Source organism: Poecile atricapillus, chromosome 5 (genome assembly GCF_030490865.1).
Source record: "Poecile atricapillus isolate bPoeAtr1 chromosome 5, bPoeAtr1.hap1, whole genome shotgun sequence".
NCBI lineage: Eukaryota > Metazoa > Chordata > Aves > Passeriformes > Paridae > Poecile > Poecile atricapillus.
In genome coordinates, this window is record NC_081253.1 from 13,737,595 (window position 1) to 13,809,683 (window position 72,089).

Consider the following 72,089-nt stretch of genomic DNA (forward strand, 5'->3'; position numbering starts at 1 on the left):
TTCACCAGTGCTGCAGCCCTTCAGAAGCCAGCCAGTCTAATCATTAAATTCAAAAATTAAGGTCACATAGATACTTATACCAGTCCAGGACACTGTGACATGTATTTTAGTAACAGGAATAGGATGGGAACTGCAATGTCCTTTATTTGGTAAATTGGAGATCTTCCTGAGAGGAACTGACCCTTGCAATACCCCATCAATGACTAGGGCAGCTCTGCAGTAACTCACCTTTCTAAAACGTTGCTCATCTAAACAATGAGTTAATCCCAGGCAATTCAGTGATCTGTGTTATTGCAGAGGTCATGCTACACAATAATCTCTTCTACAGGCCTGTGACTTTTTCAGATGCAGACCTTACATATTCACTGAGAATATGGGACTCTGTTTTAAAAAACAGAACAGGATATTGTGCTGTGGGACTGATCTCGCCTAGCAGATATTAAAGATTCACTGTTATAAAAACTACAATAATTGAAACCAGGTTCTTTTAAAGAACTGCTTCTCCGCTTCTGGATAAAACAAATGGATGTAAGAGTAAAGTGCATCCCTCTCTTTGTTTATAGGTCTATACCTGTGAAAGAGCTTCCTTTCAGAATAATTAAGATATGAACATTTGTTTCCTGGAATGGAATTGTACTCACTTCTGTAACTTCAGGAAAAGCTAGCAGCAGTACTCTGTAGCCATGTATAAGGCCATGAAACTTTCAAGAACTTTGCAGAGAGGTTCATGTAGCACACATGGCAGAGTATGACAAGGCAATCCAAACGATCATATAAATTGCAGGATTGGGTGTGGGTAGTGATGATAACAATCCTCACTTCTCCTCGGGCACAGAGGGAGCTCCCAGCAGACTTCAAAGAGAGACCTGAACCCTAACTCTTGAGGTGAATACCCTGAGCATATGGGAAAGGGAGATCTGTACTGGAAAGAGTACTCACACTTGGAAAACTGATTTATGACTGTCATGCAACAAAATCAGTGCCCTGGCACAGATCATGCCTTGGGTGACGTTTGGCCTTGTGCAACCTCCTCTGCACACCATGCACAAGGCAGTGCACTCTGTATGCAAAGCAGTTTAAACTTCAGGCGTCCTGTGCTAACCCATTGATGCCCTTACAGCATATCCTAGGAAGTTCTGTCTGGAAAGTACCCCACTTGGCATTGTCAATATCCACACATTGCAAAAGCAAATGAGCTATATGGTGGTAGGCACGGAGCAAAAAAACACACAGGTTTTACTTCTGTGTTCACAATCTTACCTCAATGCTGGCTCTCCCTAAGATATCCTTAAGGCTGTGTCTGAATAGAGATTTGCAGCTACACAGAGTAGGTGTGAGATAATCTGGGGGAGAATGGAAGCAGTCAAAGCATGTCTACCACATCATGCAATAAAAGGAGTATGAGAAAATGTAACTAAGGATTCACAAGCAAAGCCATATGTCCTGTGAAACAGCTCTTCTTACACATAATTCAGATAAAGTTTGATACAACCCCTTTGCACTCTCTGGGGAAAAAAAAAAATCCTTATTGTCAGGGCCTGAACCACTTTTTCTGTGAGACACAGCTGTCTCATTCCAAAAGTTCACACAGCCGCCCTGTGATATCTGTGGGAATAATCCTGCGGAAGAGCTCTCTGTTCCACACCAGTAACTGCACAGCTCCTTTCAATCCCTCCACTGGCTTTGAGTTTTGTTTTATTGAGGCAGTACCTCCCAAAATAATTAGAGCAGCACAAGAAGAACACATAGAAGCTGTGAAACCCTGAAATCAAGTGTAGGTGAAAGCAAGGAATGAAACTGGGTGGGGGTAAGGGGTGTGTGTGCACGTGCATGCAATGGGTAACAGAACTCATTGTAAATAAAAAGAAAATATTTTTAAAATGTACCTCCCTAACTGTAATGCCACCTGTCTGCCTGAGGTGCCCATCTCTCTCAAGGCCAGTGCTTCAGTGAGCAGTTGTTTTCCCATTACAAAAGGAGAACACACTAAAAAAAATCATTCTCTGCAGAAGCAGCATGAGTTGAAGGTTGCTTCCCACCGATGTGTGTGATACACCAAACATCCAGCCATGTTGCAAAAGTTTTTTGCAGTGAGCAAATGAGTTGGCATGTGTGAAGAATAATGAATGAAGATTCATTTTCTGACTTCACTGACTTTCTACCTGAATACAAAATATTTTATGCTACCAGATGGATTCTACCAGTTGAAAAGCTGAAAGCCATTTGGGGGTCCCTTTGCTCTCTTCGGTGCCTTTTCTCTCAAATTTCTTTAAATAAGTAGGAAACCAAACTACTTCAGAACAAGCTAAAGCCTTAGCCATAATTACATTAGAGGTGGAAGGTCTGCTTTTAGTAATCCCAAAGTCTTTATTCCCAACATCTGAAGAGTATAATGGAATAAAATTGTCATCATCACTGAGTTAATTTAATATTTTTCCCCAAACAATATTATCAGGACAATGAACTACATTTTCTAGAAATCAGAATGAGCAGTTCCTACCTTGAACAGCTTAGATAACAAGGACCAAGGCAAATGCAAGGGGGACAGAGATGCCTCAGGCCCAAATTCTCTGTAACTGTATTGTATGCACTGGGAGATGCCTCATAAAAAATTGAGTGTGAAGCATGAAACTTGCTCAGGGGATAATCATGGCTGGAAGTAAAATGCCTGGGGAAGATATAAGCGGAGATTGAAGAGATAGGTAGGGGCTGAAGTGTAAGAATCTTTGCTATGGGGGACATACACTGTCCTAGTGTAAAAATGAGAGATGCCTTTTCATTTTGAACTAGAACTTAACTGCACTTGACAGAGTCATTTTTAAGGATTGTTTCATCCTAAGAGAACATACACCCATGAGGAAAAACCCTTGGAGGAGGCGACAAAGCAACTAGTAATAACAGAAGGATCTAAGAATCAGAGGTGATAAAGAAGTAGTAAAGAGTCATTATTCCTCTAGCTCCCTGGATAACTGAAGTTGGGAAATTCATAATTTAATAACCATTTTATTAATTGAAGACCATCATAATTTCAAAAGCTGCTAAGCATGAAAATAAGTACACTACATTGTTAAATGAATAGAAATATTTGAAGTTTAGTAAGAGAGTTATTGAACTCCAACATTAATTACTCAACTGGTAAGACTGGGTTAAATAACTTATTAAAAAAATACAGGTATTGGGCTGTCCATGCAAGACAAACAGGAGAGAAGTATTACATCAAATAGGAGAGAAGTGACATGGCTAATACAACTTTACATTAGTAATCCTTTCAATAAATTGTCACTAAAATTTTAGAAAAAATTGTACTTTGAAATAAATTGGAATGTGATAAAAATATACCATAAAGCAAGTACCAATATATTTTTTAAAGAGAAGAACCTGTCTGAGGTTCCCCAGGAGTCTCACAGCCTGAGTTAAGAACCTGAATGACGGAATGAAGAACAGATCTGCAGATAATGTCATGTTGGAGGCAGTTATAGTTAGGAAGTAATTCTTTACCGTGAGAGTGATGAGGCACTGGAGCCGGTTGTGCAGACAAGCTGTGGCTGCCCCATCCCTGGCAGTGCTCAAGGCTGGGTTGGATGGAGCTCTGAGCAACCTGATCTAGTGGAAAGTGTTCCTTCCCATGCTAGGGGAGTTAGAACCAGATGGACTTTAAGGTCTCTTCCAACACAAGCCATTTTTTGATTGTATGGTTCAAAGCACTGTATGTCAAGAGCTGGAAATTTCTAGTGGCTTCTTCATGTCTCTGATAAAACTGTGCTAACTTGGAGACTCAGTGCATTAGGGGATTTTCCCTAGTTCTGTTTTGTTTTAAAAATTATTTATTTTAATATGAATATTTCATTGAAGGGATTTTTTTGTTTATTTTATTTTGTTTTCATGGGAGAATACGATTTTAACAGCATTAGCAAAAAATCAGAACCTTGATTCTTGAATAAGCAAGGACAATTATTGAAAATATCGGTATATAATAAGAAGCACATTAGTGCCAATAGAGAAATAAGCTATCATCTTACTTTTCCCTATAATAATGTATTTTTTTTTCCAGGCCTTGTATCTTATTAAAAGATATATGACTGACAGATTAAAAAAGAACTAACAATATTCTGTGCTTCTTTTACACAAAACAAACAAACAAACAAACAAACAAACAAACAAAAACCCTAAAAAACTAAAAAAAAAAACCTAAAAAGGCCCTGAATACTTTGGCTAAAATTAGGAAGGCCATTTACAAAACAATATTTTTATGAGAGCATAATTTCTGTCTCTCTTTGTTTAACTTTATTTTCAAAAGAGCCTTCTGTGAGTTGTACTTAGGGGTGATTTCTCTCAAATCAGTGAGATTATGGGCAGCACATTTCATTGATTCCTTCTATTCATTAGGTTTAGGTCTGATGAGAGAAGAGGAAACTTTAACTTTCTTACACAGATTTTGGTTCTTCTCATCCTTCTGCTGAACACAAAAGGTTTTTATCAGTTTTGTTGTTGTTTTTTTTAACTTAGTACCACAATTGAGACCCTTGCATAAGGGAATTGAGCACCACTGTCTGTGACAGTTCTGAAGTCCTGGCTGCTGGATGCACCCCCTGGCGATCTCCCAGATGCACACAGTGACAAAATTCTATGTTTAACTCCCTGGATTCCTCTAGAAGGGCATCCCAACGTGGGCACAGACAGAACCAGGAGACAAAGACTAGCCAAGCTGCAGTGTAGACAGTCATGGTCCCCACATGTCTGCCCTGAGTCCCAGCACCACTGTAGCATCACCACATCACCCAGACAGGAAGGTGATGTTTATCTCTGGCACCCTGAAGCACCACCTGGGAACACCCATCAGCATAAACATGCCCAAAATATCCATGACCTTGTGAAGAAGCTCCTGTGGGCACAATCCTCTCCCTGTAACTTTGTACTTCATAAAGGCCACAGGATCAGGTTTGAAAACTTTGTTTATATTGCTCAATGTGGTGTCCAAATGTTTGGTACTTGACAGGAATATTCTCTACAAACAGCTCTTGAGCCTTCACATTGTGACTTTATGAACTTTTTCTGTATTTCTGTTCATTTTTCTTTGAAGTGAAATTTACATCACAGACAGCAGTGGGAAGCTAAGAACTCACAGATCCCACAGATTTAATGTTAGTTTGCTTAGGAAAAGGATGGAGAAAAAATTGCCTAAAAACTAAATAAGCACTTTCAGATTAATAAATATTAATAGCAAAGCTTTCTGCTTATAGAGCAGCTTCCATCTGGAGGTCTTGCCTGGCTTCATAAATATTAACAATCCAGTTCTATCAAAATCTATCAGAATATTTCCACTGGGAGTCTATGAAAATGGGTTTTGGTGTTAGGTTTTTATGGCGATTATCTGTTTTTACCACTTCTGATTTAGTAATCCTGTTCCTCCTTGGATTTTGTGAGGCATTGGAGCATGTTCTCTGAACAGGCCTCAGTTGGAACATGTATCCTTGATTTGGGAACTTAATTATCCCTGAAGTGATATTTTTTCAAGAGGTGGTGGCTTCCTATGTGCCTGTTTTTCCCTTCCTCTACAAGCATGAGATAAAGCTGTTATCAGGAAGAAGAATATCTGTCTCAGATGGACGTGCAGGCTGCTCTGAAAAAAGGATTCAGTCTTTATTTTATTTCTTGAAGTCCCTATCTCTTAAGTATTTCTCTGCTGCCAGTGGTTCCTGTGCTACAGAAGGGCTCTGATCAGCATCAGCATTAACATGAGTAGGGGGCAGATCTTCATTTAAAAGTGCTCAGAATGAGAAGGTAAAGGTGCTGCAACACCTTGAAAGGAATCATATTTGTCAAAACTGGGTTCACCTCTGGGATAATCACAAGAACCTGGGTGGTTCCAGAGGCAGAACGTCTGCTTCCCAGGTCACAAGGTAACATTTGAGCTGTGAAGACACCAAGAGCCCAGAGGTGCCACATCTCACACAAGACAAATATAATCATTTGAATAACATTTGTTTTCCCATTTAGGTATATTTTGTTTGCTCGTGCAGGTTATTTTATTCTCTCTTGCTGTTTTATTCTCTCTTGCTTTTTTCTTGCTTCCTCAAATATTAATTCATTGAATAATTTCTCTCAGGGTGTCCACAGTGCCAAAAGAAAGACTAACATAACTCTGTGGAGAGGGAATTTTCTGCAGTCTGGCTTGCTGTTGATGAAGGGTTTGCTTTGTTTTCTTTTCATAGACGCAAGGACTACTCTACAGTGTGACACACTGCTGGACATTTTCCTGTTTTTGCAGTTTCCAGTGGAAAGTATCTGGGTTTAAAATATTTTTTTAAGACTTTTGAGGGTTTTGCTACTAATTTTAAACAATTTGGTCCTTTCATGCTTGATTTACTTTATAGAAAAACAAATATTTGAGACTGGATGTTAGCAGGGAAGACTGTGAGACTGTTTTCACTTTTCCCACTTCCTTCATCTCTAAATGAACAAACACATGGTCAAGTAACGAGTTCACAGGATGACTTGGCAGTTACTTTGGAAAAGAGGGCAATAATGAACAAAGTAGCATATTGGTTAAAAAGGTCAAACAAATCATGACTTGTGCATTCAAACAGGGGTCTAAGAGTTAATGTTGTCTTATACAAACATGTTTAAAAAATGTCCTGAAGTAGTCTGCCTCATCATGCTTTTAAAACACAAAAACTCAGATAAATATAATAAAAATCTTTCTAAAAAATCACTTCTGCACCACAAAAGCCAGAATGTTAGTACTGTCTGCAAGGTATCAGAGTTTGGAATGTGGATTAGAAGCCAATTTCCTTGCTGCTAGGGAGGGAATGTGACAATCATTTCAGTTGCCTTTTACTCAGTGTGTTATGTTATTGTTTTGTCCTGAATAAATGGTTCCACAAGTGAGCTGGTGAAGTAAATTGCCTTTAATTGACACAAAAAAAATGAACTGAAAACAAAAGGACCTTCACAATTTAAAGGAGAAGCATTAGGTTCTGGTCTTTCCTTCTTGTATCTGAAAGTCCTGAACATCTTGTAGAAAAACACACATACAATATAAATGCTGCAGCAGCTTTGTTTGCTCAGAGAATTTGCAAATTGACTCAGTATAAAGTGAATCCATTCTCAGCTAATACTCCAGCTGAGCCCAGGGGGTGAAATTATGTGATAACTTTGTAAAGTGCCTTCCATGGATGAGGCTTGCCTTCAAAATCTAAGCATTTTGCTATCATGTATCAGAAATTATTCTTCTATTTTATGAAGTGGTAACTAAAACCAATCCACCTGCTGCTCCTAGAACAGGGACCTGGAACACAGAATGTTCAAAGAGGGGTTAAAGGATTTGTGCTTGTTTAGTGAAGCAAAAATGGGACTAAGATTCTTGCTGGCAGTGCTCTTATGACACCTGTGCTGTGCCTGTTGAACTGGGGGACAGCAGCACGGACTGGGACCAGGGGCCAACTGCTCAGGTAAGTGTCAGAGATCCAGAGTCACAAACACAGCTCAGCCAACCTGACCTCTTTGCTCCTTCTGACGACTGAAACTACCAACTTTAATTCACCCACAGAGCAGTCAGAGCCAGGATGTCATTGCACAGAGACTGGCCATCAGCTGCCAGGCACTAGCAGTGATTCCTACCCAACCCAACTCATTTCCTAGATGTGGAAGAGCTTGCACTTCACTGACTCTTCTGTAGGCAAGCCAGTCCTGCCTTACAAGCCTGCCTAGAAATAGGAAAAGCTTTAAAATAACATACTTCTTTTAACTGCTCAGTATTTGACCTCTGACAGTAATGAGAGGCAACCTTACACACAAGTAAACAGCTTGAACCTTATGAGGCAGGAATTCAATGTTGAAATTTCACTGACAAGTTTCATACCAAAAAAAGTCAGTTTATATACCTTCCTTTGCTCTCAGAAGAACATTTTCCTCATCCTGCTGAGGTGTCCTGGTCATTTGGTAGGGTTTCCACCTCAAGAATCACTTTTTTCCTTTTTCTCTTTCTCCTTTTTCTTAATTTATTTTTTTTCAGAAGAAAGCAAAGAAAACACAAAATCAGCTGAATGGCATTCAGACTCCAGCACCTCTCTTTTAGTCCCCCAGTGGGACATTTATATCAACATTTTTCCCTGGACTCCTTTTTTCTGCATCTTTGAAAGTTTGTTTAGCCCCAGTAAACACCTTGTGTCCCAAAGCCTGGATTTGCAGTGCTTTTGGTGAAGCAGCATTAACATCTACCCCTGGCACTCGGGATATCCTTCCCTCCCAATCCAGGCTGCTAAGAGCAAAATGCTGTAGCATTGAATGGTTGTGACAGAAAATGCCCCCAAGCAAGGCAAAGAGAAAAAGGAGGGTGTCAGAACCAAGTTTTTGTTGGAATGTATTTTCCTTCCTGTAACACAACCCCTCGAGACCAGGGCTTCTGGTGTTTGTTGTTTCGCATCCTCCTCCTCCTCCGTTGTGTTTATGCAAGGCTGATTCAGCTCTATGGACATAAGAACCGAAATCTCCCCTCACAAGACTTTGTGGTGAGTCACCCACCTACTTAGACATGCACCCCAGGCTGCCTGAAAGCCTCTCATGTAATAGAGATAAGTTCATTTTCTGTTTCTGGCCTCTGGGCAGTGAAGGGTGTCTCATGCTACAACACAGTGTCAGAGAGACGTGCTTCTCCAAGCACACCTCTGACTCGTGAGACGTCAGTCTTTGTGACAGAAGCTGAGGGCTTGAGCAATCTCTTTTCCCTTGCTGGTGACCAGAGCTCTTGTTCTTAATGCTGCTTAAAGATAGTGTCTTATCTTTAATCCATAAAGGAGACTGTTGGAGCTGCATCTGGGAGTTGTGGAGATGAATAGATGTTTATCTGGGCCTTCCTCTTTCAGGATGCCTTAGCTCAGATAGGGGAAGGATGCTAAACCTTTTGTTTGTTTTCTAATGTGAAAAAAAATAAAAGGCTCTGGGGGGATTGAGAGACTTTAAACAAGAAGTAAGGAGGCTTGAGTGAATGCAAGGAGCTCTTACACTTTTCTTGAAAATAAGAAATCAGGAACTGAAAGAAGTGGAGCAGGGTGAAAAGAGTAAACAGGTATGATGGGCAATGGAGAGAAGTAATGAACAAGACCAAAGCTGGACATGAAAAAAAGGAAAAAGTAATAGTTTTCCAAAATGGAAACACAGTTCTACATTCTTCAAGCCATTATCTCTTTCTGAAGGGAAATATTTAAACAGGAAACAAAGATAGCATGATATCTCCCTTGGAATGTCTTCCAGCAGATGACTGCATGGGGCTCCATCAGTAGTGGGCTGTTGTCCTTTATAGACAGGGATTTGTCCGTGCAGAATGCCCAGGCCATCCCTAGGAGGGAAGGATGGCTGCCCATCCTCTCACTCTGTGGTTTTGGCCCTCCTACAGGCTGGGCTCCCAGAGCTGCACAGGGAAGAAATTGGGATGACAAAACATCAAGGACATTTTTGGTTGCCTGTCTTGCTGGTAATCCAGGCATTGCTCTATCCTGCCTCTTGTTCTTCCTGGAAATCAGGAGCAAAGCAAGGGCTGCCAAACTCTCCTTCCTGCTTCAGTGACTGCAAAGATCCTCTCAGTGGAATCTAAGAGGAGAGGAAGAAGCCAATGCAAGTGTTAGGGATCCCAGGACATCACCCTGACCCCTTCCTTTCCTTTCCCATGGAAATTATTCCAGCTGTTGTTTTTGTGTTTTAGCTTCAGGGTCTTTGTGTTTGGGCCTCACCATTATGAAAATTAGGTCTTCAAGTACAAAGAGAAGGGGAAGATAGCAATACTAACGACAATAATAATAATAACAACAATAACAATAATTTAGAATATGTTATATTGCAGAATTATTCACAGATAAAACAACTGGTGATGGAAAAAAGGGTAGGAAAATATTGTGATGTGCTACTAAATACCAAGGCCTAAGATAATCAGTTTTTCCCAAGGAAAAAACTTTCTACTTCAGTTGCATTGTGTTTTCTTCTCAATGCAAATAAAAAATTCCAGAGCTCCTGCTGACATCAAGAGATTCTTCAAAACAAATGCTAATATGATGCTCCACACCTTCCAGAGACAGGATTTAGTTCTGAACACAGCTTTTGGAGTGTTCTCAGTTTCACCCCCTCAAACTGCAGAAGAAACTAATCCAAGCTACAGCCTGGAAAGGCAAACACACACTTTAAATTAAGGCTTAAAAATCCTCTCTATGACTACTCAAAAAGAAAGGCAGGATTTGTGTTACTGTCATTATATGACTTGAAGTATAGCTGGAGAATCTAATCTAATATTCCATCCTGCCTTGCAATGCTAAAGTCCATTAAACCAAATTAATTAACCAAGGGGAATTAATTAATTTTTTTTGATACTAACAAGTTTAAGAATAAGTGTTTGGAGTTGTTTTTAAACCTTCAAATGGGCAGCTGAGAGAAATTATTTCTTTTAAACAAACATGCAATTTCAAAAATCTGCAAGCTGAAAAAAATGTTTTCTCTGTATTGATCTAAGACTACTTAGGTTTCCTCCTCATGTTGTAATTTTTCCTAATATTATCTTTTTCCCTCTCTATCATTTCAGATGTTGGGGTAGAATATAAAAATTATTTTATTACCTTGGCTCAATGTAAGCCAAGGCAATAAAATATTTAGAACAGAACCTAGGTATGGAAGCACATATGGAAGCAGTCAACTAAGGAGCCCTTTTCTTCTCCATTAACAGTGACTGCTGTTATAAGACTACCTTTACAGCATTTTGCTTCTGATACTTCTTGTCTTGGTTCTGCAATCATGAAAAACAGCATCTTTCTATAAATTTATATATTTGTGATCATTTCTGCACTCAGGTGTCTTTTCATTAGGCCAAGGGCCTAAACCACCAATTTTTTTCTACCAACGTTTAATTACAGGCCATGTTTATTAGAGTAATGATCATTCACTCAATGTCCCCTGAAGTTTTCAGTTGCTTCACATCTTTTCTATAGTGTAGTGTAGAAAGCTCTGCATTGCAGTTCATGTGAAGCCTTGTCAATGCTCAGATAACTTTCAGTATTTTATAAGTGATACTTCTGCTTATTTGTTTGCTTTTCCCATGACATCATGAATACAGCATGATTTGTTCAATTGTTGTAACTCTTCATCTGTCTGAAGAACGATTACTTGTTCTTCACCATGTCTTTGTGCTCTTAATTTTTCCTTTCTCATTCTGGCATCTCATTCTTTCTCTTTTTATGTTATGTCATTAGAGATTTTTCCCAACCACACCACCAATGTTCAATTAGTTTGAATTATCTTCTTCTCTGGTATCTTTGCAAGTGCCTCTACAGTTTTAATAAACATAGATTCTATTGCACTAGGAAGTTTATCCATGAAAATGTTAAAAGATTTGGGTGATATGCCTACAGAATTGCAGGCAAAGTGCTATTCTTTTTGAAGATGGAATCACTGAATCACTACTTTTTCTCTCAGTTGATATCCACTGGATATCAGTTTCATCATATACGCCTCCCTCTCTCCCTTCACTTTCTTTTGCTGTATCACAAAATCCCTGTGCATCTCTTTCTCTCTCTCATGTTTTTTTTCCACAACTGAGGACAGAGAACAGGAAAATGCCCTGTGAGGATTGACTGTTCAGTTTTTCTCACTGCCTGTCTGCAAGTCTGCTGGACCCCGTTTCTCCTGCTTCTTTGCTTTGCAGCCAAGCTGATATCAAGTACACAAAGCTTTTTTCATCTCATTTTTTCCCAGGGGCCTGGTAAAATTAATTTTCTTCTTAAAGAACATAGTTTCCTAGTATTGTCCCACCAATGATGAACTCAGTCATTTCCTTCTTCCTGGATGTACAAAATAATTTGTCCAGCCATGCCAGACTCCCCCTGTCCCGTTATTCAGAGATTATGGGGACATGCTACTTGAGGGGGGCAGCAAACCAAAAATCTAGTCCAGACATATTAGTAAAATTGAGCAGAATAAAGAATTTAAGTCTAGGCTATTCAAAGGCACCTAATGCAGTAAAATCCCTTTTTTATTGTTGTGTGCCATTCACTGTGGTTTTATTGTGACTAATATATTTGTGTATATATACCTGCAAATCCTAGCTAACATTTCCAGACCACATTTAGACCACCTATTGTAGCACCTAGTGCAGATTCAGTCTACATTAGTACATCTATTGCCAAAAAGCAACAAGCAATATAAACACAGATGATAAGAGTCTCATCAGAGATGAGATGCACATCATTTAACTTGTAAAGTCTCCAGGGTTAGCATCCATATCTGATGTTTTCCAGACTCCCCTTAGGGACGGTGGACAGAAATAGGAATTTCTCAGTGGTGTTTTGTAACAGCCTAAATTACATGTTTCAAAAGGACTAGATGAATCATGGCTTGCAAACACCTCTTGCCTTCCCTTAGTCTTAAAAAGAATCAACATGATTGGTATATCCATCAATATCCAGACCCTCCCTCAGCTTCACTGCCCTTCTCTGGACCTGCTCCAACACCTGAGTGTCCTCCTTGAAGTGAAGGGTCCAAAACTGAACTCAGTGCCCGACTTACATCTTGTCCTACTTTTCTTTGCTGACCTGATGGGAATAAACGCAGCCTCTGGAAGTGTCACCAGTCCCTGGAGGCTGTATTAAGTGCTCAAGCCTCTTCCCTTCGTGCTAAATGTCAGCAGAGGGGTAAGACCCAGCTGGATAATGTCAGACAAATCTGACTTTCAAAACTGGGTCACAGAGGAAAAAACATCAATTATAAGTCCATTTGACTAACTTTACTGTAAGAGGCAGCCTTCTGAATTGCTCACTTAAGTTGGAGCAGTTTTACCAGAGAAGTGCAGACATTCATCAGGCAAGGAACTTTCAAAGTAAATCACTTGAAAATAACATAAAGCATGTCTTTGAAGGCATAATACAGCATCCTTGGACATTCAGAGGAGTGGATGTGACTTACACAGATTTCAGCAGGAATCAACATATCACTGCATGGGCAGCTGGTGAATGAGATGAGCAAAGGCAAAGAAAAGAACCAGAGACTTGGTATAAAGAAGTCCAGAGATGTAACATTTAAGCATTACAAGTACACAGAAATCATTGCTGGTAAACACAGCATGACAATCTAAAGAAATAAAGGGTCTGTTTTTATTTGTCCATGCTTTTCTTGGGCTTGATTCTGGATTGGTACAATAAATGGTAGCTCAGGAAAAAATGAGTTTTGGTCAGAACACACAGGGTCAGACCCCCAGTTTGGAGCAGTCAAACCTCAATTGTACTTGTTGAAACTAATAAAATATCAGAAAATTGCAAATAGTATTCACTAGCTGGGGAATAACAAATTGATGAGGTGCCAGATTCCCAAGATTTCAGAAAGCTGAAAAACAAACCCTCAATTAAGCAAAAATCCTCAATTTCTTTTAAAGGATCTGGTGGGGCTGTGAATGAGAAATGCAATAACTACATCCATGTATATCAGTCAGCATTTTCATGCTAGATGAATACAGAACCATTAACAGCATCCAACACACAGCCAGGCCTCAATAACTAAGCCCCTGATAGATGAATGGATGGAGGGTGAACAGCCTTATGATCTGAAATGAGGAGAGGCCACAAAAAGCTCAGGATAATAAGTATGCTGAATATAGGGAAGAAAACTGCTAGGTGATTTCACTACCATTTCAGATACCTTAAGAAAAAGTGCAGCTCTCTAGACTGACCCAGCTGGTTTTCCTCTGAGAATCCTCTTAAACATTAGTCCTGCCTTTCATGGATCAACTCCAAAAATAGAAGGGGAAGGAAAGATCTGCTGTTTTTAAACAGGAAAGAACAGTGAGATGGTCTCTCATTTCCTAGCAAGGCAAGCCACAAGCACTCAGCTTGTTTCACTAAGTGGACCACACATCAGAGAGTCCAGAAGAAGCATAAAAGAAACTCCTGTCATTTTGGGACATTTCATTTAGAAACATTCCCTTTCTGACCAGACATTCAACATTGTTCTGTATTAAGTGGCTGCATATTCTGCAGTGTTGAGGGGCACAGCCTCTTCAGCTTCTGTAACCTTTCATGGCTCTTAGCATGGTCTAAGCCAGCAGAGTGCAGATATGTGACTGCAGACATGACCACTTTGCAGCCAGTCACATGAGATACAAGTGGGCAGATGACATCAGTCCTCAGCACTTACAGGGGTTGAGCTGTGTGAAACTGAGAGATGCTGGCTTCTCTTCTGGCCTCTAGATTACCACACCACAAGAGAGAACAAGTGTCCCAGAACTGGGACTTGGTCACACTATGAATGTGCTGCGCTGGACCTACACATGCTGAAAAATAGAAGAAATATTTGTGTGGCTGATGTGCAAATGTCATTATTCTTTGCATGCACTTAATGTGTAATTGCACTCACTTTGTTTCCACATTATGTCCTAATTGACTAATGTATCAGCAAACCTCACAGATATGATGAATTTCTGCCATAATCTTCACCTCAAAGTTTTCAGTTATTTGGGATCTTGTCATTTATTTCTTTTGCCTTCAGATATTTCTGCACAGGCAGGAATTACAGGAATTTCCATGTTTGGTATAGAATTATCTAGACACAAGAGTTTTAAAATTATGAAAAATATTCATCATAGGAAAAGGAGTAATAAAAGACATCTCAAAAGGCAAATTATGATTCAAGCTTTTTGCCAAGACAGTTTTTACTGATACATTTAGATAAGCAATTGCATATCTATATATGAAAAACTATAGCAAGTTCCTCAGCATAAAGGAATAATAAAATACCTGCCCAGACATCAACAAAGCAGCCTTTTTCTAGTGAAAACATCCACCAGCACTAGTTGGAAAATGAATACTAAGATACATCACTGATATTGCTGGTTTGGAACCCTCCTTCCTGCCAAAAGGATTTCAGTGACAATTCATCAGCATTGGTCTCCATCTTTTTCTTCATTGTCTCCCAAGGATATATTCCCTTTCTGGTGAAATTCACACAGACCTTTGAAGTCTACTGGCAAATCATCAACTCCTCTATAATACAAGAAGTTTTCCAAGGAAGTACCATTTGTTTCCAGAGTCTGCAGCCGCATCCCATGGCATATGGACCCACTTTGATACAAGCTCCTTCCAGAAGCTTCAGTGGAATTGCACATCATATAATTCAAACTGAGGAAATTTAGGGACAGGTGCCCTCAGCTTTGAAAACAGATGCCTCATAAATAGCACCAGACATTAGAAAACCCACAGACTCCAGAAGACTTCATGTAGTATAAAAGGAAGAAACATGAATACACTGTTTGGAGAAATCTGGTGTTAAAAAAAGGAGTAGATATTAAAAGCAAACATGAAAAAGAAATAAGAGTTGTTTTGAAGAGTTGCTACAGTGTTAAGCATTGGGAAGATGTAAAACCTCCTCAGTCATTCTTGCTGCTTAATTTTCCTCCATTGTTACTAATATCCAAGCTACTATAGTGATTTAATTTTACTTTATTGCACTGCTTTTCCAGCCCTTCTGATGAGATAAACATTTCTGACAGTGTTGAAAATTGAGGTGACAACAATTTTCAAGACAGACGAAACACAGAATATGAACTATACAAGTTATAAACAAGAAGGAGGAGGGAGAAAAAAAAGTATAATTTGCATTCCTTGGAGTCAGACCAGGGAAGGAGGACTCTAGTTCTCATGCCGAGAAGCATTAGAGGCAGTGGGGAGTTGGCTCAGTGCATGACTATCCATAAATTTGGCTCCAACACAGAACTGGCTTTCTGATTACATTAAACAAGAGGATGGATGCTTTTGTGGCTCCTGTCCTTGAACTCTGATCAGGAGGATGACCAGTCTGAACCTCCTGGTTGACCTTCCACAGGGCACACAGAAAAGGCCTGCTTTGTGTGGGAGGGCGTCATGAAAAGCTAGTTTATTTAGCAGAGCTATGTCCAGCAGCAATACAACCATAGAAGTGCAGAGCTCTGCCAGAGCTGCTTTCCTTTCCAGAACTCCACACAGTATTGGCACACCTACCCTGGTTCCTGAACGCTGAAGGACAGAGGCAGACAGATCATCTCATTCAGAGGTAGCTTGGTGTACTTTATTATGCTCCTACACCGAACAGAATAGCCTTGATCTCTCTCTATTCCTCCTTTTACTGCTTCTAAAAGGAGAATTTCTTCACTGCTTTTTCTTCCCCTTTGTGTCTTCTGAATCAGTTTACAACAATATCACATGCTAAAATACTTCAACTACTATTATTTTTTATCTTCTTACCTTCTACTAAATCTCCTACTTCTCTCTTTCAGGCACCAATCCACCCCTGACCCCCTTGTTTGCCGTATGTTTTGTCAGCATAACCTTTGCTGGTAGCACCACATCCTTCCGAGAATGTTTTGGGAAAGGAACAACAAGCAGGTTATTTGTGGTAGAGCACATTTCTTCACACCAGGGAAGAAGAGGTGACACTGAGAGGACAAATACTTCATGATTTCCAGGGGACACAAATCTGTTTAGGAGCCGTAGCTGCAGGTGCAAAGAGAGCTCGTGGCATCATCCACAGCAGGGTAGCAGAGAAAGCCTGTAGTGAACAACTCTACAGTAAGAAACTTTGATGACTTGGGCTCAAGCTGAGAAAAGTAGTTGTACTGAAATCATGGAATAAAATAGAAAACAATATATCTTCCTGCTCAATTGTTCTCTCTGAGTAGTTTCTAAGTATTCTGAATACCAGGTCAGAATTTCTTCTCTTTGCAAGTGAGTCCCTATTGCTTTACACTAGTAGAGAATTTGGCCCTCTCTTTCACACAGGGATGGGTGATATTAAATCTAACACCTAATATCACTCTTGGTTGCACAGTGATAAATCCAAAGTTACTCTACTCTTTTGAGCTTAGAGTACTGAGTGCAAATGCAGCAGGTTTGCCTCACTTTTACAGGGAGATAACAGAAGATAAGCTGAGCTTTGGTGCATTAAGAGTAGAAGAAAAATACAGCAAAGTGACTGACTTTGGACATAAATGATTTGGATTATACAAATATAAGAAATTGAAATCTTCAGAGGCAAGGAGAGAAGAGTTAAGACACTCTGCCTGGAATTGCAATCTATTTTCTTTTCCCAGTAGAAGCTGCCCTGGACCCGATATGCCAGCTGATATATGTCTCCTGCCTCCCCATATGCTTCATGTATATGCTTACATATCACTTTGCAGTCAGCCAGCAGCTTGAAAATGTCACAATGATAGCTTGCTTGGTGACACCCCGCACCCTCTGTGCTCATGACTGAATGTGTAGGTCCAATTCTACTTATATGCACAAAAAAGCATAACAAAGAGGGTGGCTTACCGTGAGATTCTTGAGCAGTGCTACAACAGTGAGCTCTGGAGTGAGCCAGTGCAGATGGTTCCACCTGCCTGGGGTCTGTAGGGACAGAAGAGACATCACGTTCATGTTGTTGGACACTCTGCCCTTTACAGGCCATAGATTTTCACTGGCTGATTCACAGATTAATATCTTCAAGGCCACTCAGGCCACAGAATGATATTGAACTAATAACTTATGTTTGACTCATAAATCTTTCAGGAAGGTGTCTGTAAGATTTCAAGAAATAGAAAAATTCACCCTTTTTCTTAGGGCCTTCTTCCAAATCTTGATTGCTAAAAAATTGTCTCTCTTTTATCACTTGCATTGTTGCAGAGTAATTGCACAATAATTAACACTCATTAAAATTTACTCTACTAGATTCAAAACCTCTTTTAGCACCTGATTTTTGCCTCTCATTGAGATCCTTGTGAGCAATAAACATATTGCTTCTTTCTGATAATCTAAACAGAGGCCTTTCTGCAGCAAGGCCTTGCTCTTTTATGAATCATGATTCCAATATACTTTAAGACATTTATCTTCCATGCTTTAAAGAAGGAAAAGAGAGAGGTCTTCCATGCTGTTGCTTCTTGTTCTTCAAATTAGACAAGATCACAGAAGTTAGCTCAAGCCACCAGTTTCCAGAATAGGTGAGGCCAGCCATGGGCTGCTCATCACAGACTTTTTACAAAGAACTACAGCTGATGAGATATTTATGTAGAAGTGTAAAGATGCATTCAGTTTCAAGGAGTCAAATGGCTTACCCTGGAAGCTCAGCCAATGTATGAAAGGGAGCTAAAGTCCCTGTACAGTCAACAGAGGAAAATTAAATGACACCAAAAGGCAAAATAGTAAATCTAAGAGACATATTCCTGTGCTCTCCTTCAACAGGTAACCTCTGTTTCTCCATGGGGTGATCAGACCCTCTCACACTCAGTGCGTTCCCACATGGACTTCCCAACCTGGAAACCTCAGTGGGGCTCAGGGAAAATCCAAATATTAATCCATGGAAATCCTGTATAGCAAACATTCACAACAATTAATGCACTATTCAAAACAGATGCCTGTTGTTGGAAAAATCAACAAAGAATGAACTCTAACCACAGCACTGTGCAATGACCCAGTGGAAGGTTAACTTCTCAGCAGAGTTACCAACATCTATCAAAGATATCAGTTAAAAGTGGACATGAGCTTAATTCTCATTGTACTTGTATACAAGGAGACAGACCATGTTGATATAATTTTTATTCTGACATAATTTTTTTTACTTTATTTATATCAAATTAATGTGATTTCTAAATGGAGAAAAACCCTTTATAACTCAATATTGTAGGTGTTTTTCTCTTTACAGATAATAGTTGCAGTGCAAGTTGTTTTTAAATCTTTTTTTCCCCAGTGATCAAAAAACTCAGCATTTCCAGCCTTTTCTGGCAGTACATTTTAGATTATGTTCTGTTCCTCTAAGGAATCTAAATAATAGGTCTCTGCCAGAAAATGGCAATTTTGCAATATCAGCTCACTGGCAGAGTACAGAGAATTGTTAGAAACACATAATCACAGAATCACAGAATAGCTGGGGTTGGAAGAGACCTCTGGAGCTCATCCAGTCCAAACTCCCTGCCAAGGCAGGGTCACCTAGAGCAGATTACACAGGACCTAATCCAGGTGGGTTTTGAATGTCTCCAGAGAAGGAGGCTTCACAACCTCCCTGGGCAGCCTGTTCCAGTGCTTTTCCACCTTCAGTGTAAGGAAGTTCTTCATGCTGAGGTAGAACTTGCTTGCTTGTGTTTTAGTTCATGGTCATTGCTCCTCATCCTGCCACTGGTCACCACTGAAAAGAACCTGGCACCATCCTCTTGACACCTAACTTTGAGATATTTATATTCATCGATGAGATCCCCTCTCCTCTCCTCTCCTCCAGACTAAACAGCTCCTGCAGTGTCTCCTCTCACCCCACACTGAGCAGGGGAAGGGTGTGAGGAGCTCTTCCCCTGAGGAGGAAGGAGCAGCAGTGATAGCAGGTGATGGACTGACACCATTCCTTGTCCCCCTGTGCCCCTGTCCCCTGTGGTGGGGAAGAGGGAGGAAAAATCAGAAGTGAACTTGTGCCCTGGGAAGAAGAGTGGTGTGGGTGGAAGTTGGTTTAAGATTTGAGTTTATTTTTGATTATCCTACTCTGATTTGATTGGCAAGAAATTAATTTTTTTTTTCCTAAGTGAGATCTGTTTTGCTCATGACAGGAACAGATGAGTGATCCCTCCCTGCCCTTATCATAATGTACAAACCTTCTATTCTATTTTCTCTCCCCAGTCAGCTGAGAAGGGGACTGCTGAATCAGGTTTGCTGGGCACCTGGAGTCTATCCAGAGCAAACCCACCACAGCAGGACATTTCAGAGGATATCTGAGAATTAGTTTTTGAAGTTAAAAAAAAGTAGAAGATTGTGGCAGGTGAAAATTCAAATGGTGGAATATTGATAGAAAGTGTTAATTAACACAAAGTGTTTATTCATGCTACATAGTGCATGTAATCAGTTACACTTGAGGATGTAAATGAGGATTTGATTGCCCACTGTTCAAAGAGTACCAGCACTTTCACATTATAAAGACAGGGACTCTGTCCATTTGTATTTGCTAAGTACAAGCAGAATGGCCTCTGGGAGGAGCACAAAACAGTATCAGAATAGAAATAGCAAATTTAAATATTCGTAGAAACACTACAACATCCTTTATGTCTGGATCTCAGCAAAGGAGGATGTTGGTTTTTTCTTAGGGGGGAGAAAATTTTTTAATGTGATGCAGTCCATTGCACCTAATTTTAGCCACAGAATGAATCATCTTCTGGAAACCTCTATCTCCTCCTTTGACTCCAGAGGGTATGCAGAAGACTAGGATAGATTATGTGACTAATACTTCAAACACAAAATTTACATAAAATGACACAAACCCCTTATCTTTAGAAAGTTTCTTCAATAGACTGCCTCATCGTAGAGTCTAATTAGGAAATTTAATTTGGATGATGTCGTAGAGGAAGAGTCCATATATGAATATTTAGAGGAAGCCTTCAGTAATCAGAAAAATCTTCCAGCATGCTTTCAACTTGTAACAAGACCTAATCATGTGCTAAAATTAAGAGGAATCTTTGTGGTTTTTTAAATCTTGGTAGCCATAAGAGCATTCTTCAGTGCTTCCCCAATAAAGTTTGAGCTCCCAGAGACGAATCAGCAGTGTAGCTCTGTGCTACACAGCATTACTCCAGCTCTTATTTCTATGTTTGAAAAAAACTGACAAGATCCAGGGATCCTAAAGATTTCTGAGCTATGCTTTTTCTCAAAACTTTGTGATATAAACCGATTCCATTCCTGAACTCTCCCTGTAACATTTTTCCAGCCTAACTTCACAAGAGAGAATTCATATTTATCTACCTCACAGAGAAAAGATATGTTTAGATTATTCAGATATTTTCCCTGTAGTTATGTTTATTGTTCTGAATTATAACTTCCTGGGCAGCTCTTTGATTTAATAAGGAAGAAAACTATTTCCAAATAAAGCATTGTGTATTTCATAGTGAAGTATATATTTATCTCAGTTGAGTTTGCTTGTTGCTCACTCCAAGAAAGGAATAATCTCTATATGCTCTCTTCCAGCATCTCACCTTTCCCTTGCAGTTTAATGCCTACCGTGTCCAACAGGAGCACAAGGACAATAAAAAGTAGACCTGTGTGAGTGTTGCTGAGTGGGCAGCTGAAATCTTCAACCACATTCATACATGTCATTTAAATAAGGTTCGAGGAAGACCATGACACTGTACCCAGAAAGAAACATTTGGAATCTGCATTAAAGGAAAACAAAACTCATTGTGCAATTTCGCCAGCAAAAGCATTTATTGTGTGTCCCAGTGCCGGAGTCACTGTGAGCGTGAGCTGTTGCAGTTGGGCTTGTTGCCATCCCAGCATGTGCAGTTTGAGATTTTTTAGTGTTGTTTTGTTTCTTGCAGCTGTACATTCTCCTGCTGAACATCAAAAATCTTGAACTACTGCCAATCAGATACAGCTGAATTGCCTTTACTGCAGTAAGAAAAATTATCAGCATGCAATTTATTATTAGAATAGACCATTCTAAATTTTTTACTTCCATCACAGCAGACAGCTATATCCATTTTTGTATAAAAACTCACTCAGCACAAATAAAAGGAAAAGCAGATTAGCTGGCTTTAAAATCATATCCTATTTCCAGCTGGACTCACTTGAGAGTGGACCTCAAGGATAACCATGTCCAGGGCATTTAGCTGCACTTGGGGAACTCTTTGTCTCCCACACCCTGTATAAAACCAATCAAACAGAGTTCTTATCACTGGCTTAGGAACCTCACTTCAGTGAGACTGATATTTTATTATTTGAGAGAACTACAACCACCCATTTAGCAGGGGTAAGCAGAAAACCAAAAATTTTGGGTTTGGCTAATATAAAAGTTATAGCTGGGTTTACCAACATAAAAATATCAATGCTCTGCATGTAGGATATGGTAACCACTTGCCACTTTGGGAGTTATCTCCAAGAGCCTGATTTGCAAGTGTTACAGTCAGGAGTCAGAGGAGTACACACCCTGAGGGGCCTTGGGAGGGCTAAATTCTGTTCTAATCTCTTGCAAACCCTTTCTTACTCGCCACGATGCAAAGATATTTGTGGGATTCTAATGAACTCCATTAGGATTGCTGACTGCATCTTCTAGTTATTTAACTAATCATCACTTAACAAAGGAAGCAACCTAAATCAGCAAACACAAACATCCTCAAGATAGTTCAAGCAAGTTGCAGAATGAAAGAAAAAATTATTGAAGCTTAAGGTTCTTTTAAAATGAAAAAAAAATCAAGTCACATTACTCACAAGAAAAATGAAGTTCAAGCCTCTCTTAGGCTAATAATTTTGAGGAGCTATTTTTAAAGCAGTGATAGGAGCAGTGCTAAGCAACAAGGTCTTGGGTCATCACACACATCCTTATAGAACCCTAGTTTCCTTCAGTGTAACTGTGACTTTACCACATGCCAGCTTTGTGCTCAGAGAGTGGGTTGAAACACTAAACTGCACTGAAGTATCTCTGAAGAGAAGGGAAGCACAAGATTTTCATTCTTGCACTTACAGAAGAAAGTAATCTTAAACTGCTGCCTTTTTCTCTGGAGAGAACGGTGCATGCAAGCTAAAAGAGCAAATGCCTCAGTGTTATTATGTATTAGGAAATATCATCAGCCAATCTGGCTGAATGTGTTTGGCTAAATGTTGCTGCAAGGTGGGAAGCAGTCTCAGGAATGGATTCTCAGCACACACACTTATCCAACACCTTTTCTGGATGTAACCCAGTTACTGCTTTGGCGAAAGCATTCACCTTGTGATTAGAAAGATCTCTGCTTTGGCTGTATCACCTCTGTGCATGATATATCCAGGCTAGAAAAGGCTAGAAAAGAGGCTGAAGCCCTTGCTAAAGTATGGGAGATCCAATCTCCCACAGAGCTGAGGCTGAGACAAGCCCATCATTATGTTACACAGGACAGGCCAGATGCTGTACTAGCAACCTTTGAGAGGATTTTCACCTGCACTTAAATAGCCCTGAAAGCAAAATTTAACACTTGGGTAACAAAACACAGCAGGCTCCACAATCATCAGAACTCTTGACTGAATTTTTTGGCCACTTTCGAGTTATCACAGAATCACGGAGTATGCTGAGTTGGAAGGATCATCAAGGGCACCTCCTGACCCTGCACAGCACCATCCGCAAGAATCACACCGTGTGCCCAAGAGGGCAAATGTTTCTTGAAATCTGTCAGGCTGGTGCAGTGACTGCTTTCCTGGGGAGCCTGTTCCAGTGCTCAACCACCTCCTGGGTGAAGAACCTTTCTCTAATATCCAACCTAGACCCTCCTTGACACAACTTCAGGCCATTCCCTTGGGTCCTGTCAGTGTCACCACAGAGAGATCAGTGCCTGCCCCTCCTCTGCCCCTCACGAGGAAGCTGTCACTGCAGTGAGGTCTCCTCTCAATCTTCTCCAGGCTGAATAAACCAAGTGACCTCAGCCACTCCTCACACAGCTTCCCCTCAAAGCCCTTCACCATCTTTGCTGCCCTCCTTCGGAGGTTCTCTAATATGCAGCAACTGAAAAAGCCAATTTATTGAAATTGTGCATACAGTCCCATCTATGTAAGGAAGAGTAAAGGTTTTCAGTCAAACTGAAGGTCCAACTACACCAGATCCTCCAGGAATTATGACTTCCAGTGTTTAATTCTGCTTTGTCTGAGCAAGCCTTCCCTCTTGTTTTAAATAGCAGAATTATTCACTTTATTTATCATTCTGTTCTTTTGTTATGAGAAATCCATGTGTCAAAGCCTGCTCTGATTTCTTGGACTCAGCAAGCGCTGATATGATTCACCCTCTCTCTCCACATCTACCCAGATGACATTACCACCGTTCCAAATATGCACCATCAAACTGTATGTCAACATCCTGTTGACTGGTCTAGAGTGTGAGCAGATGTGTTTTCCAGCGGTGTTGGAAATTAGATTGGAGAGGAGGCAGTGGCTCTAAGACATTTTGTCTGATCTTTGGGCATGATGACACTATAGTGTTACAGAGACTCTGCACCATTGTCCACTGAACTCTTGACCTTACACATCTTCTCTCCACGGTGTCATTAAACAAACCACAGCTCATGGAAAGCCAAGCACCAGGCTACAGGGCAGATGTAGAACCTCATTATATTTCCATTTCACAGAGAGATGGCATGTTTTGAGAAGAACTCGCATTGTAGTGACACCAGAGGATCCTCTGAGTACAGGCACAAATGGAAAAGAATTTGGCCCAAATAAAGTAACAGATTAATTGGCAACCTGAAATACAAACAGGCACACTACATCCTTTAACTGTAAGTTGTGCAATAAGGCAAAGCAAGAGATATACATGTTCCATGGATAAGAATATATTCCAAAGGTTCAAGCAGAAGTCAGAGGAGTGGTAAAAATAAAGACAAATGCCTGGGATGCAAAGTAGGAAGGAGAGTTGATCTCTTATCTCCAGGGTAAACTCTTCTCTTTTGGCCTTGTATGAGGGTCAAGAACTTGTTCGGTGTTATGAATGCAGACAGAAAATTCCTTCTCTGTGTTCCAAGGATTTCACAATCTTGCTGCACTCAAAGTCACAGGCTGCACAGGCACCACATAAAACATGAGTTATACCAGCATCACAGTCCATCCTGGCTGATAAGTCTATATTGATCCCTTTTGCATCACAAAGGTTTCATTCTTCATGATTTTACACCAGACCTGAGATGGTCCACACAGTCTGTGGCAAATATTCCTCACCCTTTCAGCACAAAAATAAATGGGAAACAGAAAGGAAATAAGTCAGGGGGGAGAAACCATCACACAAGGTATCAAATAAATAAGCTCTTATCCCTTACAGAGATGGAGAGGAAGATAATCAGTAGAAAATAGTATTTCATGGGATGTCCAGAGCCAAATGCTTTCTTGTGAAGAATCCCTCCTTCAGGATTCAGCCTAGCAGTTAAATCTCTGCTTGTGCTTGACCTGCACAAAGTCTTCAAAATTTGGGATTGCACCCCACCTCACACAGCTCAGCAGCTTAGCATGTTTAAGACAGCCTGAAGTGTGCAGCCAGCAAAGGAGAGGAGAAAGCCAGCACCAGCTCTCCCGCCAGCTGGCCAGGTGACCATGGCACACAGCCCAGTGGGACACTGAGCCACTGGTTCATCTGAGTGTGCCCACCAGCGCTGTCACAAGGCCCATCTTGAGCTCACAGCCAGGCACAACTGCTGCTACATCCTCTCCTCAAATGTCTGGATGATGGATCCTCCTCAGATGGATCCTCCTGAAGCTTGCAGGCTGTGCAGGGTGGGCATTATTGATAGCTCTCCACTCAGCCTCTTTCAATCTTGCCATTGCCTTTACAGGATGAGATTACAGATTTTGCATTATGTTTTGCCAAGAAAATCCATCAGAGAGAGGGATTTCTAGTGTGATGTCCTGTTGTTGCAAAGCATAACTTCCTGAAGAGAGCCTCTTTCCTTTGTTTTATTTATTTCTTTTCCCCGGAGTGCAGCCTAAACCCTCCCTTCCTGTTGGGAACAACAGCTGCTGCATGCGGCATCAGCTTGCCAAGCCTGAATGACTGTGAAATATCATTTATCTTGGAACAAGATAGCATCAAAGAGAACAGCTATGTGGGCCTGACCGTGCATTCATTAGATAGCTGCGCTTAGGAGGAGCAGGATAAATTGCAGTATTGGAGGCAGAAGAGGTCCCACTTCTGAGCTAACACTCTTGGACCTGAAAGCGCTGTCACATCTGAAACCACTACTGAGGAAAAAAAAAGAGAATTTTCATTTTTTTACTCAGAAAAAGACTCTTTCAAAGGCTGGAGATGCAAAAGTATTCACCAGGGCAGGAAAGCAATACTTCTTCTGCAGGTTAATGGGAGCACCATGGCCTCAAGATCAAGTAATTGGCTGATGAAAACCACAGAGCTGACACACACATTTCCTAACATACCTGCGTTATCCCACAGACCTGCTGAATTCTGTATGAATGCCACAATCCTTAGATAAAAATTATTTTTTTATACCCTTCTGTTATCTTCTCCTTTTAATCCTTTTGGGGAGCTCTTGTTTTTTGCCAGAAACAATTGCTGTTTAAAGATTAGGAGAGAGTTCAGTCAAATTGAAAACTAATGATTAATCACACATTTTTCCCACCAGCACTCCACTCCCATCTTTTGCTCTGGGTTCCTTTGGTGCCTCCTGTCTGTCATGACCAGTTGGCTGAGAGCACTGAGATGCTTTTTTTGTTCAGTACCCAGTCTCAGGCTGCCCCAGAAGCATGCTGGGCTACATGGTGCTTCCCTTGTCAACATCACATATTTCTCAATAATAATGAGTGGAAAAGGTCAGGCAGGTCTCTTTAATGGCCTGTTTGAGAGCAAACAGCCCTGGGAAATGGCTCTCTGATTTCTAGGAACCCCAGTCTACTCAATAAGCAAAGAAAGAAGTCCCAAGAAAAGTGAAGACAACACATTAAGGGGGAATTTCCCATGTGAGTTTGGATCTGCCAGAATACTCCATAAACTTGGATATAACTCCTCCAGTGATTTTGGTGGAGGGGAGAGCAGCTTTAATAAGAACACAGACAGATGTAGGTAGTGTTGCACAGATGCAGAGAGGTTAAGCACCAGGACCTAATCATGCATGCCATTTTGACTAGTTTGCCACAAAATTCCTAAGACAGTCCAGACCACTGACATGATAAAACCATCACTACCACCATCCTTCACATCATCTGCAGCAGCTAGGAAATCTTTTCTCACTGAAAGTTCTGAAATTCCTTAGGGATCACAGAATCATAGAATCATTCAATGGTTTGGGTTAGATCATCTAGATGCAACCCTCCTGACATCCTACACTAGACCAGGTTGCTCTAAGGCCACCCAACTTGTCCTTAATCACGAAGATGAAAGATTTAAATGTAAAAGCTTTGCATGACAACAATTGTCCTGAGTCAGGAGAGAAAGCCCCTATTTTTCCTGTGCACATTGTGTTTTTTACACAGAAGCAATAATCAAAAACATGCCTATCAGTATTTTCATAGAGAAGTTATCAGGTGTAAATGAATGTCACGCTATAGAGCTGAAGCCAGTGCAGCAACGTCAGGAGTTTTTCCTATTATTTCCCTGTCATTGTTTTGTGCCTTGCTTTGCTCTATCACTAAATGTTCCAGAGCTCTCTACCATGGGCCCAGAGTGTGGAAATTCTGACTGAAGTAATTTACTGCATCCATGTTCACAAACAAGCTGTTAGTTGCTGTTGGCACGTAAATAAGTCACTGTTCTTTCCATCCTATAGCTGTTAAATAAATACTGTGAGCCAAGTTCACGGCAGTGATTTCTTGTAGGAGGTCACTGAGATGATTTCACAGAAATATCCTGTGAGAGTTTTGCAAAACAGGATGGTCCCAGCCTGGATTTCATTACTGTGTTTTTTGTCACTTCCATCCTGATGGTTACTGTGTTTCTGCTGTCACAGGCAGACTGTTAATTCATCCTGACTCCATAGCAGACACCAGGAAAATGGAAACTTTGTCCACTCTTGTTAGTGTTTGAGGCATATGCATTAAAAATTACTCTTATTCTGGCATAACCTAGAAGTCCTAGTCCATGTCAGTTACATACAGGTTGTGTATGCACACTTACAGTGCCTACATGGTGCTGACTGCAGCACAGCATGCAGACAGCCAAACAGATAGCTTTAAATGGCAGCTATATAAACAAGGCAGCTGCCACCCTAGTCCAGGCTGAAAAACTTGCAGTGGAGTATGCAAATTAACCTCTGCAGCCCAACAAATACATTTTATTTATAAATAACCCTAGCCTGTAAATTAAAATAAAAATACCAAGACTAGGGAGAAACCAGGTGTCTCATCTTTATTCTACCAATGGCAAACTGGGGCAGAAATTAAATGTTTTGTCAAAGGTGCCATAGGAAGGCTGTGTCAGAGCCATGACTGGAGTTACTTGTGCCTCAGCCTGTGCTGTAGCCACAGGTTCCTCCTTGTTTTGAGCACAGTGTAGATTCATGGTATATGCTGACCTAACTACTTTGACCCAGTAAATGCCATCCTCAATTTTCACCTGTTAAAGGTGAATCAGTCAGACTATGAGGGTTAAGGGGGATGATGCACAGCAAAAACTGAAAGTCTTACTTTCAATCTTACCCACTAATGGTTGACATTTTAGGAAAGGGAGTCAGCAGCAAGTTTTGCACTTTACAGAAATAGCATCAACAGCAGTGGATAGGGGTTTGGGAAGTGGATTTAATAGGTGCGTCTAGATTTGGCTAAGAATGAAAAGAGCATTTTCTTTCCACCAGTTGCTGGCTAATAAAAGCAAAGGGGTGGAATACATCCAACTTGCAAAACTTGAATACAGTTACTGCTATCTGCAAATGGGTGCCCCTCCCCGCTCATGTGAGCTACACAGGCAAAAGAGAATGACACATGTGCTGTTTCCTTTTCCAGTTGTAAAGGGGTCAGGAGCCAGGCAAGGAGAGCCCGAACAAGAGGAGCATTTTCCTGGGTTCTTCCAGCTGTTCTGTTCAATCCCGCCGTCAGTTCTGAGCAGGGAAGAGAGACTGTCAACACAAATAAGGCATTTTTCAAAGGCGTAAATTATGAGTTCCCAAAACAATGCGACATCTCAACCACGTGAGTACCCTTACCCCCCCTCCCCCCTTACAATGGATTTATCAGTCCGCCGCTTAAGGAAAAGATTGTCTAATGCATTTCATATGGGGGGAAGAAAAAAAAAAAAGGAATGCCTGAGACTAATCCTGAAGGAAAAAAGTTGTGAAGAAGCTGTTTTCTTTCTTAATTCTTTGTGTTTGTGTGTGCGCGTGTGTGAGGGAAGAACTGAAACAGGCTCTGGAAACTCTGGCTCCTGAATAGAACCAAGCAAAGTTAGTAACGTTTCCGCCTAAACCCCAGCTTAGAAAAGTTTCATTTGAATGTTTTTCCCTCCCCCCGCCTTCAGGAATGAAGTTATAGAGCATTTTGAAAGCGTACTGACGCTTTTTTAAGATAGTAATGGTGCTGCCCAACTTGCATTTAGAGTCTCAAGCTGTCTGTGTGTAACATGAGACTCAAGCCACAAACTGACAGTCTATATTTAAAGCCACAATGTGTTTCTGCTCCTGGAAATTTAGAAACATGGGCTTAAGGACAAGCAAATTGGTTTTTCAGCAAGAGAGGGTACAGGAGGGCAAGTCCTCTGTTTGCATAACTCTGCATATTTCAGTAAATTTTAAAAGAGAGAATTTGGCCCAAACAGTCAAGTGAGCACAGAGGCTCAGCTGCAGTATGACAATGTTCATTTTGGAACAGCATTAAAAAGAAAGGTAAAGGAGGTGGATTATAAGCTGTGAAGAACTCTTGAGTTTTTGGTGCTGCAATATATTTTTTTATTTTTTTTCTTATGGCTTTAGTGTGATCTTTCTTATTTTAATTCAAGAAAGCGTGTTTGTTTTAGTTTTAATAAATAAACTGCCAATAGCAGAATTGTTTATCATACCACGGTATCAGCAATGAAGGCAGAAAGCACAGACAGCACTGCTGGGAGCAGCCTGCAATTCAGGGTTTGATCCAGATACTGCTGTAAGGATATTTGTTCTGTATGGCTGTAGACACTGACAATGTTTCCCAGGCTTTGAATGAGGCAGGCTGATCCAGCAGAAAAGACACAGCAAGCAGAATCCCTGGAATCCCAACCAGCAATTTCTAGTTACCCATTAGTCCCTTTTGCAGATTCTAACCAACAGGAAAGATTAAATGTTACCTTTACTATTCTACTTCCTTCTACAGTCTAGAATATTATAGGTTGTTTTCTATTGCATCTTGTTTTCTGTTATAGCCAGGAAAGATACAGGCAGGCTAATTCAGCATTCTAAGAGCTTGGGTTTGGCAAACCTTGTGTAAATTACTGTTATTGGTGCTCTCCAAGCATGTCCAGGAGGGTGGTCATAACTCACTGAGGTTCTTTTTGTGTATTGTGGAATATCAGCAAGAGTCCAGATCCAGTCTTGTATACTTAGTGACAGATTTGGCCAAGTGACACATCCAGGACCAGCTCTACACACCTGAATACATTACAAACAACTTCTCTGGCAGACCCAGGTTGTCAGACCCCACAGAAGGCCCTAGGTGGGAGCTGGATGAGGAGTTAGTGCCCCATAGGACCTTTTGTCTGCTCATAATGAAAAACGACAGATGCATCAGGCTCTTTTAGCTTTTCTTCCAAAATGTGGACAGGAATTCTCAGTTTGAACTATTTTAAGATCATATGATTCTCTCCATGAAAATAAAGTGCTTGCAATCCAGCTAGTAGAATTCTGGATGCAAAATAGTCACAATATATTGTCTTTGGGGGTTTTTTGGTTCCATTTTGTTTTGTTTTTTAATAGATGGATCAAATTTATAGATTTGGAACAAAAGTTAGAGGGAAATCTAATAATACCGTATTTCTGTATAATGCAAGTTTGGTGCATTGATAACGGTTGAGGATTTGAAGGAAGGTCTTTGGGAAAAGGCTCTTATTTCCTAGTAAAATTCCTGCTATTTTTGCAAGAAACAAGACAAGAAACAATTGAAAGTTCAGTGTATTGACAGGCACTGCGCAGCATGGACAGCAGATGTTTGCCAGAGAGGCAGAATAATTGGGAAAACAAATTTGCTTCAGTGCCACAGTGAAAATCTTTGAGATGGGTATGAAAATGCATAAAATAATCATCAAAAACTTTTGACTATACTGAACATATTAATTCTTTGCTGAATACCTGCAGGTGAGACCAGAGAGCAGCTGCCAACTGAAGTAAACTGAACAGTGTTAAGTTACCTAATTGCTCATGTACTTTGCTTATCTCCTTGTATTCATCCACGTCTGATAAGGAATTTTTATTCATTCTACAAATGCAGTATGATCCTGTCAACCCAGGGGGGAGCATGTACTGTTTCAGATTTTAAATATTCAACTCTGTGAAAGCTGTAAATATATTCTGCTTCTATATGGGGATGTCCCACTGTCTCACCTTGGGCACTTCCCATGCCCAGCTCAGATATGCACCAGGAATCTGAGTGAGCTCTCTGTACACGTAGCAGAGGTGAGGGAGACAGTAACTCTGTGATGCATTTGCTTCCTGCTCAGATGTACAAGCTGTAGCTGCCTGACTACTGTGAAACCTGAGGAACTCCACAGGTTTGGCAATCTCAATTCAGTTAGCAGCTTTTGCCCTCTTCCTTTTAGACTGCAGTGACCCTATTTTGAGGCAGTGGGGCAGCTTAAATGAGGTGGAGGATTAGGACAATAAACGTCACCAAGTCAAAGGTTCAACCTGGGGAGGCGGTGATCCATGCAAAGCCATCTTTATGGGTCAGAGGTGTTCACCAATTTACAGGATATCATCTGCACCCAGCAGCCTGGCAGTGTTTATCTGGGGTCTCTAATATTCCAGATGCCAGCTGGCAAAGGAGTTAGTGGTTAAGGAGAGCAGTTTGCGGAAGCTACTCTTCCTCCTCATCCATCAACAGATATCCTCCCCTCTTCCTGGGGGAATAGGGAAGCAGTGGGATGTGTGCAGCAGAAGAACTGGCTCAAGAGGAGAGCAAGAAGCAAGGCTGGTCCTCAGGCCATACCCCAGCTGCAGGGGGAGGAAGAGGGGGAGGAAGAGGGTGAAGCAAAGCCAGACTTCTTGGGCTGTATGCACTCCCTCTGCATTGCCAGCTGTCCTCCAGCAGTAACTCAGGCACTACCCTGCTCAGGGGAGCACAGTCTGGTGCTGCCTCTGTTTTGCAAGCAGGAGGTCTTGGCTCCATCAACCCAAGCTTCTCCACCTGCCCAGTGACAGAGCTTCTGGCAAAACAAGTCACTTAAGTGTGGGCTGTCCCCTCAGAGAGGCTGAAACCTTGCAAAGGTGGCTTCAGATAAAGGCAGAGGGACTTCTGGCTGTGAACAGGGACTGTGGTTCTGAGAACAGCTTTGCCACATCTTTAACTCATAATGATATATTTTGGGACTGCAAACTGGTTTTTTTGTGTGTTCCTGGAGCAATACCACTTGCCTTTCACACAGGGCCTGTGAAAATCCTGGAATGGACCCTTTAGGTTTTTAATGGTGTTATTCACACCTTGGCAATATATGTGATTTCAATGCCCTTAATCAACAGAAGTGCTTGCCTGTGACAGTAAGTGATAAACAAAAACAGAGGCTATTGATTATGAAAATCTGGTCTTAACTGGTAAACCTGTCAGCATTTATACACAAGGAAACCTATAGATTATAATAACCTCTCATTTTTAGCAAAGAAATCTCACAACATATCCTAAAAGCATTTATGTAAATTAAATGGCTTTGCTTGTACGTTTGTTTCCCACCACTGTGCATATGAATTGAAAAATTTGGCTTTGTACCCCAGGGCTCTCCTGACACCCTCATTGTCTGACATATTTATGTGAAAGTCTGGGAATTGAAAGGCTCAGAATGCACCTGAAATTTCAGTAATTAACAGCAGAAATGTTGGCAAACCACTGAGCTGGAGAGAACAGGGAGGCTATCGACCCAAATAGGAGTCTGCTGTTTCAAAATACACAATTTTCAGCATTTCTGGGCATCATTTAAAAAAAAAAAAAATACACAGTAGATGTTAGAGATTCAGGTTATGGCTAGTTGTGTGCTTAAGCCTTTTAATATTACAGAATTATGCAGTGTCTGCATCTCATTGCTGATACTGCTGCACCTTTCTTTCTAGGCTCTTGTGTAATATACCGTGTATCCATTGCTGTTCAAATGACTGAGTCCAATCAGCAAAGTCTTTTGTAAAACAGGCTTTCAGGACTGCATTCACTAATGAAAGTCTGTTTGTGTGCGTGCTCTGTGCAGTGCCTGTCTCTATTGTTGGGGAGGGATTAGTATTCCTATAGTGTAGAGAAATTCAAGCCAACAGAGAGATCTGATTGTGCTAGGTGCTGTACAGTCACCTCTTCTTCAAAAGGCTGGTAAAGACGAGAGATTACAGGTGGAAGAGAAATGGCTGCTCTCCATAGACACTGCTGGTGAGGCAGCTTCTAGCTGGGAAAAGCTGGAAGGTAGGAGCTGGTTTGATTCCAGTAGATTCACTGGGGCAACAGCTCTTTGCTTCCCACTCCCTAATTCTGTAATGCATGCTCAGGAAAAAAACATACCTCAGAAGTTATTTAGTAAGTGGCCTGCTCGTTTCCCACAGAAAGATCAGAAAACATTTGAAAATAGCATTTGGCATAAGCAGGAACTTTGTTTACAATTTTTTGCTTCACATACAAGTTGTGATAGAAAATGCATGAAAAAAACAGATGCCACAGTGACAAGAATATAGGAACACCTTAGGAGGGCAAGTATTTGGGCAGCAGACAGTTGTGTTTTACTTACTTATTTTTCTAAGTCAGATGAATTTGACAGGATTACCCCAGTAATGAGTAGATGAAAAATTCACCAGCTGCTAAGCATTCTGAAAAACTACTTGGAGAATGGAGAAAAGTGTCACTTGGAGGAATCAGGCTTTGTTTGTCAGCAATTTATGAACACGAGTGGAGGAAAGGCCTCTCTTCTCTGGATAATTTATTTGTAACTGATAACTGCATCAAGTACCAACACTGCAATGCTATCACAACAGACATGCAGCTCGTAATTTGAGGCTGAAATAAAATCTGGACTCCTGTGTTTCTTGAAGAGTCAGCACAATCTAATTCACACCAGATTCCTATCTCTGCTATTTTAGCATGGAAATCAAATGCACTGCCTGTGCTATACTGCTCCTTTATTGCAGATGTACCTTGCACGTGTAATTTCACCAATGAGACAGCTGGCTAAGTGATTTTCCTCTTAATTAATCATCTCATATGCAAAGGAGGACAGTTTCTCATATCTTCTTCTCTTCTGACATATGTTTCACCACAGGGTTCTTCCTGATGAAGCAGAAAACTTCACTTAAAATCTCAATGGGTTAAACTTGCTCTGCTGCATTGGAGTTTTAAATCCATTTTTCTTTCCTTTCCTCTGCCTCTCTTTTTCGTCTTAAGAGGGAAAAAAATTCAGTTATTTCATGAGGGTCTCTACCTCTTTTTTCTCCAGATAAGCCCTGAAACAGAGTTAAGCTTTTTATCAGTAAGTTGCAGGGGGGCTTTTAAACACACCCTGAGACAGTTCTTTGTTACTGTGAGTGATAAATGCCTATTTTACTGGGGACTACATTTTTAAAATATCTAGTTTTATGAGGCAGTCCACAACATACAGGACATGTGTGACAAGGTCACAGCCATGCAGAATCAGACATCAAATCCTTACTTATGTGTAGGAGTTGCAAGCAGAGACTCTTTCAGTAACACCAAACATAGAAAAAGGGTTTGAATTCTATCTATACCCACATATATACACACCCAGAGTGTATGTATATAAAATGTACCCTATATCTGTATGCACATGTATACAAAGACATATGTATTTATACCCACCACCCTTTAAACTACTTATATGGCTTTATTTGTTCAGGTTTATATTTCTCTTCTAGCTCATCTGTGCTTGGGAGAATTTGGTAGTTGTATTTTTAGGGCAGTTTTCTAGAAACACGGATCATATTAGTATATTCATCCTGAAATTAAAGTTATTCTTTAAAAAATCTACCCTCCTTTGGAAACAAAATACTTATTCAATTATCAATTCCATCATATTACATAATTCTGTGATACCCTCAAACAGTTGAGAAGATTTATTTATACTCGAAGATATTTTTTCAGAACTGTTATTCCAGTTTACCTTTTTTTTTTGGTAGGCAAACTTCTCTGTTGTGCATATAATTTTCTTTGAAAAGTGTTCTTACTAAGACAAAAGCAAGATGCTTCTTGTCTGCTAATTGGATGTTTCAAAAGTTTCAGTCACTTAAGAAGGAATAAAAAAGCAGGTCTTCATGGCTGACTCTAGATGAACCAAATAATCCTTTGGTGAGACAAATAGACCAAAAATCACTTAAACACAAGAGATTATAGAGTTACATGTACAAAGGAGTAGAGGGAAAATATATTTCTAATGGATTGTGAAGAGTTAACATTAACTTGTAGTCATCCAAGAATTCAGGAAACTTGTGTACATTTTCAATGACATGCTGGATTTTTATGTTTTATTTCTACCTTCTAGAATATATTGTTGCATTCTGCTTTCAAGATTTTCTTAGCATGTACTAGGGCTAGAAGTTTACCATTTTATTGTAAAACAGTCTAGTCTTTTATTTCCTGTAACTTCATAACCAGTACTCATGAGCTAGCTGAGGTTGCTCTTCTAACTCTCAATGATTCATGCAAGTGTAACAAGCACAGTCCCAGTCCCATCCAACAAAGCAAGCAGGAAATTAAATCCTTGGTGCATCTGTGGCATCTCTCACACCTCTCTCTCATGTTGTCTAGTTCAGATATCCTCTGCACCTCCTAGTCCTACCTGTCTGTCCCTTTCTTTGCCCAAAAGTAAATGGTCAAATCTGAACACACAAGAGACACAGAGGTCCCAGCTGTTAAATGCTATTTTCTCCCTTGTCTCAAGGACCTTCCACAGTGCTGCCAGTGGGAAGGAAGAAAAGAACAGGATGGGAAGACAGATCTTTCCCATCTGGGCTGAGGCTTTGCTTCCTTTGGGACCTGCCCTCTCTTCCACTCTCTCTCTTCTCTATTGATTTCTCTTTGCTCTCTCATCTTCACAGCCTGCTATGAAACAGCACCTCCCCTCTCCAGATCTTTCCTGTCATCACATAGCAATTTTTATTTACAACTGGGACATGCTTTTTACATTTTGAATCGCACAATTGGGAGAGATAATTATTGTCTCTCTCTCTTGAATTTCCGTAATTACCCCAATGGCCTTTGATTTTTGGACTCTATTGCATAAAAATGCAGTTTTCCCCACACTGAACTCATTGGGACTGTTTTTTTTTTAGTTTAAAGTAGCTCTGCTACTAGTTACTAATGGCAATTAAGCCCTTGGTGGAAAGAGGAGCAATACACAGAATTAGGCGGTATCTCTCTCTACAGAAAACCCTGCATAAAATGTTGAGTACACCAGGAAACAAATCTGCAGTTGGGAACCAAGTTTGCAACCCCTTTGCTTTGGGAAAAAAACATTTTTTCTCTCTTTTGCGAAAGCAGTCGGTGTTCTTTGAACACTCTCTCACTTTTCCTGTTACCCAACCTGTCCTGCTCCAGCCATGAGGAAGAGTGGAGTGAACAACTTCTGCTAGCCATCACCAAAGCCAAGAAGAACACCACCAGGCAGAGGATGGCCAGGTTGGCTGGGACTTTGAGCAACATGGTCTAGTGGGAGATGTCACTGACTGTGGGGATTTGGTTGGGAAAAGATGGTCTTTAAGTCCCCTTCCAACCCAACCCAACCCATTCCATGATTATATGATTCAAAGGGTGCTTGGTATCTCATTCTCATGAAGACTAATGTGTCTTGTCCGCCTAATGTGAATAAATGAATTCTTTTGAAACCTTGCTGATTGCCTTTGGCACTTTACCATCTTCCACTAAGAGCTGTCTACTCGTCATACCTACAGCTCATGAACATGGACCCATGAAAAATACCCTTCTATCTTACCTTTTCTATAACTGAATGGAACTGGTTCTTCAAAACAACTTTTCCCAAGTAAACCACCCCACACCCTGACCCAGGAACCCAGATCTGATTTGTACTTGCTGCACAGGAGACAATTTGAAATTACTACAAATCCAAGCCATTACCACAAGGGTGGTGACACATGGTGACTTGGCATGGTGAGAGATGGAAAAGATGGTGTTGTACAGCACCCAGAAGAGTCTGTTTTTTTCATACCCTTGGTTATCTGAATCTTTCTTCTGTTTCCAGCTCTCCAATTAATATTTCCTTCCTACTCATGATTAATAGCAAGCTTTCCACTCACATCCTTCCCATTTCCTCTTGACAAAATACAGTCTTCTTCTTCACTTGCAAAAGTGAATCCTTTTTACTTTGTTTAGTCTGTAAATTTCTCAGGACAGAATGGTTTCTCCCTCCATCTCCTTTTTAAGCAAGAATCACCAAATAATTACTTGACACTTTGGTGCCCATGTGATGCTGACCACATCTGTCTTCCCAAGTTACCTCATCAAGTTGCTGATTCTGGATAGAGATTTCAGCCTCCTGAAACATGAAGATAAAATGCAAAAAACTACCTTAGGTATGACATCAACTGGTAATGCATATCAAGCTGGAAGGACTTTGGGGGTTTCTCCTTGAAAATATTTTTTCCTCTAAACACATTTATTTTTATTCTCTGAGATAGTCTCTAGACTGTGGAGATGAAAGAGAGTTGGAAATCCAGCAGGGTTTTTAAGTGCATTAAAGGTACTGTGTTTCAAAGCCACATGCCTAAACATTTAAGCACCATGGAAGAAATGAAGTAGCAGGTGGTAATACATGTAAACATGATTGTTCTAATCTTAATACTTTTCAATTTGTCAAAGCCTAACTGTGTGACAAAGAGCCAAAGTAAAGGATGCTGTGTGCACATGTAGACACACACGAGAGCATAAAATCCAAGGACACTAGCCAGCTTTGGGTTTTCCCTTTCAGCCACATTTCTGCTCTTGTAAGTAATTTACAGTAACAAGGATGTGTATTTACCAGACTTATGTGGAACCTGGCAAATCTAAGCAAGGAGTGCTTCTTGGGAAATTTGAATACAGAAATGTAATTCCCTGCTGCACTTCTTTTTTGCCGAGGTAAAGAACATAAAATGCCATCCACCATAAAACAGTGGCATGTTGTAAATATCTGCATATTGTGAATATATAGAGAGAGACACAGTCTATAACGTTTCTCACTTAGCAACTGAGACATTATAGAAATATTTTCAGGTGCTTTCACAGAGTCAAAGTGAGACAAAATGAGAGTAGTTTTCTTTTTGTTACTTCTAAAGAAATGAGAAAATATTAACAAGTGGTGTCCACCAGATCTAACCCCTTTCCTACCATATGTTTGGTGCATGCTTTCTGTACATCTCTAGCTGTAAATAGAAAAATTCATCACCTGAGATCACCTGAGGTCCTAGCCTGTGAACAAATAGTCCTGTTTCTGTGTCCTTCCTGTTTCTGCAGAGTTTCTTGGGAAATGCCTTAGTTATTGCAAGCTGCCATTGCAGTACTGAAATCAGTGTTGTTGAGATACTTGTACCCTGGAATTTGAGATTGCTCATATTGATTTTTTTTTTACTTTGTATCAGAATTTGCTGATTTCAGACCTTAAGTTTTTAATATTACTCTGCTTCAAATGTTTAGCTCACAGCAGCCTCGTCTACTATCACCACAGATTTTAATGAAGGCAAAGTGATTTATCAATGGGAACTAGAACTCTTGTAGGAAACACTATTGAAGACTGGGGGTAGTGGGGAGCAAATAAACTGATCCTGTATGGTCCCAAAGAAAACTTCCTGCTGATTCCAGGTTCTTGCACATTAAGAAGAGATGTCTGTGGTTCCTGAGCTCCTTCCCCCTGTGGATTAATGATCCATAAGGGACTCTCTGTAGCAAGAAGGAGTAAATCACCCCTCCTGCTTTTGGCAGGCAGGAACATAACTGGGGAGATAAATGCTTTTACATTTCTCTGAACTTTGCTGTTACTCCTGGGTAAAAAATTTCCCTTTCTGGAATCCATTAAAATCTGTGAATCTCAGACAAAGGCTCTTCTTCCTCCTCCCACGTTCTGTGTGAGATGCTTAATCTCTGCATCCTGGGGACATAACCATTTGTGAGCTGGAAACAGGGCATGAGCTGAGCCCTTCTGCTCTCGAGGTACCTTGTCTGGCTTCCTTTGCTTGCAATGAATGAAACCTTTCATCTCGACAGCCTCTGATTTGTGTCAGAAGGTTCATGACTGACTGAAGCAACAATGGGTTGACAGAGAGGTATGAAACTCTTTAAAATGTGGCATTGCTAAATAAATAAAGATCAGCTCTAAGCACAGGGGAGAAAGCAAGATGAGGTACAGCTGCATGACACTGTTTTTAAAAAAAAAAATGCAGCCTGGGCTTTCCTCACTATTCCTCTCCATGAATTGCATTTCCTTTAAGGAAAAGGTCATGCTTTCTTTCCCAGGCTGCTACAAGCCTTCTCCAGACAGGAAGCATATCCTGTGTCCTGTTTTCTCCAGAGTCCAGTAGCAGAGAAGACAGTAATGGAGTGTAACTTCCATGCTGCTGCTCCCACTGTGCTGTTTTCAAGTGCCCTGAGTACCAAATCTTTGGGTGAATTTTCACCCCTCTCAATCGTGGTGCAGCCCCAGGGCCTTGCAGACCAGGCAGTTGATGAAGATGGCCAGAGGGAGAAATACAAACTTCTCCCTTTGGAGGTCTGGATGGCTATTTTTGTCAGATATGAAACTGCAGCAGTCACTGGGGGAGATGTGGGAGGGGAAAAGCACATATTCTGTAATTGAAGATTGTGTCTATGATTTATTCCAGAAGAAAGGGGTATATTTTCCTCATTGAATGAGAAAAAGAGACTTGGAAACCGTAACAGATAGCACATGTCATTTTCCACCCAGGTGATTTCCTTCACAGCTCACACCTGAGAAGAAGCTGGGGATCAGCCTACCCCAGTCATGCCCTGCTGCCTGCAGCACAGAGCAAGGTCCAGGACTTGTGGGTGGCTGAGGGAAGTTCTCCAGGGAAATGTGGATAAATGTGGGTGTTCAGCTTTGCAATTGATTTTGTTTTCCACTACTTGGCACTTTATGGTACCAGCCTGCCGTCTGTGGGCATGAGCATCCATATATTTTAGAGGATAATTTCCTCCCACTCCCCCCTCCACTGAAAATATCCTTGGTGTGAGGAGATGTAGCAAGAAATGCAAACTCCATCCCTTAATAGACACAAACCCATGGGAAGTCAGCTGTAGCCAAGGGTCATATGTCTCTCCAGACTCCCAGGGCCACACACATCTGTCTTTTCCATTCCCAGCCTTGCAGGGATATTTCCAATCCATCTTCTAGCTAATGGGATTTGGTACTGATTTTCCCCATCCTTTGTTTCAGTGCCACTGCACTATGAAGTGATGTAGCAGCATTACCAGAGCTGCCTGTGTGTCTCCCTTAGCCCTCACCAGCTGGTAGGTTACACCAGCAGTAAGGAAAAGAGACTTCCTTTCCCAGGGACAATGCCACTTCTTCCCATCTGCTACAGAATCCATGACAAATGATGGCCAGTGTGGGTTTGATGCTGATGGTGCTGGGTTTTCTTCACTAACCAGGACTTAAAAGCTTTTTCTTCCTCTGCCCATGGAAGTGCTGCACTGAGCATGGAGCTGATGGGCTGCCTTACCCACTAGAGCCAGAAGCAGATGCTTAATGGAGAGTTAAAGCACAGGCCAGCCATCAAGGGATCTGAGGAATGGGAAAGTTTTGAGCCAGAATTAGTAATTCAGTGTTTAAATGGTTGCCTTGGGGTAGAAAAGCTTTTGCATTTACCAGAGTTTCTCATATGAAATACTTTAATCTCTTGCTTACATCCAGACTCGGCGCTTGGCGGGACTGAGCCTTGCCTGCCGCTCTTCTTGAGCGAGGTCTTTTAACTTGTAGGTGAAAGAATTCAACCTTTGAATCCCACCTGATTCTCAGCATCACTGAATGCACAGCTGGTGGCCGGGAGCAGGGAACTCCTCTGTCCAGTTCTCCCAGGTAACTCCAGTGCCTCCAGGAGTGTGTGACCATGACTTTATCATTTTGTCCCCTCCATCTGTGCAGCAGCTGTCCACCCCAGCAATGTTAAAGGTTTTTGTCTGAAGCCAGCTGTGCATCCCAGCATAGCACAAAGGTGCTGGTAAACCTAGCCCCTGTCTTGGAATGCAGCCAGGGTAGGGAACATCTCTGCCATCCCTTCTTCCCTCATTAAGCAGACCTCCTACTTCCCAGGCAAAAATATCCAGTGTAAGGTCTTAAGAGTTAAAGCCAGACTGCTGTGTGTGACCCTTCTTTAAAAAGCATGTGCATCTCCTAGGGAGCACTTCTTGCTGGCTGTCTGCTACAGGGACTCTCAAGAGCTAAGAAGCTAGAACAACAATCCTTAGAGTTCCTGGCTGTGTGTTAAACACTCGTGGGTGTAGCAGGGGAACCAGGAAAGACTCACACATCTTGTGAAAGGAGCCTAGTGGATTTAGAAAGACAGATATTCAGGTCTTGTGGAAGAAGGAATTAAATTTGACAGAGAGGGCCTGTAAAGCTGGGGCCTGTGGCCTATTTTATCCACTTCTTTAAGTTTTCTATTTCATCTATATGGACAGAACCAAAAGAAATGCAAAAAGGAAGTGGGCTTTACTCCTCTCTTGTAACAGATACACACTTGTGTCCAAGCCTGGCCATGGCATGAAGTGCAGCTCAGCTCCCCCTGAAATAAACTGCAGCTCACACATATCTCAGGGTGGAACTTGGCTCTTAAACAAAATTTAATGGGAGTCTGCTCTGGCTGAACTCTACTTATGACTTCATATTTTCCAGGGCTGTGCTACTGCTGTTGGCTGGTTCATTTTTCTTTCTTTCTTTCTTTCTTTTTTTTTTTTTTTTCCTTTCATTCTCTTTATACTAATAGGTATTTCAGTGGGATAACAAGAGAGACTGTTCCAAAGCATACTTTTCTGGAGGGAGTGGTAAATAGTTCTGAAAGTGCTTTGAGAAATTTGCAGGCTGTCTCAAGACTGCTTGAGAAGGCGGACTTTTTCAGCCTGTTTGGCAGCATCAACTGGTGAATTAAACTGGGAAGTTGGAAAGCAGAGAAGGTGGACAGAAGTTATATTATGTATAGTATAATACTATGGTAGATGGTAGAGAGCAGAGAAGGTGGACAGAGGCTATATAATACATATATGTTATGTTTCTGGCTTGATTCCATCATGTTTCCCATACTCATAAAATGGCATTTTCAAAACTTTCACTGTTGGCCCAACTGAGCAGGTGGGATGTGTGAGAAAACCGATTTCAAAGGAAGCAGAAACAGTTTAGCAGTGAGAGCTCTTGCAAATCCCACCTCATATGTGAACCACTTGGTGTTTCACTTTGTGTGTTGGGAAAGTGCCCTGTTTTGAGCCAGCAGGGCCAGCAGTGGCTGCTACTGCTGCTTGGAGCAGTGCCCTTGAAGGAAGGATGGCACAGGCTATCAGCTCTGCTCTACGGCCCAGATCTGACAGCTGAGAGAGGTGCCCAACTTCTTAGAGCATTCCAATATAATCTTACATAGGAAATACCAGCCCAACTTTTTCCATGGCCTTCTAGAGCCACTCTAGTTCAAAGGAGTCCCTGGACTCTAAATGTCTGGAGTTCTCTGCTCTGCTCAGAGCACTCTAGAAAAGAAGTCTCCAGGTTGAACCAGCTGCTTTTCCCTTTATGCTTTTCTTCATGGGAACTTGTTTGTCCTGCATGTAGATTTATGATGTATTTTAACCACTCAAAAGAGCATTCCTGCTTTTTGCCCTCTCTGTCTGCACCTAGCAAACCTCTCCCTGCTAATGCATCAACTGATAATCAGACTACAGATTGACTTGGATCAATTTGCCCATAAGTAAATATCCCTCTAAGTAAACAGTAAATATGAGTAAATAAATAGATATTAAATGGAGGAAGGGGCTTTCATTTTGGTTAGCTGGTTTTCTGCTTGGAAGGAAAATGTTTAGGAACAAGAATGCCCTTTGCTGCAGGAATGTAGCAGCCAGCTCAAATCACAACAATTCAGTGTCAGCTTTCCTGCATGGATATTTCATACTATTAGGAGCAGCCCAAAGGCTTTACAGTAAGTGAAAAATATGTTGATCAGAGAAGTACCATAGCAAGCATTTGTTGCTATTGAAAACTACTAGACCATATTTCTTTGCTTAATGACGTACATTAATCCTCCATTGAAATTTCCAGGGCAGTCCAAGCTGAATCTGGCTTTAAAGGTTTAAAATACAGTCCAAACTATAAAAATGTAGCATTCTGACCAAAAAAAGGAGCTGGAAAAAAGTCTCAGCAATGTTCCTTTGTTTTTTTCATTTGTTGTTTAAACCACTGAGGATGTCATCTACAAGCTTTGAAATGGTTTCAAAAACATGGCATTTTTTAAATAATATGAATTATTTAAATATTAATAATATTTAATGACCAGAATATTAATATTATCCAAGTACTCACTGCTACTTCTGTTTTCAGTCCAGTTTCCTAATGAAACAAGTCTTATGTGTTCCTGCTGTCTATCTGTCTGCCTAATCATCTGTTCATCCATCTGCCAGTTCTCATCAAGAACTTTTGGGTCCACTGACTAGTCTGAACCAGATTTGAAAGAGAAACAAGAGCCTCAGAAATTATTATAATTTTCCAGGTTTAATGAAAGTCAACACTGTCTACAGAGTGCCATTCAAGTGAACAGTAACACAAAAAGGACTCCTTATTAGGAGATTAAACTAAATGAAGTTCTTTTCTACTTAAGAATGTAGCAGCATCAAGTTTTGGCATGATTGGTTTCCTTCCATAAACAGGAGTCCAACTTAACAGGCAAAACACAGAGGGTAATATCTCATTTAAGCACCTGCAGGAGATATCAAGCCCTTCTGACCAGGGCATGTTGAAAGCTCTGCAAAAAAAAAAATGGGTCTCACTACCTCATAGCAAGGTTAAGCCCTTAGCACAAGCTTTGGAAAGGGATGGCTAAGCAGTGCTAACAATAATGTTTGGGATTTATTTTCTCTAATTATAGACTCCAGAATTCTTGGCTTCTTTAAACTATTCTAAGTTTGCTTATTGGTTGATGGGAAGGAAATTCCCACACCATACTCCAGAATTCACCACACTGTGTGGAGGCTGAATAGATCTTCTTGCAAGAAGGCATGTCAGAACGGAACAGACCATAATAGCTGCAGTTGGAAGAGACACACAGCTAGCATCTCAGCCAACTGCCTGTTAGTATCCTCCAGCAGCACCTGTGGAGACAGCTGAGCTCACACAGACTCCTTTCCAGCAGTCAAACATCTCGTCAGGCTGGTTATTAGCCTCCCACCTACATGGTCCTTGACATTTGTGTTGCATTAGGAGAGCGGAACATTAGCAATAAACTGTTAATGAATTTCACAATATAAGCCTATGCTGGAAAACATTCAGTATACGGCTTCAGTGCAGGTCTTTTCATGCTTAGCTTTGTTAATGTGTTCAATATGCTATTTTTCAAATAATACCAGACAGTTGTCCAAAAATAATGCACAAATATTCCTTTTTCATTTTTTCCCCAACAATTATTGCACAATCTGTCTAGAATTGCTCAGATGAATGATAGATGGTAAAGAAGTTTTGCTAAAATTCCCCAACTCTGTTCAGAGAGCTTTGAACTGATACGTAAATGCTTTTCAGATAATAATGTGGCCTTTGTCTTTAGAGCAAATATGCAAAAGAAATCTGCATATTCATTGAAGAAACCTTGGGAAATAAGAAATGTTGTTGCCCTGAGCTACTATTTGCCTTGCAAGTTTCTAAGGTGTTTCAATATGTTTTATTTTCTTTGTTTAATATGCTCAATATTCAAAGCATTTGGAAGACTGTTTCCACTACAGATATCTCCATTAATAATATTAATCTCGTCTGTGCTCCAGGAAAGATCTCTGTGTCCCTGAAGAGCATATGCTAAACATCCTGACATTTCCACTTGCAACGCACAGTAGACAGTGCCTGAGGCAAGCACTGGTGTATGAGCTGGATGGAGCTGAATACAATTCATATCAAATAAGCCAGGGGACAGAGCACAGAGAACTCCCATTTCCAAGAATTATCACCTGTTGGACTGCTTTGCTACAAAATATTGATGGTGGGAATGAGCATAAATGAAGAAACCTGCCCGTATTGGGAAAGTTATTATACTTTTCTAAGGATAGGAGCCTGGTGCTACATTCTTTGAATTCTTACAATATTATCAGGTTTTCACCTGTTTCCAGGTGGTTCCTAAGTGACATTATGTGTAGTTTGATTATATCATCTATAGTTTAAGCACAAGGTCAATCTTTTTCATCTCAATGAGAAATAGACATTTATCAACCTCAATAGAATAATGGCTGTGTTTCTATCTCAGCATGTCTGTGTTCATTAAAATGAGTTTTCTGCCAGCAACAGAGTCAGTGAAACACTGTTGTTTTTGGATCTATGTGTCTGCCCCCTAAATCCTAACCCCCAGTATACAGAGGCTCTCTCCCTCAGCAGCTCCCTGTGGGGAGGGGAAGCTGCAGGGCTCTGGATCTGTGTGCCTGATGGCTGGAAAGCTCGTGGTTACTGCACAGCTGACTGCTGCTAAACAGGGCTTAAAAATGCTGAGTTCTCATTGCCTTTCCTTTAGTGCTGGGCTACTCTGGTCTCCCTTTTCTCTCCAGTCTGCAGTTTTTGTGAAAATTGAAGCAGTCCTTATCTTTGCCTGCTTTTCCTTTAAAAACAGTTGGAGTTGAATAATGGAGTCAAAATTTGTGAAGGATAAAAGGACAGTCAGTCAGATAGCAGGAACAGAGAAAATCAGTGTAAAAATGCAGTTGAATGTATTTGATGAAAATGCTTTAAATTCTAACAAGTAGTTCTGAGTGTCTTAGTTAAGGGGGCTAATTTTAACTAATGTTTGTCTTAGTGCCAAATCCATAAATGCTTAGTGCCATGTCCATAAAAGAGGGTATGTTTCAAATGTAAACCAGAATCTAATCTTTGGAAGTTATTTTGGTCATAAAACTCAAGCACAACAACATTAAGAAACAGAGATCACCTTATCCTCTTATGACGCAATCAAAAGGCTTAAGAGTCAGGTCTGAGGCTGGCAGACCTGTTAGGTACAAATTAAAAGTTTGTCTTGGTAAATAATTACAAGCAGTTTAGCAGTTAAGTTACTTGTCTTACTGCTTCATGTAACCACTTACATAAGGGATTGGGAAGGAATAATCACCTACCTACTCCAAGATCTCTTGGCCTCTGACTTTTCATTGAAATGTTCTGTCCCAAATTTTTATGCTTATGTTTTTCACATGAAGAGTTTAGATCAGTGGGGTAAGCTGTTTTCATGAACTGTTTCTTAAGAATTACAGGATAAATATCAGTTACAGGTTGTCAGATGGGCTTTCACTATGTCCATGGTCAGCTGCTTTGATTACCTATGGTCATCTGCAACATTTGCAATGATTAATCAGTTAAGCCAGCAACTCCTGTCTATTCAGCTTTTAACTCAGTGAAGGAGCAAATGACTGGTTTGTTCCCATTTTGATTCAACAAAAAATGAATAGAACTTAAAAGTTGTTGACTTTGGAGGAAAGGCAGAAATTAGCAAGAATCCTCAGATTTACTGGATATTTAGTTTCTTTCAGAACTTCCCCAATTATAAAGCCTTCACAAGGAGTACTCTGCTCTGATAAAGAGAGAATAGGTGGGAGGAGAGGCAAAGGCAGGAAAATGTCCTGATCATGGACTGTACATGACAGATTTATTCATATTCCATTTGTCACTCCTTCCTCAATGAAACAATTCCAGGTCAATTTATCTTCCCCGGGAAGACGTTGTATATGAGCTGGCTTTGACATCTGTAGAGGAAAAATATAAATGATGGCGTTACATTAACCTATTTCCATAGAAAAGTAAGGAAATTTTGCAGGGATATAATTATACATATGAAACAAACAAAACAGGACACAACTTCCAAATTGCCACATGCAGCATTTTTTTAATAGATTGAACCTTCTTCCAGGTTCTCACATTTCATACACCTTTGTATGATAAGAAGACATTTGGTCTTCAAACACTGAGCAGCTTTCCCATAGGAACATGGCAAAAACTGGTCACTGCAACATTTATAGTACTTCTAAAGGGGAATTGTCATTTTAATGCTCTTACCAGATGGACTTACTTGCCATCAGAATTGGTGGTAGGTATTCAGCAGCCTAAGCAATGAAGTTAGTCTCCAGTAACTTCTAACTCAAAGAAAAAAAAAGAAAAAAAAAAAAAGTGTGTGGTTCAAACTGCTCAAACTGAAAGGGGAATTTATTTTAACGCACTGTTGGTTCTTTTTCGTTCTTTTGAGGGATAAACAGAAAAGTTACTTTAAAAATCTGTGTGTTTTTTAGTTTATATAATCATTTAAAACAATTTTTTTCCCTTTTTAAATTTGATATGTGTTTTTTATTTCAAAATATAGACTATCTGTTCCCTTTTAAAAGGTCCTTATTTTTTTTTAACCTAAAATATTTTCCCCAATTTCATTAATATTTTCTCCTTTTCCATCTTATCATTAAGGGATATCATGATTACTTTTTGACAAGATGACTTTTAGTGTATCTCTCCATCTCTGAATTTCCACAAGACCCAATGGCAATTCAGATTCACAAAAGGAGAAACTCTGCGAGTGAAGCTTTTACTTCCACAAACACTATAAACCACATTTTCTCTTAATTACTTCATAATATTCTAGAATGGTAAAAAAACTATTTTGCTAGCACTGTATACTATAATCAAATAAGATTAAAATTATGTGACAATCCTAAATTAATTCAACTAATTTGATAATTGCTTTTTATCTTTTCTGTATTTCAAATTGTCAAAAATCTTGAACAGACCTCTATTTGAATGAAACTGTACTTTGTCTGTTTAGAATTAATGACAAACTACTTGTTAGCTGGAATAACCAGAGAATTGGGCCCAGAGCATTTTAATTTTGTAGGTATTTCTAACCCACATGATGTAACTTACATTTTCAACACAGTCCATCTACTTGCCCAAAAGATCATGTGATTGTTGTTGTTATATGACACCATTATTTTCCTTATAATAATTTAGTATACAAATGGCAGCCAAATTATTCTGTCTCTTTTCCAGATTGACAGATGAGAAACTGCTCCTTAATTTTGAAAGAACAGCCTTAATGTGTTTCATAGTCTAATGGGAGATGGTGATGACTTTTTCAGCAGAATATGTCAAATTGATGGGTTCAGGCTGGTGACCCTTCGGGAAAAGAGATGCCAGCTCTGGCAGGGCACTGCACACTTGCTGACAAATATTAAAATAGGTAATGACTTTTTTCATTCAGAATGGCCTCAGTGTGATGCATCTGATATTGTAACGGGCCAGAGAGCAGCTTGAGCAATTAACATATTTCTAACATGAAGTTTTCAGAAGTTGGTTCTACTCATTTTTACAGATGCAGCTGCAGTGAACCAGTTCTAACTATAGCTTGTAAATTAAATCAGTGTGCTAAGGTTAATAGATTAATGATTTTCTCATGAATGCAGTGTGTTGGCAAGGCACAAATATAAACCAAAGGGCAAGGAGGACATACCACAGTTGCATAAACAATGGAGGTGTTAAGACTTCATTAGTTTTTCTATACTAAGTGTGTGATAAGAAAAGTCTTGCATCAGTGGAGAAAACAGGGACACATTAGGACCTGCTTTTCCAGTCAAGAGGAACAATGACTGCAGAAGAGCATACAAAGAACAAAAAAGAGCCCCTGGGAAAGGAACAGTTATGATAAATACATTTTTATAAAAAGAATATTAAAAAAAAATTAAAATTGCAGTAGTTGTAGAAAATATTTTTAACAATTGTGAAAGCTGCCTGGTAGATTCCATATACTCCTCAGTGCTTTCAGAAGTTTATAATGTTTTACTGAACCAAATGAAATACCTTAGTATCATCCTGAGTGCAGGCAATTAGAACCTCACCTAAGCTCTTTATATAAAAAGGCAGTCTTCTTTTTAAATTTCAGCTTTTTAAAAATAAGGCAAGATTAGTGTGGTATGTTGTGCTAGGTCAATAGATACAAGCCAAAAAATAGACAAACATTTATCAAGTTAATTATTAAGTAATCTGTATTTCATTCATCTTGTTATAACCAAAATTCTCTTTCAAATGTATGGAAGAAGGAAAGAACAATCAATACTGAGGTAAAACTCTCCTCTGAATTCCATCTCTATCTGGCCTGAATCATGAACTATTATTCAGTTTGAAGATCTCCCTTGTTTACTGGACATGCATGGACAGATAGTACGAATGTTTAAGGCAAAACCATTAAACATTTAATAGCTGAATTCCAAAGACACATTTCAGCTTACAGATAGAGACTGCTTACACACCACTGCCTGCAACAACTGGGTCAGTATTTTAGGTGGTTCTGCAAAGCAGATCCCTCAATACTCAGAGACAAGTTTGGGTTGTTCCTCACCTGGAAAAGTCCCATTAGCAGCAGTTCTTCATAAAGGGATTAGGTGAGCTGATTCAAGATGAAATCTTCCTGTGTGCTTCCTAGTCTGCATGCCTAGGAAAGCCCTGAGAAGGAAATGACTGCCTTAAGGAGTTCAACCCATCACTCACATGGATTGAATGAATTTCAAGCGCTTCTCATGCAATGAACGGGCACATCAAGAGAAAGAATGGGCTGCCCAAGAAAGCACTTAAAGACCTACTTGAGCGTAATTTAGCAGCCAAGGCTTTGTCTGAGATTGTAACCTAGCAGTCAGCAGTGGAGCATCGTGATAAGAGATGCAGGCGCTGCTAAGAATCAAAAGCACAAGCTTGTGGGTAGGAAAATCCTGAAAGGCAGGAGCAGGAGCAGTGCTGCCTAACTGCTGTCAAGTGGCTTTGAAACCTATGTTGTCAGAGCTGCTTATCACACATAGATATCTGTATATTCACTCAGCCTGACAAACTCCAAAATGCAGAATCACCCACAGCTGCATGGGAATTATGACAATGGGAGTTGTAATCTCAGGCTTTTCGTTCTCTACTCAACGCTACCAGTTTTCATCTGGAACTTTATTTTAAGAAATTAGAGAGGCCTTGAGAAGCTTGGGATGTGGCCTACCTTATACCACCAAATTGCCTTTGTGGATTGCACAGTAGAGATTTGGCAGTTCACTCTATAGATCTATCCTGTAGGGTCATTCCTATCCATTCCTGTCAAATGTGCCAAATGGGGGATCCCTTTGCAGGTATGGTTTTTCTTTCATGCTTTTCCCTGTGTAATTCCACAGCAATCAAACATGTAGGTGCTTAAACTGTTACCTAAAGTCCTGACTGCAGAGCCACCAAGAGTACAAATACTGGATTTTTTTTTTTTTCTAGAAAATAATTTAGCGGGCGAAAATGATGCCTGAAAATTAGAAAGCTTGAAGCTTTCTACAAATTTATTTCATGTGTCACTGATAGTAGCCACAGAATCACTTAAAACCATTGTTTCCTGCAAGGAGCAAGATCTAAACTCTGAGCTTTCTGTGCTGGATCAGAGAAAGTATTTGGGGGATGAATATGCCCTTTCCCACCACCATATAAGTTGAACAGTTTGTCAGTTGGAATGTCTTAATATGGTTAGGCTTCTAAAGTAGCTCACTGATAAGTCTTGCACCTTAAAGACCTGTTTTCTGCTGTCACAAAATCATGCCAAAACCTCACTTTACAAAGCACATTTAGTCCTTGCAATTGTAAAGAACTGGAAAGATCTACTTGAATGAAGCTCAGATATAAAAGAAAGTGTGAATAAATAAAAAAAATATTTTAAAGCCAGTGTCAGAATTTTGGGGCAGGAAGTGATTTATGGCTTTTAGTGGTTCAGATTTGCAATTTATAGAACAAAAGAAATCATTACAACTGTCAGAACTGTCAGAAAAGTGCATAGTGAGAATAAGAGTGCTGAACCTCAAGCAAAGATTTTCACTGCTGGACCTGCCCACTTCAAACAAGTGTTCCTCAGCCAAAATGGAAGAGAGTAGGCTAAAACTAGGAGGGGGGAAGACTATTGAAATTCATAAAAATCAAGTTTTTTTGGAAAATTGCACCTGGATGAGGTAATTTAACAAATTTATCAACAAATTTAGCAGGAATTAGTCACCATCAGCTATGTTAACATACAAGTAAGTTGTACTGGTGTGCCACCTGTGAAGCACAAAGCCAGAGATCTGCTTGCAGTATTTAAGTCAGAAATATTTCTGGGACTTTCACAGGCTGCTGCCTTCTCAGCAGGATGTGATTGATGAGAATGAGACAGATAGCAATTGTCATTATATTGCAAAAATTCCTTATCTGTAACTTTATGAGCAAAACTGGAATTTGATGAGTTTAAGGTCATGACACAAAAGCATTTCTTTCCCATCATCCTGGCTTTTAAAAACATACTTTCCAACATCAGACAATTTGATTTGTGTGTTCTATTATTGATTTAGTTAGCTCATTCCGGTGGCCAGAAATTTTAGCGAAACATGTTTCCCCACAATCTTGATTTCTGTGTGTCATGGTAACCAGTGGCAGTAAATTACAACAATGTTTAAACACTTTCAGAACAAGACTGTAGCTGGACAAGGGCCAGTTTAACGGGAGAGGAAGTTTTGCAAGGACAATTTAGCATCAGATGACACAAAAGATGTCCTTGAAACAAAGGAAAACAATCAAAGCAGGTGCAACAGCAGCTATTGTAACACAGATCTCTGAGCACTCTACATGTAAAGAAGAGCAGAATAAAGAGGGTACGAGAAGGCCAAAGCCATTGCTGAGCTAAAAATTCCTTTAAGTAAGCTGGATGTATTTTTTGCCTCAGAAAGTGAAGATTCAGTCCTACAGTAATGCACTGTATTTCTCACACAGACTGAGTTTAGAGATGCCATGCTGAGGTTCCTGGCTAAGCACGGATTCCCTTCTGGACAGCAACCCCTGTTTCATTCCTGCTCAGGGAAGATGGTCTCATTCCATCACACATGCCTTGTGTTCCTCAGTCATATTTCAGGAAGGACGACACTGCTTGAACCTCGAACAACGCCAATACTTTCACACCTGCCTAGAAATACTGTAATATTGCCATGAATCACAGCTATTTTTGTACAAAGTGAAATTTCAGAGTCAGTGAAACCGGGATTAAGGGTGTCTCTATGCTCTCCATCAACATTGCTCCAAAACTGATCTGGGGAGCAGACCTTGACCATCTGGTCATTGGTGGTGGTAGCTACAATGTTCTGGCACTCCGACTGATGCAGCAAAAGGCTCTCTGGGAGGACAGCAAGGTCTGTGGTCAAATGGAGACACACAGAGGAGTAGCCAGGCTCTGGTTCTTGTAGTAAAATGGGAACTGTGGTGGGAGAAGCCACATCACAGTGTCAGCTGGCTGCTGAAGGACACAGCTCAGCAGATCAGTGCCAGGGATGCCATAGCTCAAGATGAATCCTGCACTCTGTTGCAAACTTAAAAAGATAGAAATGAAAACTTTTCTGCAAAGTGATGCAACCATAATCCATTATCAAAAAGCACTGTGATGGCAAGTACTAGAGATGAGGCACCTGCTTGTTATCTGAATCTGAGAGGCACCTGAGAATGCCAGGTACAAGCAGAGAGTTACTCATAAACCTTTTTTTAATTACGGGGATAATAATTTGATCTGGAATTAATGTTTGGCAGCAAGCTGTGTGGCTTGGGAAGCACTTTGGAATTCACACCTTCAAGTATTTGACTGAAGTAGAGGAGCCTGCTCTTTTGGCATGCAGCATGTATTTGGTGTGTAAAGAAATACGGAGCATCTTGACCTTGAGGCAATTAATCTCTTCTGAGCACATGGGTTTTGAATAGACATAACAAGAGTTTTTAAATTACAGATGTGCTCAATCTTTCCATCAGTAATAGATGGAAGAAAATGTGGGAAGGATCTCTGGGGGAGAGAAAAGCACTTTTACTTTCTAGAAAAAGCACCTCCCATGTTTGAGAAGAGGTGGATCCTTTGAATCTCAGCTCTCCTCTGTTTGTTGATAACTGATGTTAAAGACTGGACATGAACAAGGAGAAAACTCCTGATAGTGTTTTGTCCTTCATTCATACATACAGATATAGCAAAAGGCATCCCCAGTATCAGCCATACTCTTGAGTTTATAGAAGGATTTGGAGTTACATTTTCACCTTTGACAGAGAACTTTTGTATGTACTGCATTTACCAAAGGGAAATTGAAAAAATAAATCCCTCACATAAAGCCTTTTTTCTTGTTTTTTCCTGTTCAAAAGCCAGTATCATTTAGAATTATATAAATATAAATATATAAATCATTCAAAAATAAACAAAGAAATGTGTGTCCTGTCATTAACCTAGCATAGAAGAACTCGAGGAGTTTATCACCCTCTCAGATGTCCACATAATTAGGTGGGCTGATATTAGTGGCATGAAATAAGGGGCAGAAAACGATTCAGAGTTCTGTCCTGATCAACCAAGTGGAAGTTGGTAAAGAAGTGCTTGCGTGTATGTTTTAACTTTTACTTAAGGTCTATATCAAACAATTAAGAGAGAAATATCCTCACTGGGTTTTGGGATATTTTTTCATCTCCCCTTTAAAAAGCTTTGGTTATTTATTAGTTGTTTTGGGTATTCTTATGAAGTGCTATAAGTTCAAAGTACAATTCAAATTCTAGCTGCTCTTTCAGCAGCTTACATTTCAGACCAGTTTCATACTTCTTGAAAAAATGTGGTACTTCTCTTTTGCATTTATATTGTAAAGATTTTTTTATTTTCTTTTTAATGAATTATAATGAAAATAATGTTATTTGATTTATCAACACTGAATTCAGACTTACTCTAAGAAGGGACTGTGTTTTATTCACACACATGAAAGCCTTGCCGTAATTTCAGATGTAAGCTGAAAAGAAAACAAATGCAAAGATTAAAAACAGGGTATTGCAGATAAATATTAATTGAAATCAATACACACAGATTAATTTACACCAAATCAAGATCCAGACCATACTCTGAAGAGCCATAAATAGGAAAATAAATAGACACCAACCTTTTTTCCCTCAAAACTACCTTTCTGAGAGTAATCACAGTACCTAAATGCTCTTAATTTAAGCATTCACTGGAGGATGTTACAGGTAAGTGCTCATAATAAACAGTAGGTGTTTCCCTGAGGGCCATGATAGTTTGCATAATGTGCTAGCTATTTCTTTTCCAGTGTTATGATGGCAGAAAACTGTTACAGTAAGGCTAACTCTAATGTGAAGTTTCATAAATGTCTTTTGCTAACAAGAGATATTGATTAAGCTCTGAATTTCACAGGTTAAAATAGTACAACACTGCCAGTGCAGTCACTGCTCCTCCATATGATCCAATTTCTTTTTTATAATTAACTTTTTTATGTTCTATTCTATTTATAGATGGAGAAGTGGAGAGCCCCACAGCTGGAGCAGATGTGGCTGTTATTGGAGGTGAGTAGCAGACCGTACTAAGCAGCACCATAAGAATTAAAACAGCAGGTTTGTTGATTTCTTCCATTTTGCAAAACCCCTGCTTTGCTGACAAGACAACAGGAGTGGCACAATTAGAGTTAATTAGGCCAGTGGGAAATCTGCTCCCAGAGGGACTATTGGCAAGATAACAAGATGAGATAATGAGCATAAACCGTATACGGAGCAGTACCACCCTCATCCATTCCCCGTTTTAGGATAAAATACCAAACAGTCCAAGAGAAAAGTCAGTCTCTGATTTCCTGCAGTATTCACTGGGTCACTCTTGTCCTTTAGTACAGAGCTGGTAGCACCTTTGATTGAGGGATGTTAGCTTATACCAGCTGACCCTTTATTGTTTCAGAATTCACCACACTGTATTTCCTGGTGTTCCATTAAAGCTCTCTCATGCATTTAAACTAAATACAGTTGTCAGAATAAATGAGCAAAGCTATGTTCATGGAGTGAACCTGTCTTTTTATTTTTATTGTGTTTGTTCATTTCCATGCTAACACTCTAATTTCAGTCATTCACAAGGGGCTATACCAATCATTAGTGCAAATTGGTGAGGTTCTGCTATATTTCCCTCCGGTCCCATCTCCTGTAACTTTAATTTCAGCTTTCTATGAACAAGAAGCAGGTAAATTGATTTGTACTTAGTCCCCTAGGCTTATTAATATTGTGCTACAGCTAAAGCCTATTAGAGCCTCTTGTGTCAAGGGATACCAGTGAGGTCCTAAAAATTGATGAAGCCCACACTGCAACCATGATATTACTTTAAACTTGAAGTTCTTTGTATAAGCAATTTCATTTCTGCTAGCAGTAGCTTCACATTCCAGAACCAAGCACCATGAAATCTGGAGGATAATGTTAAGGCATATCTTTAAAGACAGAGTTATAATCTTTATTTACACTGCTAATATTCTGTCTATTCCTATGTTTTTATGCCAGTAGCATCTCCTCAATTTACTGATGCTGATAAATCTAAAGCTTTGGAGATATCCACTTTTCCATTTAGCTTGAATATAAGATGCAGAAAAGAGGTACTTTCCACCTTCCCCTCATTGTCTCTGCAGAATAGTAAGCATTTCCAGGGAGCAATTCTTCTGACAAAATATAAAATTCACTTCTAGAAGAAATGTCCACACACACGCCCTCTTCACTGACAGCAGAGGAAGCCCTAGGAATGTTCTGTTCTAGTCCTTTTCATTGCTTATTCCTTTAATGTTTGACTTATTCCTGGATTCTCATGAATATAGAATCAGCTCAGTATCATGTACTCCTACAGAATCACAACAAAAATGTTTATAAGCACATCTTGGATCCATGCAAAAAAATCGCATTTAAAAAATTATAAAAGACACACAAGTTGAATAAACTTCAAAGTACTTATTTTTTTTCTGGGTTTTAAAATCAATAATTTGATCTGGGAGGAAAGTTTGTAGGTTTTTTTAAGAATGGAATTGTCATGGACTTGTCATTCTTTGAACTTGTCAGGACTTATCTCTTTTATGGACTTCTACCTTTCATAATGGAAAAGGATCTTGAATTTACTTTCTTTCACTAGGAGTCCACCACCATTTAGTCCTACACACATTGGGGTCACCCAGTTTGAAATTTTTGTCCAGTGAACACAGCTGGAAATTACCCTTAGTCCAGGAGACAAGAAAGATCTTCCCAGAATCCCTTCCTTCTGCCAGGTATCACTTCCACATTCATTACAATCAAAATTTCTTAATTAGAGCACAGAATGAAATGGCAGCTTGCAAATGCAGAGCAGTTCCAGAGTCAGGCAGCTAGTGCTACTTGTTGAATGTCTCCTGTGAAATACTCAGTGCCCTGAACATTTCCTGAAATTGAGAGCAGTTGAGAAGGGGTTGTCTGCAGCACACCCTGGGTGTATGCTACCAGAAGGATGAAAGAAACCTATTGGTTTTCCCTTATGTTCTTTTATTTCTCCTCATTTTGTAATGAACTTTTAGCTCCAATATGTTCAGCCAAATCAAGCCATTGATTTGAAAGAAAGTTAGTGAGAATTCTTCCTGTATTCCTGCAGTATCTATAGCCCATCTTGCTACTTGCAGCATGTTGACTCTGGCCACTGCACCATGCAAACCTCTTATGACACATGAGCTTTTCCCTGCCAGGCCACTCAAGTCATGATCTCTGGCTGGGAGACACTTCTCGTACTTTATCACTGGTGATACATTTAAGTGGTCTCTTTCCCCTAGGTGTGATTGCTGCCGTGGTGTTCGTGCTCATTTGCCTGCTGGTGGTGATGGTCCGGTACATGTACAGGCACAAGGGCACCTACCACACCAACGAGGCCAAAGGAACTGAGTTTGCCGAAAGCGCGGATGCCGCTTTGAAAAATGACCCTGCTCTCCAGGAAGCAGTGGATGAGAGCAAAAAGGAATATTTCATCTGAGAGGCAAGGAGTTCCATGGAGACTTCCCCAATGGAATCAATCAGAAATATAATATCAACAGAAGTACTAAAAGATGGATAATATAAGAATACAGGCGAGCATCCGAATTGAAAAGTATCTCTTTACGATTTTTTGTCACTGGGTTGTTTCTTTTCCTCTAGCAGTGAAGAACTAAATGCCAGATACTTGCCTGTTGATTTTATTAGCAACACAGCTGGTCACAGTTGAAATCAATATCAGATAAGAAGAAACAAAATCTCAGTATGAGTGATACACCAAAACCAGATAAAGATAGCAAATGTCAAGCCTTGACATTTGGTGAAAATAGCAGATGCCAAATGAAAACATCCTCTTAGAGATAATGATGCACCCTATTCTGATATGATGAACTACCTGAAATTAAATTTCAAATGGTAACAGAACAAACATTAAACTAGATAAAGGTGATCTAGCTCAAAAAAATAAATCTATAGCCCAGATATCCCCTTCATCCCTTAAATGTGCATTTTTATTGGCACAAGGGAGATTATTTTGTTTGGGATTTACACTGGGTTTTTTTTAAATTTTTGAATTTTATACATATATAAAAATCAAAGACACTTCAAAGAAATAAAACTTGGAAAACATTAAAAAGGTAAGAGTGAAGGATTTATTACTGACTTTCTCTACATGGCAGCTTGAGAACTACAAAATGTTGGAATTTACATATAGTATATAATAGTCAGTACACTTACAAATATGATTCTGATTAGTCTGTAGATTTTGTGCATACATGCATAAATAGATATTAAAAGATAAAGCATCCTGGTTCAAGCAGGCCCTTTGAAGCAATGGAGCTCAGCTACATTTTTTCATGTAAGATATTCTTTGCCTGAATATTTATTTATTTATTTTGCATTAGAAAATTCTCTGAGTGCCCACCAGCAGGATTGTGGAATTCAGTTCTGCTGCAGATACGAGTACGTCTTTCACAAATGCAACCCTATGACTGTCACTATAAAGAAACTAGTTCACCTGCATCCCACTGGCTTTATTCCTCACTCTGTATGGCTTCTGTGTATCCTTTGCAGTGTGCTAGACCAGAGAATTACACTGACATCGATGCTGTATTACAAATAAATAAATAAATAAATAGATTATTCATGGTAGGTCTCCTAAAACGGTCTTATTCCTCACCTAAGAATCAACGGTGATGAGTTTATTTACTCCAGTAAGTTGGCTTCCTAATTGAAGCCCACAATTACCTCCAGAAATAGGATAATTGTTCTCTGCACCTGCTTGTCCACAGCTGTCATGGTGCCCTGGACCGCTGAAAATAGAGGTGGAGAAATTCAAGATAACAAATAAGATACTGATGAGCTCTGCTCAAGTTGATATATTTTTTCCTGTGCTTTGATCTATATATGTGTGTACATATATATAAAGTCATCTACAACTGTGCTTTCAAGACACTGCTGCTGATCACTTGTGCTCACTTCTTGGCACCAAAGCCTGGAAAGCTCCTGGACTCTGGTGTTCATTACTGACATTGGTCTCAAAAATGCTGTGAGAGATCTGAGCAAGACAAGACTGAGGACCCAACTGAAGAAACACAATATTTTTGTCTTTCAATCACAATCTCAGTCTTTTGTCAGTACTTGAAGTAAATGGACTCTGAATTATTTTTGGAATCCAAATACCTTTAATTTTGAATCTTAAATCCACATGTGTTAGCATTTTAACCAAAGAATGTGAAACTCGTGCCAAATTTATTAAATGCTGAAGTTACTTTCTGTAGCATACCATTGCAGAATCACATTGCATTCTGTGGCTAGTACAGTATAAAATGCACAAAACACAGTACTGACAGAGCTCAAATATTTTGATATTATGCACCTGTCTTTTTCTTCTTTGAGCCATTAATATTTTAATCATTTTACTACTTTTGAAATAGGAACTATTTTATTTCTCCAGGACAAGTGTTAGAAAAAAATCACCGATCTTAACTGTAAGACTGAGTTTATAAAACTGAAGACCCCTGACCCTCCAGTTCAATAAAGGTGTAAATATTTCCTCTGAGAAAAGGATAACTGGGGTGACTTGAGCTCTGTTGCCTCTCCCACACAAAGTATGGGAACACCAAGGAACCTTCCTCCAGCCTTAGCAGGATCTAAAGAGGACTACCAGCCTTTCATACTTTCAGAACATGTAACATTATTAGAACTGTTAAAGTAAATAGACTTTAGAGAAAATTGTGATGGACATAGCGAATAAATTCCTGCCTCTGTCCCCAGTCATGAAATTCTGGCTTTTGCAAGTTGAGCCTGCAGATCTTAATTAGATATCTGTGTCTTACCTGTTACACACAGGAACATGACTTAGTGTTTCTTTTGGTGTGAGTTTTTTAATTATGAGGTAGACTTAGACAAAGTGCCACACCGGAATTGTAGAGGCCAGATTTTCTGGTGGTATAGCATGAGTTCAGCTCAGCCAGCTCTTACCAGTTCAGTCAACTTCAGACTATGTGTCATTGTTTCCCTTAAATCTCAACTGAATACCACTTCTATATCTCTTCTTAATAGCTTAATTAAAAATCTTTATCCCATTTTCCCTATTTATCTAGGCTGACAAACAGTCCAAGCATTCAGGAACAGCTTCCCTATTGGTAATGAGCCACTTTGAATAGTTGGGCAGCAGCACTTTTGCCATGAGCTCTGGTCTCAGTGAATTTATTTCTTTACTGTGTCCTTCTGGGCTTCAGGGTCTTGTGTATTTAAAAATTACTCAAGCACACTCAAAAGAGAGAAGAAATGGTTTGTGGAGGTTTTTTGCTTCTTTGTTTTCTTCAGGAAAATCTTTGCTTTGTAATGAAGCTCATGATGCCTGATGACTGTCAGATTCTAATGGCTTCATCCTGTTTTTCACTCATACAATAACTCTACTGTCTTGAGTCATTCAAATTAGGTGTAAAAAGAGTGAATTACAAACTTCCTATAACTTTTACAACTAATTAGCAAAACATCCTTCTGCAAGCAGCATGCTGTGCTAAAACAAACCTTGTGTACAACGCTGAGACATCTCAGCTGGCAGCCGTAGCTTTTCATCACTGATGTTAAATGATTTTTAAAATTTCCTTCCTGAATAAAATAATTAATGAAACTGATTCTTCTTCTCCCACATACTTTAATGTGGGGTCCCTCTGATGCTGTGGCCTGCTGTCTTGCAGCTCTTTGACGCCCCATCCTCTCAGCTGTGGCTGCTGTTCTTGCAGCTTGCAGTCCCCCAGCTCCCACTTGGATCTCCACTGCCTTCTCTATGGCAAAGGATTAGCCATTTACTTATATAGTTATTTATCTATTTTTATGGATGAAGGTGTTCTGCCTCTCTCTGCTAGCCAATAATAATTTTCAAAAAGGTTTTAGGTTTGGATTGCCAATACTATGTCAAATTTGAGCAAATCTGGACAATCTGACCTGAGACAGATTTACAGAGTGATCACATATGCCATGTTTTTACAGACAACAGGTCTAAAAATAGCACTGCAAGTTCTGTAGTTGTTAAATTTAATCTCCAGTTGTTAAATTATAAATCTCCAGTGATCATCTCCAGTGTTTCTACCTAAACATTATGATGATCCCTCAAGCCAATTGATTTTGTCCTCATGCCTTAATGCCCTGTGAAAACTTGTTGAATCCCACTTTGCATGGGAAGTCTGAGGTCCACATTTACAAGTTTAAGTAATTTTTCAATGATGTATGGGAAAGCAGTGCACCAAAATGCCCAATATTTGCTGAAGCTGTCAGACAGAAAATAAATATGATCCTGTGGGAACATAAGATATTTTTTTAAGATGCACGGAAATGAAAAGAATTAAACATGTTTTTTCTGGTGACATTAGTGAGCTTTAAGAGTGGGTTCATGAAGCTTTCAAATTCTTTGACTGATAAAAATAATCCCTTGCAAAGGGAAATTAGTCTCCTTTTAAACCATTTCTTTTTGTCAGTCTTTGAAAAAAGTTTTCAGAGATTCAATATTCTGACATTCTGTCTTAACATCTAGAACTCAATTCCTTCTAATATTATGAGCATAACTGATAGTCCTCCCTTGCACAAAAGTGGCTGCTTGCCCATCTCAGCCTCTGAAGCATCATTACAGCTCAGCAGAGTAATTCTGTCTGAAAGAAGTCAGTCCCAACTGTGTATCTGGCCAGCCAGACCATGGACCTGGTGTACATTTTCTTTTCTGGGGTTTGGTGTCTATGGTTCCAGGTTTTCCCCAGGTCCAATATGCCTTTGTACATTAATACAGACACAAGGAGAATGTAGTCAGCCACTTGTCAAGGAAATGAGACATATATAGATATACATATGTGTAATTTTTTTCTTTTTAGAATACCAAGACTAAATCACTTTGGGATACTATTAAAAATAGGACTATGGGATTTCTCAGAACATCAAGTTTTCTCTTAAATCAAATCTAGGGATCACAGGGGTATATCAGTACATGGAGATAAAAAGGACTATTTTTTTTCAACAAGGAATGCAAAGTGCTGAAACATTTATAGTTCCAGGAGAAGCAGAAAAGAACTGCACCAGTTAAAGCCTGCAAGGCTCCCTCACAGAACAGAGGAAACACTGAGACAGGATGCTGAGAAAAATCAGTAAAAAGAGAAAGTAAAAATCAGAACAAGAGAAGTTAATCTGATTGCTATAAGGATGGAGAGAAGTTTTTCTTCAAACAAAATAGATATTCCTGTTTGGAGAAATCAGTGTATTTGCTCACTGTAACTGCTGACAACAAATTTCTTTGAATTATTGATGTTTTCTTTGAATTAAAAGAGATGTTTGGATTCCTTATGTGTGCAAGTCCAATCAAAAAACGAAGGTGCATACACACCAACAGAACACTCACATTAAATGTATTAAAAGCTGTTTATTGCATTTTCTAAAGTCTCTTGTTCTTCACATAAGAAAGCTTTGTATGTTTAGAAAGTGCAGAAGCCTCACAGCAGCAGTTCATTCAGGACAGAATACTAAATACCTGAATAAGCAATGGACCCACATCTGATGTCTGGAAATTTGGGTAAATAAAGGAAGCTAACAATATCAAAATAAAACCTAGATGCTGAGAAAAAATTCCAACCATATTACAAAGAAATTAAACATTTGTTGTAGTAGAGATTCTTCTCTAATTCAAGACAGTAATATTGTAAGTGACTGAAAAGAAGGAATCCTCATTTTATGTACCCATTCTCTGGTACAATTCTGGTGGTTGGGACAAAATCCCATTGAATTCAGCAGGACAAGTAATTGATTGATGATATTTATCCTTCCTGCAAAAAAATTGTATTTCCATGCATGCCACAAAGAAGCACATTAAATTAAAATACAATCTTTATAAGTGCTGATCTTTCAGCATAACTTCTTGCCTTCACACCTTTTCTGTTGTTTTGAACTGTATGTATGATGGAAAGCATCTGATGTGTTGTACTAAAGTCTATTTGGATTGCAGCATTGCTATGAAAAGAATAGAGAAAAAGAGCATCCAAACCTTACTGCTGATTTTATGTTAAAGCTGACTATAATGTTTGTATTTACCAAAGCTATTAATACACTGATGGTGTAAATCTACTATATTTTGAATGGAAAAAAAAAATTAAGAAATTAATGACTTTATAATTAAAGTTGTAATTTTCAGCATTTAAAAGGCTCTTCTCATATTTTTTTTCTTTTTCAAAACATCATGAACTTTTAGAATTGCCAATTATGTTCCTTTCATGAGAATGTAGATCAAAAAAGGAATAGTCAGCTAGAATTTTTCTTAATAGAGCATACAAACCCTAAAAGATATACTGCTGGTGTTTGCATTCAAAAGCAAGAGAAGCTTTTGATAGATCTAAGAAGAAGTCAATCTTCAAACGAGAAATCAAACAATTATTCTCTCTGAAGAAACATTACTCTGTGGATGTTGGTGTGGACCTGTGCCCTGCTCTATGATCCAAGGCATGGTATTCTTAAAGATTCTGGGCAGATTATAAACATCTAATGGCTGTTTGCTGTTTGCTGACCTGTCTTCCACCCAGCTGGTACCAAATGTGAATACTTCTGCTTTGTTCTGCATGCTTTCCATACAACTTATCTTTTATCTTAATATATCCCCAGTTAAAGAGTATTGAGAGGATATGTCTGGTATAACAAGTGTTGTAATAGAGTGATAGAATTGTTAAGGTTGGAAAAAAACCTATAGGATCATCAAGACCAAGCATTAATAATCTTGCCACTGCCAAGACCTTTTTCAAAGATTACTCTGTCAGTGAGAAAAGGTCTTCAGGTAATATATTATTGGGTCAAAATGGTACCTCAAAGTGGTGAAACCAGAAGGAAGCACCAGGAATCAGCTAAGTTTTGATATCTGTAGAGAAACTGTTCCAATGGGCCTTTAATGTGCCCCAGAACTTTGATGGGTAGACTGTTTGGAGGCCAGCATCAGCCAAATGGTTCATCAGCAATGTTTTAATGATGATGCAAAGGTAAACACGGAGGAAAGGCTGCTGAAGACTATAAGCTGGATCCTTCATTATCAGCCAGCACACTGTGTAAATTGGACCTTGACTTTGTACCACATCAGACAACAGGATTCAGTGTTATTGGAGGTGTTTCCAATTTAGCAGCCCAAATCTGTGATGGCTTTTACTGTTACCATTGCATGGCAATTCCATGGAGACTGGCCACAGGCTAATTGCCAAGGAATAATCAAAGTGTATTCACACCAAATGAATCCATTATGCATGGCCAGTAGTTGACAAGCTTACAGCAGAAACAAAGAGGTGAATAAAGAAAATATAAGGGGAGGACATGAAAAAAAGGTTTCAGAATGAAGTGCCATCACATAGCATGACCTTGCACATACATATGATTTGCTTCATACCTATTTGATCAACCTAAAGCTTCAGCATGAGATATTTTGACTACACTGAGAAAGAAAAGCACACAGACCTTGAAGTAATAAATCTGTTTCCCAGCAAGTATTTTGATTAACATTTCTATTTCAGCTTCAAAAGAAAGGTTTCATACCTTAGCAACTAATCTTGCTAGAACTATATATAGAACTATATATAGAGATGTTTCTTAATTTCTGATGTTTACTTAATGACCAGGAACACCTGAATGGTCACTCTGTTTCCAGTGAAAAGAAAGTATTTAATCTCACTGAGGGATTGCTAGCAAATGCACTTGGAAGGACTTCTCAGTGTGACATATAGGTATGTTGATAAAATGCAACTCAGTGTCACATTTTTAGTTACTGGGAACAATCATCTTTATTCATTCTAACACTTAATGGAGTGATCAATAGCATTTTAATAAAGATCCCTGTTGTTCATATTTAACATAAATAAGATTTTATATTGTATTTCAATTAAATTACACTTTCTGCCATTCTTTACTGTCAGTTTCTGCTTTCTTCTCCATTCATAAGTTTTTGTTTCACAAATGTGTGTGAGACCCTCAGGGCTCTCCATACCCTTTCTCATATTCTTGTAATGTTCTGCATAAATTCTGAGCCTTGTGCTCAGAATTTCTTCCATAAAGCAGAAATATCTCGATTCCTTTCTGTCAGCAGCAGCACAACTTACCTAGCAGAACAAAATTTGAAGAATCAAAGATTATTTGTTCCATAAAGAGAGCTCAGGACTCTCTCAGTCTTTCTTCATGCATGACATGAGTGATGCTTCTGACATCAGGACACAAGAAAGCAAAATGAAAAATGGAAGGAACAGCACAGAATCAGGAACAAGTGGACTCCCCTGAACAGCAAGACACTGAACATTTGCCACAAGCCCCCAGAATTTTTTTTTTTTTTTTTTTGCTTTCTCATTCAAAACCTCTCACCTTCTTCCCTGCAAAGAAACATCTGGAAGCTGTGTTTAACCAGATCTCTCATCTTGCAACTTCACTGACTGCAATGAAAAATGGATTACAGGCACAAAGATAAGAGCAGAAAGTTCAGGATCACATTACTTCAAACCTTACCAGACCCACCAAGTCAGCTTGCTCCTAGCCCACTCACGGGTATAAGTCACATGAGTTTTGAAAGACTGTCCTCATTTTTTCATTTTGTTCCATCCCCCAAGTCCTGTTTTCATCCTCTCCTCCTGTAGGATTGGGAATTTCCTTATTAGCCTCTGTCTGACCTTTTCATGGATACAATCTCTGGGGGGAGAAGAGACTTGTGTTGGTTGTGGTGGGGTTATTTCTCCATACAAAAAAACCTTAAAATTTGATAAAATTGTTTTGTTAAACTCCAGTGGTCAGGCTATTTGGTAAGGAAGATAATGGAATAGTTGTGAGTGAAGGTCATATTCCCAAAGAAGATCAGCCTTCCTCCCCAAAGCATAGGGGCATTGAAGATTTAAAAGAAAGGGGTAGAGAATATTTTTCTAACATGGATCAAACAATATATTTTATAAAAACCAAATTCTGGGCCGAAGTTTAATTGTTTTTGAAAAAAAATATCTGAACCCCTCATAATTGTTTCCTCTCTGAAGTAAAGAGTAAATAAATAAACAATAATAAGCAGTCTGAAGAAAAAGCTTTTTTAATCAACCAGATGAATAAGAGGTCATTCACTAAAACAATTTCTTTTCCAGCAGTTCTGTGTTGAACAGTAAAATTTGTTAAGACTGCACAAAGAATATTTTGTTTCATCTTCCCTCTACAGGAATATTCATGAAATGTGTTTGTGTCATTTTAACTAATAAACATTTTCTTTTTGTGTAGTGTCTTCCAGGGTCTTGCCCTATCTCTCCATGCAAATTGTATTTAAGGCAGAGATGGGAAAATATATATAATCATTCATTGTCTAGCTCCAAGTTCAGGCAAAAGTTCCCATCTTCCAAGTGCTCCTTTTCATTTTATTGATATTATTATGGCAAATTAAACTGCTGAGAAAATGCTCTACATTTTCCTAAAAATGTGTATGTAGAATGTATCTCTCTGAAGTTGGAATTCCCAGCCAAAAAGACAACAGAGTCTACAATGAATTAGAAAAGCAGGAGTGGGAGTCTCCATTAGCCCCATGAGGAACACCTCTTCATGTGCCTTGGTTTGCCCTGGGATTTCAGTAAAGAGAGGGAGGCTATTATGGGGGCTTTTCCTTGTTTCTTTCTTGTTTTTTGGAGGTTTGTCCTAACAGTGGTATAGCTCATCCAGCAAAATTCCTGATAGGAGTAAAATAAAATAATCCCTCCAAAGATACATAGCCTTCTCCTCCAGTGCTGGGGTGCAGAACATACACATATCCATTCTCAAGGTCTAATGCCAAGTCCATAAAGAGAAAGTTAAGCTTTGCTCCACTGTACCCATTAACACCATTCTGAACAAGATCAAGGAATTATTTCCATCCCCAGGTGTGTATGCCCTAATTTTGGATCATTTTAGAGACAGAAGCTCTGTAACAGAGCAGCTGCTTCATCCCATCTCTATCACAAGGAGCTCTGATGTTTCACGTGTCTCAGATATCAATAATCTCCACACCAACATCTGCTGCCAACTTGCGAGGGCCATCAGCTACTGACAAAACGCCTTCCAGAGGGTCTCACTACCTGCAATTGAAACAGCAAAAATGGACTCTGCATTAAATTTTCCAACAGCTGCAAGAGGCCACAGATGCAGAGGCCATAACTTGCAGGAGCAGTTGGATCAGATGCAGTAAAGCCAGAGCAACCTGTGGTCCTGAAATGCTGTGTTGGTGGGTTAACACACAAACACGTGGACCTGGAAAAGCAATGAATTCTCCCCTGGTGCCTCAGGAATGGTGAAAAGTGAGTTCATGCTGCCTAGCACCTCACTGTGTAAACACAGCTATATACTTGTATTCTAGAGCAGCATGGCCACAAAGGCAGGCTGAGTTAACCCAGCCCCACACCTATCTGTGGCTGTTCAAACTCAGCACAACAAAATCGAAGAGAAATCTCTTCTGACAGCTGAGTCAGAAAGCAGCAGGAATTGATGGCAGTGACTCGCTGTGAAGATCAAGCTGTGGTTCTCACAAATATTTTATCACCATACAGCACAAAAAACCTCTCCATGAAATTCTCTGCACCTGCACACTGACAAGCAAAGTCCAAGCAAGATATCCTTGTAAAAGCTGTTTTTGTATTTGTATCCAGAGGGTTGACTCAGCCCACAAGCAGCTTATATAAATTAACACAGCTCTCTTCACTTCAATGCCATTCACTTCAGCTAGTTTGACTCAAAAAAAACCCACAAACAACAAAACTAAAAAGCCAAAAAACCTTAGTGTAAATTTGTCAAGAACCAATGAACACACTGAAAAATGAGATCTGCATGAGGAGAAGTTGTGAAAAGGCTTGATTCCAACACTTAGGACTAAAGTGTACTTTTTGTTAGGCTTCCAGGAAAAATTAATGTTGCAATAGGTAAACTGGAAAATAAAAATTACCTTAAACACAGAAAAAAACAGCACATTTGAAAGCAGAGGGTTCTGATCCTTTCTAAATTATGTTGGCAGAGCCTTAATTTTGCAGAACCGATGGGGTTTTTTTAATCTCCTCAACACAGTTAATCTGAAAATGTGCTACTGTAATTATAAGCCAAGGCAAACTTGTATGCATTCTAGGCAGAGTATCACAAAAAAAAAAAAAAAAAAAAAAAAAAAAAAAGAAATATGCTATTGTGAATTAATGCCTTCATTAAACAAAATTTTCAGGATTTTGTGATGGGGGACTGAAATGATGGGCGAGAATTATCTTCTTTAAACATCTGGGAGCAGAGCACAGCTGGCTCTCTATTGGAGCTTGGCACTCAGCGTGCTATGAGACATACTTCAGTACATAAGAGTGGCTCTTATAGAGCTGAATCATTTTGGCAATTAACACTCAAAGCAATTTTCACACAAGCTCTTGATACATGAAATTTGAGTTTTCCATAAGTGACAGGCAGGCTGCTGTATGCAGACAGTGCCAGCTTTGCTGTAGCACTTCAAGGTTTATGAGGGGGAAAATGTGTTCAAAAATGGAAGGTGCTTTAAACAAGTTTTTCTGCTCACTTGAAAAGGAAGACTTACTGACAATGTTTTACTATTATGGGCCTGCCTAAAGTTAGTTACCTCACAGGAATATTCAGATCAAGGGGAAAATTTTGAAAGTTTTACATCACAAGAGTATAATGTCTTAGAGGACCAAAAAGATAATTTGCTTTTTCACCTCTTGCACAAAATCTTGCCTTGGGTTGGCTGGAGAGTCTCTCCTAGGAAGGTAATTGTTCACATTTCCTATGAAGAGCAGCAGTGTAAGTTAGTGGCAAGAAACTGAAACTGTTGAGAAAAAAATACTGATTTTATAAGTGCAATTACTTTTGGTCAAAATTCCTGTAAAGTCATCAATTTAGAAAAAACACATTTTAAAAAGCCAACTATATTTAAGTTTCCTATAACTGTTCCCTGAACTCTGTTATGTTATCACATACAATACACTTTCTGACTCAGAATTCCTAGCAATCTGGGAGTTGACTGATGGATTTATCATGCTTCAAACAGTTAATCCAGTTCATATGGCAGGCAGGAATTACCACAGACAGAAAAAGATGGTAAAACTTGAAGTTAGTCACAGATAAAATTAGAAATGGAAAATAGAATTTGTTCTACAATCATACATAACCCAAGCACTTTGCAAAGTCAAGATATCAACCTTAAATTTAAAGCACAAAATGAGAGGAAAATCAACATTCTTCTCCCACACCAATCTGTGGATTGCAAGTGAAAGTCCAATGTTCACGAAATTAGTTTTTTTTTATTTTTGAATGATTAGGTAATTTTTTTCTTTTTTTTTTTTTAATTAAGCACAGGACTGAGAAAAACATAAGCCAGAAGAATACTCTAAATTTTGCTGCTCCTTTGGTTCTGCAGAGTAGTGATTTCAGGTGCTCTTTGAACTGGAATATAGTGATTTAGTAGCAGTACAAGGAAGGTTATTTAGAAGACAAAGTTACATAGAGCAGTTGCTGCCCGCCATTCTGCTCTTAAACTATCAGCTGGTTTTGATAAAGCTGCTCAATTTCCACAGAGATAACTGAGAACAGAAGCTGCCTGAAGACCCCTGACTTGATAAGAGTTTTTAAGTCAGAGTTGAACCCTATCTTCAGATGCAGTTTTCCTATCAGTAGCTGCTTCAGAGCAAGCAATAGAGATACACAGCTGGATCCTTTAGACCTAAGAGAAAATGGAGCAGAGGTGCACTCGAGAGGTAAACCTCTGCACCTGAGGTACCTCAGAAAGCTGGGTTTACTGACAAGTAGGGTCAATACCAAAGATTTTATTTATGCATTGCTGCTAAGACTGACAATAACACTTTGTCATTAAGTGCCTCAAACTCATTTCGCCTAAACTCATATTCCACCAAGGCTATTTTAGGCTTCAATGACCAGAGGCATTTTATCAATGACTCAGAACTCCCAGCACACCTTGCTTCTTAACACTGACTCAATTGCTGCACACCTGGACTTCATTCCCCAAAATACTGCTATTATCCAAGAGTCACGAATCCTTCCAGTCACCTAGGGTTTGCAATCTAGCACAACAACTAGGTGTAGTTAACTTTCTGTGCTTGCTTCCACTAGGGAGCAAATCCTCTCTTATTTAGCAAATAGTCACAGCTGGGAAAAAGATTTTATAAGGAAGTTTTTCAGTCATCCTTTGATTTGACTAGAGGGGTGCAAAACAGCATGGTTTTCATTTGGGCTTCAGAATGTATTTGTAGCCAAAGATGAAGTATGGAGAAAAGTTTGAAGGAAGAAAAACTGCAGTGTGAAAATACAGTGATGCTTAGTGAGGAGCACTTAAAAATAGCTCTTGGAGTGCAGGACACTCAATTAAAAGAGCAGGTCCATATTTCTGTATAATTCTCAATGGCTTTTCTAGGTAAGGATGATTTTCTGGCAGACCAGGATACTTAGAGGGGGAACAATTTCTTCCACCCTCCTTTTCTCTCCCTGCTCACCTCATCCAGTGTGGATTTCTCAGTCAGACCTGAGCACTGCACCTTTCCCCCTGAGGAATGCACTATACCAAGCACAGCCCACACACTCTGGTCTGCTGGGCAGTGCCTCTTCTACCCTGCTACCAACAGCTTCATTTTGTCCAGGCCTTGTCTCTTTGCCACTAGAGTGGTTGCTCCCTACCAGTGAATACTGTCTGCTTCCCTGTGTGGTGAGCTTTTCTTGCAGCTTATTTTGTCTCTAGTGACTCAGGTCAACAAATCTCTCTCACCTTCCTCGTAGTGACATCTGAGTAAACTTCAGAAGCAGTTAGAGGCTGACTCTGGTAATGTAGGGAATGTGTGTAGCTCTGTAAGAGAGCTGTAGTGGGACAGAAAAAGGTCCATGTAACCTGATACCTCATCTCCAAATCTTTACTGATAGCAGGTGTATGAGGGAAGGCTACAAGAACAGAGGAATCTTAAAGTGCAATTTTTCTAAAATATACTCTGAATATTGATTATTTAGAGGTTTTTCATATCAGAGGAACTTTGTATTTTCAGATTGTAAGGTTTTTCCTCCAATAAGTTTTTAATTCATTAATAATAGGTTTTATTTTGAATTAACATAATTATTTTTTGTATCTCAGACATGCTGAAGCAATAAGATACACAATTTTATTTATTTAATAAAGTAGTACATTTGTTTCTTTGTCCTGAACCTGTCCCAGAGTTTCTCAGCAGACTCCTGATAGTCTTTGTATCAGATGACAAAGAGTTTTTTCCATTTACTTCCTTGGTGGTCCTTATATCACTTGGAAGCCCTGTCCACCCTCTGCAAAGCTATTTAAAACAGCAGCAGTAACATGACCTGCCTTGTGTGAGGAAAACTATAGCAGCAGTGTCAAAAAATGTTAAATTGGTTGGAAAAGTACATTCTTTAGATTTTTTTTTTGTACTGCTCTCAACTTCTGTTCAATGAGTCTTTTAAAGCTTGACATCCATTCTCTGCATAATATAGTCAGCAAGACACTACCTTTGTGGCAGCAGCTTTATTCAAGAAGATAATGCTCTGCAATCCATGGCTTCTATGCAACAGGCAGCATTTTAATCTTCATGTGATTATAGACCACTAGAGGGTTTTCAGGACTGTCTTTATGTGTAGTTTTGATAATAAAAAAAAAAAAAATTTGGATTCCACACTTTGTGGTAAAGCTGTTCTCTTCCCCAGATAACAAACAGAACTCATTGGACTGAGCTATGATAATTTGCAAGGCAAAGCACTGATGGGTACATAAGAGTCTTGAGCACTATGTTTGTCTTATTTTGGATGGACTTGGTTATTGTATCCAGACAAATTGGTGGCAGGAATCCCTGCTAACACAAAACAGCTGCAGGCTGCAGATGGGGTAAATTCTAGTTATGGAGGTAGCAAATTTCTCACTAGCTGACAGCATGGGAACAGTATCAGAACGTTTCACCCATCAGAGTTTCACACATCACTCTCCAGTTTCCTTTCACAATCATAAAGCTATTATTTACCAATGCTAAATAGGACTTCTCCTGTCTTTTCATGAAACATGAACCAGCTCTACACTAGAACCAGGGAAATACAAGCCTGCAGAAGTCCTAGTCCACCTTCCCATGGGGTATCACGTCAGTGAGCTGGAGGTAAATATAGAATCACTCCTCATCAGTGATTTGATGAATAAAGATCAATGAGTGTAGCCACAGATTTTGCATTGAAAGTTTGGTCCATCTCACAAAGTCCATTTTCATTAAGTGAAATGTAATATTATCTAAATATTATCTCAAGAAGTGAGGAACAGAACGCTAATAGCCAGTGTGACATATTTATAGTTCATAACAATGACACAACTTGACATACCTTTCAAGGGTGATATAGTGGGTGAACACCTTCCCTGGATGCAACAGCAGACAAGAACTGCAATGATTTTTTTTTCCCTATTTGGCCCTGCTCACCTGATGCTGACACATTTCCTGCATAGTGGAATGACATGTCCAGTTCTGGTGTTGACATTTTAAAGAGGATGTTGAAAAACTACAGGGTGTGTAGGGAGGAGTCACAAACATAGCTCAAGGGATGGAGAAAAATATTTATGGGAAGCGAATTTGATCTTATCTCAAAGAGGACCGAGACAACCATGACTGGTGAATTAGTAACCTTCAAGAGAAAAGAGAATATACAAAATTGTCTTTTAATCTTGCAGAGAAAGGCATAACAGAAAATTTATGGAAATTAAAATTGAGCAAATTCATATTAAACATTTTTTATGAGCGTGATTAACCATTAAAATACATAGAATCAGAGCATAGCAAGTTCTTGATCTCTGTGCCTGTGTCTGTGTTAACACTTAAAAAAAAAAAAACAGGCTCTCATCAGCAAAGTTATAGTCTTTCAGCCTAGATGTGGGCTTAAATGGATCACAGTCACACTTTTATGGATTCAGGTCAAGACTGGCTGTCTTACACATTTCTGGAGCAATATGTAAGCCAAACATAGTACAG

General features: G+C 39.6%; 1 protein-coding gene across 1 annotated transcript; it reads left to right on the top strand.

Moving 5' to 3' along the window:
* The first annotated feature begins 28,374 nt into the window (after positions 1–28,374).
* Positions 28,375–60,373, top strand: GYPC (glycophorin C (Gerbich blood group)). Its single transcript, XM_058839981.1, has 3 exons — positions 28,375–28,583; positions 54,094–54,144; positions 56,394–60,373. The coding sequence occupies exons 1-3, from the start codon at positions 28,550–28,552 to the stop codon at positions 56,588–56,590; spliced, it is 282 nt and encodes a 93-aa protein (XP_058695964.1). The 5' UTR covers positions 28,375–28,549; the 3' UTR covers positions 56,591–60,373.
* The last annotated feature ends 11,716 nt before the right edge of the window (positions 60,374–72,089 follow it).

Coding starts and splice junctions, on each gene's coding strand:
- GYPC (XM_058839981.1), top strand. CDS start 28,550: ATGAGTTCCCAAAACAATGCGACATCTCAACCAC. Junction 28,584..54,093: donor CAATGCGACATCTCAACCAC/GTGAGTACCCTT, acceptor TTCTATTTATAG/ATGGAGAAGTGGAGAGCCCC. Junction 54,145..56,393: donor AGATGTGGCTGTTATTGGAG/GTGAGTAGCAGA, acceptor TCTTTCCCCTAG/GTGTGATTGCTGCCGTGGTG.